Source organism: Bidens hawaiensis, unplaced genomic scaffold (genome assembly GCF_021521415.1).
Source record: "Bidens hawaiensis isolate Kalapana, Puna unplaced genomic scaffold, B.hawaiensis_p1.1 tig00000001_1, whole genome shotgun sequence".
In the NCBI taxonomy this organism is placed as follows: Eukaryota; Viridiplantae; Streptophyta; class Magnoliopsida; order Asterales; family Asteraceae; genus Bidens; species Bidens hawaiensis.
In genome coordinates, this window is record NW_027491014.1 from 5,187,655 (window position 1) to 5,259,743 (window position 72,089).

A 72,089-nucleotide genomic window follows, 5' to 3' on the forward strand; every position below is an offset into this window, starting at 1 on the left:
ATTCCATACCAACAGAACATCCACTCAAATCCACACACACCAAACAAATATTGATAACCCAACACAAAATCCCCAATCAACTAACTCTGCACCATGTAGCCCAATTCCGCACTCTAGTCCACACACGTCTTCTGCCACCTCTAGCCCAGATGACGCAACACTCCAAAAGTCCTCTTCACAGCAAGACCCCACCAACCCATCTAGCAACACAATTTCCCCAAACTATACAGACCTTTCCCAACCTCTTTCAAATGAATTACCACCACCCCAGACAAACTCTTCCCAACCTATTTCAACTGAGTTACCTCCGGCCCACAACACCACTACCCAAAATACTACCACCCCACCTAATGCTACCGAACCGATCGGTCAAACTCGCACCCTCAAACCTAATCCCAAATACCATAACCCTTCTTTTCAATTGTATACGGCTATTAACGGTTCAATTAACGAACCTTCCACTATCACCCAAGCCTTAAAGCATCCTCTTTGGAGAAATTCCATGACTGAAGAATATGAGGTTTTAATGAAAAACAATACTTGGACTCTTGTTCCTTCCAACCATGCTTCTAACCTTATTGGCTCTAAATGGGTCTTTCGTACGAAGTACAAACCCGATGGTTCCGTTGACCGCCTTAAGGCTCGCCTTGTAGCCAAAGGCTTTCACCAACGCCCGGGAATTGACTATGCCGAAACATTTTGCCCGGTTGTCAAACCCGCAACACTTCGTCTTATTCTTTCCTTAGCCGTTTCACAAAATTGGACTCTTCGCCAACTTGACGTTAATAATGCTTTCTTACAAGGCACGTTAGCCGAAAATGTATATATGGCACAACCACCCATCTTCATCAATCCATCTTTCCCATCTCATATATGCAAACTAAATAAAGCCATATATGGTCTTCGGCAAGACTCATGTGCTTGGTACGAAGAATTAAAATCGCATCTCAACTTGAAAGGTTTTCAACCCACCATCTCAGATCCTTCTTTATTCATACGATCTTTTGGTTCATCTCCAATTTACATTTTGGTATACGTTGATGACATTATAATTACTGGTCCTAATTCTCAAGCCATTGATTTATTCATTTCCTCTCTCACCACTAAATTCTCTCTTAAGGATCTTGGCACCCTATCTTATGTTCTTGGTGTTGAAGTCCTTCCACACTCGCATGGTATGTTATTATCTCAAACTAAATACATTCATGACATCCTTCAAGAGCCAATATAAGTGATTGTAAGCCAATGACCACACCAATTACATGCTCCGAGCCCATCACACTACATGGTGGCACAACTATCCCATCATCCACGAAGTATAGAGCCTTAGTCGGGGCTCTACAATACCTATCACTAACGCGGCCCGACGTTGCATTTACAGTGAATAAACTCTCACAATTTATGCATGCTCCTACTACAAACCATTGAAATGCCCTCAAACATCTCCTCCGATATCTTCACGGGTCAATAAACAAAGGTATTTAACTCCGCTACAAATCACCTTTACAACTTCATGCCTTTACAGATGCGGATTAGGCAGGAGACAAAAATAACTATCGAAGCACAACTGGTTACATTTTCTATTTAGGGTCAAATCCAATCGCATGGAGCTTTAAAAGACAACCCACTATTGCACGCTCATCAATAGAAGCAGAGTTTCGGGTTGTGGCTTACACGACAACAGAAATATTATGGCTGAAATCTTTGTTACATGAACTTGGTTTCACTTCTACCACCATTCCAACAATATTTTGTGACAATCTAAGTGCCACACAATATTCTACAAATCCTGTTTTCCACTCCCGCATGAAACACTTAGCACTTTATTTTCATTTCATCCGAGAAAAAGTATATGATCAGTCTATTCGAGTTACACATATTGCGGGGGGATGATCAACTAGCGGATGCCCTTACAAAACCTACCCCACGTTCAAGATTTCATTTTCTCATGTCCAAGATTGGCCTCACTACAAGACCGTCAATCTTGAGGGGGCATATTAACACTCAAGAATAATAATATTAAATTCAAATATTTTGAATTTAATATTGAGCTCAAATCAAGCCATATCTCCAGATTATATTATTGGAAGATGATTACCAATTGTATTTATTGTATTAAATTTCTTCCTTATTTTTAGCTTTTATATTTGCTATATATTGTAACAACATTTATCAAAATAATAACTTTGAATTTCCAATTATCAATTCAATTCTTATTAGCTTTAACCCAAGCGCTGCGACGGAAATGCGACCAAAATTTTGTCGATATCAATCCATTTCGTTAAGTGTACAATAAATGAAAACGGATAAACATTTGAAAATTTATTAAAAGAATCATAATCGCTTATCAAACGCTTAACACCACATCAAGATTAATTAAGCAGATGCAGTTGATACAAGAACACTAAAACACTTAACACCACACCTAGATAAATAAAATAGATGCAGTTGATACAAAAACCATAAACGCTTAACACATCTAGACTTTATATTTAATATATAGACAATTCTAACATGTTATTTTTTCTCATAGAGAATAGGTAATGTAATATCTATTGTACTAAATAAACAAAGAAAATATTAAATTACAAACTCAACAAACTAAATCTCATTAAAATTGCTTGAATTTATCATATACTATCCCGTTAACAAAACTTGGTAAAAAAACTGTAGAGAACTAGAAATTCGTAAATACATTAGACAATTAACCGAACTTAACAGAAATTAACCCAATAATAATGCTTACAGACCTAAAATTAAATGAGCATTCAATTATGTTTATGGTAAATCACCTAAAAAAAATAAAATAAAAAGATATCAACTAACTTCCAATACATGTGACTAAATCATCAAGGTAAATACAATAAATCAATCCAAAAACTATAAAATAATAATGTCTTCGTAACATGTCATCAAATAAAACTTCAGTTTGTGAGGCTTTACTTTCGTTGTAGCCAAGCTAACCTACCGTGATCGTGTCACACATTTATAAACATTTCTCTTTTCACAGGATCTTCAAAAAAATCCATTGCAAAGAACCACAACTCTTCATCTTATCTCAATACTCCTGCATCTACCTTCCAGTTAAGCACAACTATGACAGCTTCAATACTAAACTTAGTATTTTGACTGAGGTTGAAAGAAACTGATTCTAATATTTCTAAACCATGTTGTTGTTTCATATTAGTTTGAGTTAAATGGTCTTTAAGCATTGAAGTTCCCAATGAGTCTCTCCTTTTGCGTTTCATCTTAACTGGTTTAGGCTTAATGTTCACTTTAGTAGGTTTCTCAAAAAAATATCAAATTCACTTGGGCTTGATGTTGATGCATTATGTTGACTTATTTCGTTCAATCATTCACCGAAGAAACTACATTGTATAATGGATAAGCATCCACATTCACCTCCCTCAACATTATCATCCTCAAGGTTCTCAATATGCACCCCATTTAATGTAGTTGAATCCATAGATGGTTGATTATTTTGAATTGCTAGAACTTTTGAGTTTTCCTACACAATCAAATGGTGAATAGCTAGCTATCATTATGAGTGGAATATTATATAGCAAACCGCTAATGGACGCAGGAAACAACGAAGTACTCTGGTCACAGCTATATGAAAATTGGTTTCGATGCATAACCACCTTTTTCATAGCTTTGTCAGTCACGAATTTATATTTTACAACTTTTCAAACTCTGGCCGAAGAGAAACCCATTTGAATGGGAAAAGTTCAACCATGCTTCGTGATATATTTGTTTAAGAACCGACATAATTCTAATACAATTCTTTTGGTCAATTTTCTCTTCTCTTTCTCTTTTTTAAAATCCATTAAGTAGGTAGATTGTAGCTATCTATTCATCGTCTAAGCTAATGAGTGACATCAAATTTCCTCAAACATCATTTCAACTGTTTACAAAATAAATAAACAAGAGAATTATATTATTACTTTTATTTTTATAATATAAAATAATTCACAAGGTCTATTTGAGCCAAAAAACTTTAATCCATGATTGCTAAAAAAAATTAAGGCATCCCTAATTACAATTCTACAATTCAATATTAACCAATCATATAATTTTGTTTTATTTTTTTTTATTATTGGAAATGGGCAATTAAGTAAATGTCTTCCTGCATATTAGGAAAGCAATATCTCTCACCACAAACCAATTGTTGACGAATATTCTCGCTTCAAGTTTATCTAAACCTCCGACGACAATTAACACATACATGATGTAAGCAACAAATCGTAAAATGTCCGGCAAAGAGTTTTGCTTTAGATCAAGGTTTTTATTTACCTTTTTTCTTAGGCATTTAAACCAATCTATTTGGGGTTTTCAAAAATAAGAAAAAACAAGAAATTAATTTTTTATGTACACAGTTGAACACCTGCTCGATCTTGCATCTGTTCAAGAAACTTGTTTAATTGGTCAAGAATTTTGTGATTTTGTAGGAATTGTTATATTAGGATTTTTATTATATTTTGCAAATGACAAACCATGAAATGCTTACGAAGTTAGATGAATTAGGGGATGCTTTTCTATAATTGTTTAGTTGTTGTAATATCAAATCTTGTTTAATTGTTTCATATAATATCAAAAAACATTATTGGATAAGAAATTCGACATTATTTGTAGCAGTTGTTTGGTTCTATTTCTCAACTAAGGTTACTTAATTTTTTTTGGTCTATTTTAAGATTGATCTTTATAGCAAATAAGTCCTACTAATTTATAATCAAAACAGAGCGTACTCCATATAGAATGACACGATCAGAAAAGATGGTGCAGACATCTACGTGGCTAAAATCATGGTCTATTCAATCAAGTTTGTTAATTTCAAAGACGCTTAGTGAGTCTGTGCAAATTCGGTTGGTTTCCGTCACGTAAGATACCATAACAAAGACCAAAAACAAAACAAAAACGAAATTTATATTATGTCGATTTTCTTTACAGTACCTCAATTAAAAAAACAAAAACAAAATAATGTGGACTAAACACAAACTAAAATAAAAAAAAGGCATTTACACATTGACCCATCAAAATAAAAACACTACTATCAGATAATAAATAACAGTCTGCAGAGCTAAGGGGTCGAACACACGTACAAACTTTCCCAATGCACTTAACCAAAGACCACAACCACCCCACCAAAAGCATATTTGTTACTGTCATGTGAAATTAATAGCTAATATAGCAAAACATAAAAACTCTCTATTGTGGCATCAAACTTCTTAAATATACTAATATATATAATATATAATTACCACTATGCATATCACCCATTGATCTAATATAGTTCAAATAGTTTTAATTAGCTTTTTAGAAATACATGGTTCTTACTAGAACCCTCCCCTATACTACTATTAATTGTTTAGTTGTGTACGTGTTAATACACATATACTACCAATATGTGGAAACGATAAATAAAAAAAGGGATTAAGAGTTTACCTTATTTTCCGAGACTACCAATTCCAACAATGAGTATAAATAATCACCATGGAATCATATAACAAAGAGAACTCCAACATAGGTACATCTTCATGACATAGATTCGTATGTTGCGAAGGCAATCAAACACTAAAGCATGTGTCCACGAAGATCGGAAGAGGACAACGTTATTTTGAGAGAGAGGAGAAAGTGTGACTGCTGAAGCAAAAATTAGGTTAAACAACACATGTATATTATGTACTTATTAGTTATATTTCGTTTAAAGATCTTCCACATGTGGGCTTTACTTAGATGTTTTTTGGCCCAATTGTTGATATGACGGATTAAGACATCGTAGTAGTAGAGGTGTTAAAAAAACCCGGAACCGGACTCGAAATAAAAATTCGGAACCGGTTTTTTTAATACTCGGGTTTTTAATACCTGTACCCGACCCTACTCGTAGGGTACGGATAGGGTATGCATTTCGGTACTAGAAACCGAACCCGAACCGGACTCGATTTGTACTTAGTAATACCCGAAAACCCGAACCGGTTTCATACCCGGAACCGGGTTTTTCCAATACCTTAAAAATACCCAAAAAAATACCCCTAAAAAGTGCAAACTTTTAAAAAATCCAATCTATACCCGGAAATACCCGGAAAAAAATCCCAAAAAACCCAAAAATAAGGTTTTTTAATACCCGAAAATAGGGTATTCAAATACCCGATTTTTAAATACCGGGTACCCGACCCAAACTCGATGCAAAACGATACCCGGACCAGAACCCAGGTATTTGCACCTCTACATCGTAGCTCATGACTGTGTTTTACGTAGATGGCTCCACTTATAGAGGTGCAAACTAGAAAATAGGTTTGAGAAGCAAAACCTAACTACAGGGTGTTAAAAAATCTGAATTTGAATTATCTGAAATTTCAGATGATCGATATTTCTGATATTCAAATCCAGATATCCGAAATTTTGGATTCGGATAGTGATTTTGAAATTTTCAAATAGTTCGGACATCCGAACTAATTTTTTAAATATTAAATAATAAATATTATTTATAAATTTTGGATAATTTTTGAATATTTCGGACAATTTTTCGGAAACTTTGTATAACTTTCGTATATTTCGGATATTTCAGATAATTTTCGGATACTTCGGGTAACTTTTTTTTTTGGATATATCGGATATTTCAAATATATGAAAATTTTTTTAAAAGTAGTTCATAAAAAAAATTTGTAATTGTTTTTTTTCGGTATTTCGGATATCCGGATCACGATCCGGTCCGATATCTAACTTTAAACACCACTACTAACTAGGAACTAAACCAAAACCACAAACCGATATTTAAATTGATTTAACAAGAACCGATTAGATATGACCCCGTTCGCAGGTTTGGAACCGGTTTGTTGTTCACCTTCATGTCATAGATTTATAGGTTGCGAGACCAATAAACACACAGTTATTTTCCTACCAATGAAGAATTTTCTTCTTTTTGTTACCCCTATGTACGAGACTATATTCGGCCTTTAGCTGCCGTTATATATATTTATACTAGTTTGATCCCCCGGTATTACGGAGTTTATTAAGATTTTTGTTTTTAATCGTTTTGCTAATTTATATGTTGTAACGATTTGTTTTAATTTTTAACGTAGTTTTGTTTTGATTTAATACATATGTATTAGTTTGTTACGTTCATTAATTTTTTTTAACATTTGGGCTCTCTCAATTGATATGTGTAGTTTTTAGAGATTTAACAAACGAATATAAACGAACACGGACAAATATGAACACAAATATTTGTCTTATGAAAAAAAAGCGGTTAATGTAGATAATGATGATGGTTGATGCACGAGAGGGAAGGTTGACGAAGGTTGGTAGACAGGTGATGTAAAGGGTAGACCATCAACATTAATAAAATTAAAGGTTTCAAGCAAATATTGTTCAGCCTAGTAAGGTTATTTTCAATCTCTCTCTTCAAAACATGAACTTTGCTTAATACGGATATTCCTATATAGAAAAGATAAAACAAAGGATGACAACTAGAAAAAAGATTATCATTGACAATTATTTAAAGTTTTTCAATATTTTTTATGGCTGGTAATTTCCTATATAAAACATTAAAGACCCGAAGGAGAAGCAGCATAACCCTTTAGCAACACAAGGATATTTCACTATTCCGTTTGGGTCATCAATCACAACCTGTAGCATTACATGATGTGTTTATATTGCCATACTATGATTCAAGACAAACATTATATATGAAAATTTAGATAAAAGCGGTGGTTTTTTTATTAAATAGAAAAAGAATTAAAAAGAAACATACATGTTCAAAACTTTCACCTCATCCTCGTTTATAATTCCACATTTCCATTTGCTAGTGCCCTGTATATATTTCACATTTTTCCAACTTTGTTGACCTCATTGTTGATTTGTCTGCCAACATAAAGATTTTGTTACGTTTGATCATCTATTTGCATCTATTTCGTTTATACTTGTAACGAACGAACATAAAAGAAAGCGTACATTTTCTTAACGAACAAAAACAAAAAAGAAAGCCATGTTCTTTTAGTTATTCACCATGGAATAAGTCACAAATGTGTCTATATACAAAACCGAAAGTAAAGCAAAAAAAGTGAAGTGAAACCAAATGTGGTTACTGGCATTTCAGGTGAGCGGGTTCGGGTCGTGAAGCCTGTTAATGAAGAAACTTTTGAGGTTTTACTTGATGGTCTGTTAAAGAAAGCAATTAAGCGTGTTAGTAGTTGTGTTAATGCATTTTTATACATATCCAAATCATGAACATTCTTGTGAACAATTTTCGGCTGTGAAAATGGGGTTCAAACACGTTTTGTTATCGTCTTCTTTGACCCCAATGGTTTGAACTATGCACTATAACCACTTGATATTTTCTATATAATCACTTTATTCTGTCTCCTAACTATCATAAATAACCCTATGGTAAATTACTTAGTCCACACTCGTAACATGTCTGCGAAGTACCGTAAAATTAAACAACAAACTTGACTACCAAATATGTGACAATAATAAGATTTATTTGAAGTAAAATATGAAGAAATAACAGTACCTGATGTCAGCAACCAAAGGCCATGTTTTTTTTCTGTTAGTAAGGCAAATTGGGCATAACTGCATAACAAACAGAATATAAATCAAAGAAATACATATATTCAAACAAACATGTTAAAATTTATCATCTTTAATTTATATCAAGGGCCAACACTCATACTTGGTTGTCATATATAGATTTTGAATTTGTTGCTGGTTCCATATCCTTGAATAAAAATCAAATCAAGTCTAATAGGTAGTGTAAAAAAAGACTAATTGCAAGAAACGAAAATCAAATCAATAAAATTGTGAATGTTAAACACTAACTGATGGGTCCTTAAAGAAGGCAGCAGCGAGTACTTAATAATATCTTTAGGTTCATAATAGGTTAGGGCTACAAACAAAACAAAAATAATTTTCACCTCCTTATGGTTCAATTTCTCATCAACCAAAAAGGTGCATAAAACTGAACTTACAATATTAATTTGCAGCAGCAATCAGAGGCAAAACGTTCATTTAATTTCTGCCTAAGGTAACGGAGATCAGATAGAAACTATTCGTGATCTTGTTTCAAAATTCGCCTACTATGATTACAATCTGGAATCAAAAGCTTAGGGCTTTGAATTGTATGAACATAATCGTGTTTCACTTAGAGCGGACGGGGCGGGTCACGCGTGATGGGGTTGGGCACACCGCCGCCGGTCCTTTGGTCACGCTTGGTGAGGGGTTGATTCCAAGAAAAAGAGCCGTTGGTGGTTATGACAGTTGGGGGGCAGCCGTGCTGTGGGTCGCCGGAATTGATGGATCGCCGGAAAATTAACATGGAAGAAGGAGGAGTGCTGTGGGTTTATTATTATTATTATTATTATTATTATTATTATTATTATTATTATTATTATTATATTTTAAATACAATTTACACATTTAACCCCTTAACTTTCACATTTCTTTTAAACAGAATTTAAAATAATTTACGAATTAAACCTTGAACTTTTGAATGCTATAAAAATGATATAAAAGTCGGCTAAGTTGGCGAAAACGTGACGAGGCCTATATCAACCATTTCTTTGTCGGTTTTTATTTATTTATTTATCTTTGTAACATTTAATCTTACCAAAAAAAAAAAAACAAAAACAAAAAAAACCATCACACACCATCACACCACACCACCACCCCTAGTAAAAAACCATCACATGTGATGGATTTGGGGTTGGTGGTGTGGCACCATTTGATTGAGTGGAGTGTATGATAAGTGATCACACCACATCCACCACCCTTCCCCCCTTATCTCAATCGATGACCTGCCCGTAGTTCAAATGCAACGATAAAAACAGAATGGTGACTAGAGAAGATGATAAGAGAGAGAGTGGTTGCTTGTTGCTGTAGATTTATGTAGTAGGTAAAGGATGGAGAGGAACGAGAACAATTGATTTTTTCGGTTTTTAACAAATCAAGGGATGTTATGACCCGTAAGGTCTATCCGGGTCAAACGCGTGAGAGCTCACAAAGAGGTGTGGGGAGCAATGTGAGAATGACACATAAGATTTTACGATAGACAATTATATAGATAGTTAGATAGAAATTGTTAGGTTTTGAATGAAAAGCTTGAAGGAAAACAAAATGTAACATAGTTTGGTAATATTCATCAAATCTAACTATACTTTTAAAACAAATGAGTTTAACTCAACATAGTCTCTTCCTATTGATGGATTCATAAACTTTTCATTTTTATCTATCACTTCTCTATTTTTTATATGAATAAAAAAAATTCTAAAATAAATAAAAATACTAGACAATAAATTCTATTAAATGATTATTGATTATTATTAATTTATATTATTCCCTTTTCATTATTCATTATAAGGTATTTTACCTTAAACCCAAATCAATTATCCCCTCTTTCACGCCTCCATCATGTTCTTCCACGGATCTCTACATTCATTTCATTTATCCGGCAAATTGACCGTCCACTGTCGATGAAGTTGTTCACCAGCCGGACGTTTAATCTACAAAAATTTGGGCTACCCATGACTATGTTAACAAGCCATCAACGTTTCTACTGGTCACTTAAAGCATCAAGTATTATGTTGTGTATGTTGATTCACAAGAAATTTTATATATCTATCTATAATATATATAAACGAAAACATAAAATTCTTACGTGTCTCGATGTGGTCGCTCCCCATTTTTTTGGAGTCACCAGATTTGCTTGATTTTTAAATGGAGGCTTCTCATGCATTTGACCCGAATTCATGGGTATGGGTCTTACCAAACCCAGATATTCCTTAAACGGGTTATAACATCTCATTAAACTAAAATCTATTCTCACCAAATTATTGATGTAAAAATCCTATAAAATAGGATATACTAAAAATTAATATCTTATTTATTTTAAAAAAGATATATATATTGTTTAAATTAAAAAACCAATTTTGTAGTAAAAAAAATTAAACGGGTCTTGGGTCTCATAAAAAACCATAATCATATTATTAACTTTCATAAATATTATTTATAATTGAAAAATAATTTTATAGTAAAAGAAATAAACGGGTCTTGGGTCTTATCAACCATATAGCTTGTAAATCGGGTTATAACATCTCATTTATTAGTGAAACAATTTATCACCAAACTATAAGTATATTATTAACTTTCATACAATAAAAAAATATAAATTCAAAAAATATATAAATATTAGAACAAATAATATAAAACAACCCCCGTAATACGGGGGATAAAAACTAGTATATATATATATATATATATATTGTGATTTCATACACTAATTTAGGCTGCCCACCAGGTATTCGATCAAATGTCAGTTTGTTATTTTTTAATATTATTGCTTAATGTTTGATTTTTTAACTGATAAATAATGGTTTTAATTTTAGATTTATGAGATTTGACCGATATATTGCAAGTAAACTTGAAATTCGTAACCAATTGCAAGTAAATTTCTCTATATTATGAACAAATCAACCATATGATTAAGGATTACTTTGATTACAGAATTTCAAAATTATAATCAGTTATGATATATACATGGTATGAATGATTTTAACATAGTTATCAAATCAACCATATGATTAAGGATCTAATATTATCATAATGATTCTAATTTTAAGGATGGTAATAAATAAAAAATAAAATTCATTATACAATAAACATTTATCATAGGGATTCTAAAATTATCATAAATCTACAACTTATATCAATTATGCAATTATTCAATTGATGATTAATTTTATAATCGTTATAAATAAAAATATAAATTAGATACATATTTTTGTACATTACTATCTTTATGTTGTATGTTGAAATATGGTGTAGATTCAAACATATTGATTTTATTTATATTGTAATTATAATATAATAATATAATTTAACAACATTAAATTCAAATATTTCAAATTTCAAAATCCGTAATCAAAGACCTCCTAATGTTCATCCATATTTCAAGCTAATTCAAAATCCCTAATTTTATGATTTTTAATTAATTACATTTATACATTCCTTCTTTATTTACCTATCCAAAAATTCAAACATGTAATACTTATGTATAAATACTCTGACCTTCACACAATAATTCTCACACCATCACACCGGAATTAGCAAAAACGAATTTGTTTCTTTGTAAGGTATATAGTTTGATCATGCTTATATAATTCATTTTGTTGTTTAGTTGTTCGGTTCAATATATTATTGTTCTAAAATTAATAGTTTGTTTATTTTTAATTTTTCACCACAAGGAAGATGGAGCCAACAAACATTACAATGTTGAACCAATTGGATGTGCTTAACAACGACTGTGTCCTTAAGGTTCGTAAGGTTCGTATTTTGAAACTATGGTGTCTCAAGGACAATAACAACCCCGGATAAGATTGGTCGATAGAGATGATTTTGCAAGACGAAATGATATTGTTACGTACAAATAAATAGCTTACCATAATCCAGACTTTTACTTTTATTCCAAATTACACATTCATTAAATTTATTATATTATTCACACAATTTTGTACTAATTATTGGATGGTGAATGTTTTTATATTTATTGGTTAGGTTTTCACCGATTTTGTACTAATACAAATTTATATATTTCTCTGGTAAGGTTATATCGTTTTCCGGTAAGTTTTACATATGTTCACATAATTCAAATCTTCCATAATTGGTAATTTATTTATTATGTGATATTAATATTAATATTTAATTTTATAATTTCAGGTTATTATTTTAAGTCGTCGTTTCCGGTTCCCTACATTGGCGTTGGATTTACTTATATTCAAATAAACATGTTAAAATTTATCATCTTTAATTTATATCAAGGGCCAACATTCATACCTGGTTGTCATATGTAGATTTTAAATTTGTTGCTGACATGTGGTTCAATATCCTTGAATAAAAATCAAATCAAGTATAATAGGTAATAAACACGTCTTTGAGTTTAAACATCATAAAATAAGTCTTCAGATGCCAGCTTCTTTATTCCTTTGCCATGTGTCCCCCTTCAAGCTAGTTGTCTCATTCTACTCACATGCGTGCATACTAAAGTCAGCTACGCTGAGTGAGTTCTAGTTAATCAGGCAACATAAAATACGTTCATATACTATATACTTAACCAGCTTTACATTCATAAGTATATACCTTCATTCCTACTTCTTTACCTTCATACGTTCCTTCTTTCATATTTTATCTTTCTTTATATGCATACCTATATGTTTTTAAGAGCATTTCGCCCTACTTTCCTCAAGTATTATTAGGACCCGGTTCCCTCTTGCCTCGAATATTATTAAGGCCCGGTTCCCTCGTACCTCGAATATTATTAGGGTTTGGTTCCCTTGTTCGTCGACTACCCATACAACCATACCATAACCGTACATGAATCCATATATCTTTACTTGTTTACTTTTAATTCTTTTACCTTCTATATTATTCAAATTTCATTTATAAAACATTAATATATTATACATACAACATCACAACTTTCACATATCATACACTTACAACTTAGGGTAAGTGTATTAGCTAATCACATCGACTATGCACACTTGCCCGAAAACATAACAAGGAAGTAGGGCTAGAACCTCACCTGAACTTGGTTCCTCTCACAGTTAATGGTAACTCCTTCTTTAACTAGGCACGGCTAACTATATAGCAATTATGTAATAACCCGGTTTTTCTCGTTTTTGATTTACGAACTAGAACCAGACCCGTTTTATTATTCGGATTATTTTAATCAATAAACTTAAGTGCACGTTTATTAGTTAATCGTTATTTATTAAATAAATGTATATTATATTATACCGACTATTGTTTACATCCAAAACACACCCTAAACTTCAAGTTCTAGCTCGATATGATTCCAACCTCAAAGTATAGGGACCATATATGAAAACCAGTTATATTATTATCCATTTTATTCATCTAGCCCGTTTATACTTGGATCCAAACCCAACCCGAACCCAAATTGATTAATTATAAACCCTAACTTGTTTTTGAGCCCATAACCATCAACCAAAGTTTAATTAGGTGTTCCTAAATCATAAATCGCGTCTAGCCAACCCTAATTCCTCATTCAATTACGTTTAGAAGGATTCAGAACGTGGGCCTTAGCTTATTATTCACGTTATGAACCTTAATATCATTTTCTATATAAACGATCTCATAAACGCAATTAAATCCACACCAACCTTCCCTCAGCCATTGCCAACAATAGCCCTATACATAATTATATTAACTTTCAAGTTTACTTGCTCGTTCGTAGGCTCTTTTGGCCGGCTTTGTTCTGTCCTCGTTAATTTATCAAACGAGGTAATTGTTTATATCATTAGGATCGCGTTTATGTGAGGATCAAAAGCCCTAAGGCTGGAATCATTAACATTAACGGATTTGATTGATTGTTAATCCTAGGGTTCTTAATCAAATCGGTTAATATATGCGTTTGTATATAATAAATCAGATCTGGTCCTTGTTGCACGTCACTGGTTATCCAAGTTGGTAAAGTCATTGGTTGAAGGGGGCAGGTCATGGGTTCGACCCCCTGCCACCCCGATTTTGTTGGTTATTTTTGTTAAATATTTTAAAAACACCTTTATGAAGTATAAAAATAATGATTAAATAAAATTATTTTATTAACAACCGACCATATAACACTTGTATTCTGACGTCTTTCGTTCGTGTATACATATATATAATAACATAGAAATTAGTATTTATGTTTTAATATATATATATACATACTACAAGCAAACTTTATTTATAAATATATTTATAATTTAATAAACTTACAATACTTTTTTAAAGGATTTATTGTATTTTTATATACTTTATATATAATTAACAAATAATAATTTTTCATATAATATCTTTATATATATTATTATATTATGAATAAAAGGGGATATAATATTTACTTAATAACAATTATAATTATCAAGCTTTCATGATTCATCTAGTTCATTAACTTAGCGTGCCCGTATTTTCCTTTTTCCTTTAAAGGCTTTATCGTCAACGTGCGATCCTCGGTTGTTATTCTTGATATTCTAATTTACCTTTGTTTGTCGACTTAGGTGAGTCCACATTCCCATACTTTACTTTTTTTCCACGTTTTGGGGACATATGTGTAAATATATTTCTCATATATACTTATACTCAATACTACAACTATTGTCTTATGTGTTAACAACTTATACCTTATTTGTTTATGTGCTTCTTTGCTTTATATGATTCCACACTCGGAGAGGTCCAACATAATCTCAGTCTAGTATGATCATATGCCAGTCGTTATAGCTTTGTGCTTCTCGACATCTCAGTTATATACTTGCTCATTTTGTTATTTTATTATCCTCATATGACTTGTTGCAAATACTTATTTTCTATATGAACATTTAAACTGGTGTGTTGCTCACAAGATACTCCTACTATCCATTTCTTAACTTGTTTTCGTATTTTCTTTTGGAGTAATCAAACGTCGTGATTCACAAGATACTTCGACTACCCATATTTATTTCCATAGTTCGTTATTTAGTTTGGTATGTTAAAACGCCGTGTAACGCTCATTGGGCCGACAAACTTCATTGCATTGTTAATTCGTTAATTAGTTGGGACAATCAAATTACCATGTTACGCTCATGGTGTCACACCCCAACCTACGGCGGAAATGCCGGGGCGTGAGCTGATTGTCACAGCCTTCAAGGTTACTATCATGCAACATTTTAAGTTTCAATATCTATTTATTAAATTACATATAAAACAAAAATCTAAATAAACAAAGTACATATATCGATCAATAACAATATGTCTTATTAAGTTTTCTTCTAACATATATCCTTAAGTGATCTTATACTTCACATCAAACAAATACCTGCATATGCGTTGAAAATAAAGAAGTTTTGTCAACACAAGGTTGAGTGAGCAACAAACCAGTTCAAAAGTATAAATAAAAATAAGTAGTTGCAACAAGTCATATTAGTATAACAAATTAACCAAATGAGCAAGTATAATGAGATGCCGAGAAGCACAAAGCTATAACGACTGGCGTATGATCATACTAGACTGCGATTATGTTGGACCTCTCCGAATGCGAAAGCATATAAGCACATAAACAAGTAAAGTATTAGTTGTTAACACATAAGACAAAGTTGCAGTTTTGTTATAAGTATATATGAGAAATACGATGTACGCATATGTCCCCAATACGTGAGAAAAACAAGTAAAATAGGGGAATGTGGTACTCACCTCGATAGACGAACAAACGTGATTGAGAATATTAAGAATGCGGGAAAGTCACACACGAACGTTAAAGCCTAATAAAGAACAAAGAGAAGTACGAACACGCTAAGTAAAGTACAAGATAGTTTATGAAAACTCGATAAGTTAATTAATATTATATCCCTTATATATAAATATATAAAAATATTATATGAATAACTATTAGTTTGTTAATTGTATATAAAGTATATAAAAATAAATCACATATTTAAAAATAACTATTGTTAGTTTTTTATATTATAAGTATATTTATAAATTAAGTTCGCTTATAATATATATATTAAAACATAAACCTTAGTTTTCGGATATATACATATATGTTCACATGTACGTACATATACGGATGAAAGATGTGAGAAAACACAAGTTTTAAAGGGTCGGTTCTTAATAAAATAACTTTATTTGATTATTAATATTAATAATATACTTAAAAAAATGTTTTAAAATAAATATCAAAAATAAAACTGAAAAAATCGGGGTGGCAGGGTCTCGAACCCGCGACCTGCCCCCCATAAGTTATACGAACTAACTTATCGGGAAAGGTTCAACTCAAGCAAGGAACAGTACTCCCGAGTACACTTTGCTAATAAGTTATTTTATAGCAAGGAGTTGAAATGGATCATTGAGGAACAAGGTTGCTCGTAAGGGTTTGTCGGGCAAAGTCTGGCAAAGTCAAAAAGACTGAAGTCTACCCGGTGAGTATTTTACTTGGTAAAATACTCTTCAAGTAAAGTCTACCCGGAAACTGATCCCGGGCACACTTCTATGTTACCAAGTTGTGAAGGATGGCAGAGTACATAGCCTACTCGGAGAATGAAGATTGATGCAAAGCCTACCCGGAAGATTTGTTTTACACTTAGATTATTTTGAATATGTAATTTGAATATGTACGTTGTATTTAGGGTTTCTAGAAGGAATGACCATGTGTAACAGGTTTTTCGATTTATACTTTTAACCGACTCGGTTTAATGTTCTGGTTATTTTAAATATAATGCGTTTATATATTATTTATTTAACTATAAATTATTACTTTTACGTTTTGACATTGTTAACCCAACTATAAGCTTTAACTTCTTTTATATCCATCCTCAAACACCAGGGTTCTTTTTATAAATATAGATATAACCCATTTTCACCAATCTGGATACCCTTGGATCCAAACCCGAATCCATATCACTTCTCATACCCGATTTGCTTAATCTATTGATTTGAACTTTGAATTTTCGTTTGTTTGTTGTGTTTGCTCTTATAATTATCCTATTTATATTAAATTCGGCCTAATAAACATTATAAACGTGTTGATTAGTTTCAAATAGTTCATCATTATCCCGTTTTTTTAATCAAACTATAACCCTATTATCGTTTTCTATATAAACGAACACATAAACGCAATTAAATTCACACCCAACATTCTCATCATATCGCTAATCTTTCCCCTAACCTTAATCGTATTGCCGGATTCATTTGATTGATGTTCTTGATCTCCTCGTCGCCGGTTCTGTTTCGTCTAATTAACCCACTTATGTTCATCAATCGAGGTAAATAATTAGTGTAATCTGGTCGCGACATCATGATAAACAAAAGCCCTAAGGATAATTTGATTTACAAAAACAGATTTGGTCAATTGAAATTATTAGGGTTCATACTCATTACTGATGAATCAAGTTCTGTTTATATGTAACCAGCTCTGGTTCTTATTGCAATAGCTAAGGTAAGCCAGCTGGTTACATCGTATAACTTATGGGGGGCAAGTCGCGGGTTCGAGACCCTTCCACCCCGATTTTTTCAGTTTTCTTTTTGATATTTATTTTAAAACATTTTTTTAAGTATATTATTAATATTAATAATCAAATAAAGTTATTTTATTGAGAACCGACCCTTTAAAACTTGTGTTTTCTCACATCTTTCGTCCGTATATGTACGTACATGTGAACATATATGTATATATCCGAAAACTGAGGTTTATGTTTTAATATATATATTATAAGCAAACTTAATTTATAAATATACTTATAATATAACAAACTAACAACAGTTATTTTTAAATATGTGATTTATTTTTATATACTTTATATACAATTAACAAACTAATAGTTATTCATATAATATTTTTATATATTTATATTTAAGGGATATAATATTAATTAACTTATCGAGTTTTCATAAACTATCTTGTACTTTACTTAGCGTGTCCGTACTTCTCTTTGTTCTTTATTAGGCTTTAACGTTCGTGTGTGACTTTCCCGCATTCTTAATATTCTCAATCACGTTTGTTCATCTATCGAGGTGAGTACCACATTCCCCTATTTTACTTGTTTTTCTCACGTTTTGGGGACATATGCGTACATCGTATTTCTCATATATACTTATAACAAAACTGCAACTTTGTCTTATGTGTTAACAACTTATACGTTACTTGTTTATGTGCTTATATGCTTTCACATTCGGAGAGGTCCAACATAATCGCAGTCTAGTATGATCATACGCCAGTCGTTATAGCTTTGTGCTTCTCGGCATCTCATTATACTTGCTCATTTGGTTAATTTGTTATACTCATATGACTTGTTGCAACTACTTATTTTTATTTATACTTTTGAACTGGTGTGTTGCTCACTCAACCTTGTGTTGACAAAACTTCTTTATTTTCAACGCATATGCAGGTATTTGTTTGATGTGAAGTACAAGATCACTTAAGGATATATGTTAGAAGAAAACTTAATAAGACATATTGTTATTGATCGATATATGTACTTTGTTTATTTGGATTTTTGTTTTATATGTAATTTAATAAATAGATATTGAAACTTAAAATGTTGCATGATAGTAAAATTAAAGGCTTTGACAATCAGCTCACGCCCCGGCATTTCCGCCGTAGGTTGGGGTGTGACAGATTGGTATCAGAGCTGAAAGTTTAAGATAGGCCGTTAGAAATTGCCTTAGACACATGTTTAGGAACCCTATACGTGCCTATCTGTTTACCTCTATGTGTTCAATTTTTAATTGTTACAGCTTTCCTAGATAATTATTTTTTAATTATTGTATTGTTATGCACACACACACAAACTCTGAGGCTATGTCTCAACATTCAAAGAAAACTTTTCAAAAATTAGATTGCTTTTATTTTCAGGAAATTCCTTAAGAATTCCCACCTGTGGTTTTCACTCGTACACCTTAGGTTAGGTTATGTGGCATGTCCCTACGATAAATAAAAAGGGAAGAGAAACAGTGAGTTGGGCACTGGCAAAACGGTTTCAAGAACCAAAGGTAAGACGCTATTCCTTACCTGGGTGATAACCTGACCACAGTACTCAACCCTATGGACCCGAGCGAGACCCATAAATGCCATATGACCGACACCTTAGGTTGATTTTAACCGAATTCACGGTGATTCGTGGCTAAACTCGGTTTTCCCAATTATTGTGTTCCGTTATTTTAATGGTTAGTTGGGTGAAAAATTCATGGAACCCATGGGCACTCCTACTATCCATTTCTTAACTTGATTTCGTATTTTTGTTGGAGCAAATCAACGTGGTGATTCACAAGATTCTCTGACACCCATATTTATTTCGATAGTTCGGTATTTAGTTTGGTCGGTTAAAACGCCATGTAACGCTCATTGGGCCGACAAACTTCATTGCATTGTTATTTCGTTAATTAGTTGGGACAAACAAATTGCCATGTAACGCTCATGGGCTGTCCAACTCAGTTGTTTTTTCGTTAGTTCGTTGGGCCATTTAAATTGCCATGGAAAGCTCATGGGAGGCCAACATCCACATGTGATATTTCGTTAGTTTATTGTAAACTTAATAATCTAAATTTTTAAACTGAATTAACTCCTCATGTAGTCATCACACATTAATCTTATCGACTACATCATTTAACAATTATTTACGAAATGTACCCCCCTCATCTTATAATCTTTTACATTTAATCTTTGTGGTGAAAATCCCCCTCACTTCTTAAGACAACATTATTATTTAAACATAATTAAACAATTTACTATTCTTATGATTTCCTCAATTTATCCTTCATCTTTATCTTATAAATCCTTATCTTTGGTCCCTATAGAATGTCGTCTCTAAAAAATCATCGTCGCCAATGTTCATCTGGTTTACGCGATCGCCGCTTGGCTGCTAGAATCACATAGGAATTCGTTGCTGAAATGCCCACGATAGTCACTCAGAGATAAAGCCTCAACTCTAATGGACCTGTCTCATCGTCTGCACCAAATAACTATGATTTTCGTAACTTTTTGAGGACCAAACCTCCATCTTTCCGTGGTGAGGAAAATGCCACCGCTTTGCTTCAATGGTTCGAGGAAATGGAAAACATCTTCATCCACTGAGAATGTCGGGATGCCAAACGGACCAACTTCGACTCAAGCCGAATCGAGAGTTGAGCTGTCGTTTAGTGGAATGCCCTGAGGAATGATAAAGGATCTGACTTGGTCGTATCTATGCCTTGGGAAGAACTTAAGGAGGCAATGAAGAAGGAGTTCTGCCCGGAACACGAATTGCAAAGTCTTGAGACTGAGTTTTGGGAACTCAAACAGATTAGTGGGGATAACTCTACCTACTCTAACTGTTTCCGTGAACTTAGCCGAATCGTACCTCACCTTGTAACCCCCGACAACCACGGCATTCAGAAATACATTCGCGGTTTACCAAGCATTTTCCGTGATGTTGTGACGAGTTGTGATCCCTTAACCATTGGTGAGGCTATGGACCTAGCTGCTTCCCTCACCGATAGTCATGTTAGGGATGGAACCTTGTCTCGCAAGGATTACAAGACCGAAACCGACTCATCTTCTAATGCTAAAGCCGAACCCAAACCTGCTTCCAACAACAATAACCACAACCACAAGCGTAAAGCCTATGCTGTTAATCAACCTAACAACCAACCTATCCTAACCAAAACCAAACTGCCCGAACAAAAAGACATACCTTGGTTCTCATCCCTTATGTGCCAAGTGTAACTTTCATCACTCTCCCCAAACCCCTTGCCGACTATGCTCCCAATGCAACCTTTACGGCCACCTTGCTAACTGTAACGATTCCGGCAAATCCAGGTATACCCTAGCCGGTATATACTATTTACGTGTCATTTAATATTGATTATATGAGTTATAGTACGTATGTACGAGTATATATGATTCATAGTACGAATCATACTCGATTATATAGTGAATCGTATTGGAATTACAATTAACCAATGAACGATTATTGAAACCCGAACGAATCGGGAATTACATTATAGACGAAGTATATAAGGTTTAGTGATGCTTTCGAAGTATTAATGCTTCGGGATAAGTGAATTATAGCACAGAAAAAGGATTTCGATTTATTAGTACATCGGTACGATAAACGAAACCTTTAACATCAAACCAAGCAAGAGACGATCGATCAAACCGAAAAAGATGCACAAATACCGACAATACGATGTTTTAAGTCATTTAATGTCATGGGTTAAGTTTTAAAAGTTTTTAAATCAGTTTTATGTAAATTTTATTTTAACCCGAAAAACAACCATTTTAGGCTCGTTTTAAGCCGAATTACGAGTTTAAACGAGAAACGAACTGAACCAGATTATCCACAACATTATCCGGATTGCGTAATCCGAATGTGTGGCCTAGAATGGATGTGTGGGTCCCACCCCACCCCATATGGTGGACCGATCGGCCCACCCTCTTCACCATATCATTTCATTTTTCTTTTTTTACAACAAAAACTCTCTCAAATCTCTCAACTCTTTCAAGTGTTCATCCAAACTCATCAATTTTAACCAAGAACACAAGGTATAACCATGTTATAATGCATGATCTTTGGTGTTGATTTCTTTATTTTTAGTTGTTTTGCAAGAACAAGAGGTTCCAAGTGAAATATGGGTGAAAACCCGAGATGGAACCGATCCTTGCTAGATCAAGTGATGTATACAAGTTATACACGGGATCTTGATCCAAGAAACGAGTTAAAAGTGTCAATAACGAATTTTTACGGTTAGAATCTTTGAAAATGAATTTCCAAGTGAAAGACGGGTGAAAACCCGAGATGAAACCGACTCTTGCATGATCAAGAGATGTATACAAGTTATACAAGGGATCTTGGTCCAAGAAATGAGTAAAAAGAGTCGGGAATGAATTTCTACGGTTAAAACCTTTGTTTTTATATCAAAACCGACACTATGAATGAAATGGTTTGATGGTTGGTGTAGCTTGCTTGGTATAGTGTTATTGTGCTTGTAAGTGTTGTATCTAGTGGCTAGCAAAGGCTAGAAACCAAGATCTTTGCGATCTAACGCTAGAAAACACAAGATAGTTCGGTTTTCGTGTGAGTTAGTGATTTTGGACAGATTGTAGCGTGCTTAGAGTCGGGTCATGAAATTTCACAGAGATGATCTACACATGAAAATATGAGATCTGTAAAATTTTGGTAATTTTTGGATAAAAGATGAATATTTGGTGAATTTAATGCTCGGTTTTGGCCAAAAATGGTGAAAAATAGCTAAACTTGATGAAAAATTCTGGAAAATTTAGGATAAGCTTTTTATAACATATAAAGGTCACACACAAAATTTGAGCTCAGTTGGAGAAGTCTAAAGGGGCTTTCCGGTAAAACGAGTTCTAGGGCTTTCTAGCTCGGTTTTTGTGAAAATGGCTTGAAAAATGAGTTTTGGGTTCTGGAAAAATTCCAGGGAGTTATGAGTATGGCAGGGATCATCCCGGAAAAATTTGGGATTTTTCTAAAGTCTTTTGGTATTTTTGACATATTTAGTGTTTTAATAATGTTTAAAAATAGATAAATAAATGTAAATATAAAAAAATAAATCTGGAAAATTTTTATAAAACTTCTTACTGTCAAAATAAGTTTTGTGCAAAATTTCAAGACCCGAGACTAAACGGGTAATTATTTGTGCTAAAAGGAACATAAAAACAAATTTTTAAAGCTTAAAACTTGTAAACCGGCAAAACTCGCATAAGCGAGCTGACTGGTATATAAAAACCTAAAAATTGACCATTTTCATAATACTAAGTAAATTAAATAAAAGTAAATCATCCGAAAATAATTCGGATGATTTGGGTAATTTTACCCGATTTTACTGTTTCCGGCACCTAAATGACGGAAACGGGCCCCGCGGCCAAACGGGGTGTCTAAACCGAGCTCTAATTTCATCACGATAACTAAAGTAACAGTCGAACACCATTTTTGGGTCGGGTGTGAATAAACTCATTTTTGAAACTAAAAACGGATGACCGTGCTAGGCACGCAAATCAAGGAAAACATAAAAATGATAATTTTGACCGTCCGACTCTAAGTAATGGCACAATCTGAGTCCTTAGGAGTGTCACGGGGTTAACATTGTCCCTGGATCGAGTACAGTACTGGGTTAACAATGTCTCAAGATGTACCGATTAACACGGATTTAATTTATGGGAATTATATAGTAACGACTAGATATCATATTACAGATCCAGGCTTATAGCAGTTCATTGTATCACATCCCGACTCACAGTAAGGTGAGTTTTCACGAGCCCCTTTTACTGAACTGTTTTAAATATTTTCCCGGGGCGGAAAGCATGTATTTATTAAAGTATTTAAGTACATACTGATCGTATGGAAACACTTGTATATTTAAATATATATATGGTTTGATGCATAGAATATATAAATTGTTTATCGTGTGGGATTGTTCTGGGGTAACATAGTTCCCAGAGGTTATTATTATTGTTCTGGGGTAACATAGTTCCCAGAGGTTATTATTATTGTTCTGGGGTAACATAGTTCCCAGAGGTTATTATTGTTCTGGGGTAACATAGTTCCCAGAGGTGATTATTGTTCTGGGGTAACATAGTTCCCAGAGGTTATTATTGTTCTGGGGTAACATAGTTCCCAGCGGTTATTATTGTTCTGGGGTAACATAGTTCCCAGCGGTTATTATTGTTCTGGGGTAACTTAGTTCCCAGAGGTTATAAATGTTCTGGGGAAACATAGTTCCCCGCATAATTACATTGTTTAATAAATGATTATTAAAATGATCTGTCAGTGTTTATTTAAATTAGTGAAACTCACCAACTATTCGTAGTTGACCCGTTTTCTTTACATGTTTTCTAGGTATGCCCAAGTTGGAATGATTGATATGTGCTTAATGATCTGTGCTACTTGTTGGAAGCTTGCTGATCTATATTTTGTAATGAATATATTAATGTCTTATCGGTAAAACTCGTGTGTAACACCTAGACAGTAACGAAACTAGCAACAATGTAATATGATATAAATTAATGTAGTGGTATTTTCTTTATAAGCAATGCTGTTGATATCAGATGTGTCTGTTGCATCCCGTGTACGTTTCCGCTGCGGTTACCGGGTGTTACAGAACTTGGTATCAGAGCCATTGGTTATAAAGAATTAGGATGTCTTTAAAAGATACCTAAAATATAACCAGTAGCTCAAATATTATAGGATCTGAATATCAACTAAATATATATTGTGACGAGATCGGGATGAACTTGGATGGACAAGTGGGTTATTATGGTCCGGAACATAATAACAGACTTGTCTACACGAGGGAATTCAGGGGAAGTCACGAGGGACTTTAATAGGTAAAATTGGCAACATATGTGCAAATATGTGATAATATTGTTATGTAGTCAAGTTGTATAAGTAAGTGCATATTAATTTGATTATGATTTACACTATGGGAAGAACTATATGTTTGTTAACTTGTGTGCAGGTAATATGTCAAGAACCCCCCGTGCGTCGTTCGAGGAGGACCCGGAGGAGGTCAGCTCCGGGGACTCCGGGAGCCCTCTTGTAGCATCCAGCACCGAGCCTTCCGAGGCTAGCTTGAGGAATTCCGGCCAGTCCTCCTCAGCTAGGATGGCCAGATCCCCGACCCCACCCGCACCACAGGTCGCTCCTGCACCCCCTGGATTCGGACCCCGCCTCACGGCGCGGATCAGTATTCCACCGGTCCGACCTATCTCACCCCCACCCAGACCTGCTACTCGTAGGGGTGAGTCCTCCAGCTCTCGTCCCGAGCCTGCGACCCTACCGGTGTGGGGTCTCCCGAGACAGGAACGGGATGCTGCTGCCTGGCTCCGGACGCTCACCGAACAGGTGAACGAGCACTCTGCCGCCTTGACGGTGGGAGTCCAAAGGAGAATGTACCTGGGTGATTGCATACTGGATCATCAGTATGCAATCGCCCAGCTGAAGAGGGAGTGCTCATACTCCCAATGGATGCTTGACCGGGTGGAGAGTCGGGTGCGGGTTCTGATGGCGGTGTTAGTGGTGCTGGTGGCGATGATGGTGGGGTTGGTTTACCACCATGTTTAGTTGTTTTGAGTTTGGGGATAGACAGGGACCATTTTTTTGATACTCTGTGTAAGTAGTTAGTGGTGATACTAACATGGAGTGAATCTTGTTTAGTTATGATACAACCACTGGCCCCTAGGGTGGGTCTCTTTTGGGGCATAATCATTATAGATACTTTTGGGTATCATCCAAGCACTGACCCCTTTAAGGGTTATGTCGAGATGATACCGACATAGGGCCCTTGTATTAAAACTTAGTTGTGTAATGTTGACTGGAAAGTATGTAAACTGATGTTTGTGTAATATGTATCAATGTTTACTAATGAATGAAATATGTATTGTGTTTTATAATTTGAGATGGTATTGATTATATATATTTCTTGATGTTGTGTAGAATGGCATCGAAACGATCAACGAAAATATCGGAAGTAGATGTGAGCCGTTTGATTGCTCAACAGTTGGAGGCGGCGATACCGTATATAGTATCGCGCATCGCCGCCAGTATTAACAACTCGACCAATCCAACCCCTCCGAGCAATCAAACGCCCATAAATAATGACGGGGAACAAAATGCTAATCCTCCAAGGAATGATAACACTATTCCGAGTAATGACGCACCGCCTAGGGTGGTCGTTACTGACAGCAATGGCCCTATACCTACGGTAGAGACAAACCGTACTGAACCAATTCGTGCATTCAGGGGATGTTCGATCAAGGATTTTATGTTGTGCAAGCCATTAGAGTTTAGCGGGTCTGAAGGACCGAATGGGTTAGTTAAATGGATAGAGAAAATAGAATCAGTGGTGAATATTAGCAACTGTCCCGAGGATTGTGTCGTTAAGTACGCCACCTGTACATTCACCGACCATGCCTTGACATGGTGGAACACCATAGTACAGACTCGAGGTCAGGCGGCGACAAACCACATGACCTGGACAGAGCTTAAGGCTCTTGTGTTGGAACATTTCTGCCCAAAGAATGAATTGCAGAAACTGGAAAATGAGTTGTGGAATCTGGAGATGAAGGGGGCGGACCACTTGGGTTATACCAACCGGTTTAATGAACTGTCACGATTAGTACCGTGGTTGGTCACCCCGGAGACTAAGAGGGTGGAACGTTATATTTGGGGACTTACTCCAGTAGTGAGGAGTATAGTCAACGCGGGGGGACACCAGACGTATGAAAGTGCAGTGACACAGGCTGGCATTGTCACGTATGATTTCTTGCGGAGCGGATCACTAAAGGTGACAGGAGAATCCGCTGGGGGAAAACGGGGTACACATGACCATAGGATCCAGGAAAAGCAGCAAAGCAAACGAGCTAGGCCCGCTGCCCAGAGCTATGCCATGACTAGTTCGGGCGGAAGGCAAGAACCGCAGAAAGGAACGTTTCCTAAGTGCGGGAAATGTGGTTACCACCATGGTGGCGTGTGCAAAGAGGTGGTGTGCCACCGGTGTGGCAGGATTGGACACTACGCACCAAATTGTAAGACAAATCTGAACAACCTGAACCGACAACCGCAACCTATTCGTGCGCAACCATTTAGAACTCAACCAGCCCGACAGCAGAACCCGCAAGGAAACCAGATGGTGACCACTAGCCGTGCTTGCTACGAATGCGGCAGCACGGATCACTTCAAAAGGAACTGCCCGAAACTGAACCAGGGAGGAAACGGGAGACAACTCACGGGTCAGGCATCGTCGTCCAATCCGGCGCGAGGCCGAGCATTCGTGATGGGGGCGAACGAGGCGCGCCAGGACCCCAGCGTAGTGACAGGTACCTTCCTCGTCTCTGATCATTACGCTTCTGTATTATTTGATACAGGCGCCGATAGAAGTTTTGTCTCCGTTAGATTCCTTTCGATAGCAAACCTTTCTATTGGTGAAACCATAGAACCTTACACCGTAGAAGTCGCTAACGGTAAAACCATGATAGTTAATCGGATAGTTCGGAATTGCCCTTTTATTCTAAACGAACAATCCTTTCTGATTGACTTGTTACCGGTAGAATTGGGTAGTTTCGACGTGATAGTGGGAATGGATTGGTTAGCACGTAACAGGGTAGAAATAAACTGTGAAAAGAAAACCGTCAAGATCCGGGTGTCGGATGACGAGGAGGTATTAGTGCATGGAGAAAAATCCGGCACCATGATACCATTTATATCCCACCTCAAGGTGTTGAAATATATACGTCAGGGATGTGTGGCGTATCTAGCGAGCCTGACGGCCGCTAATTCTGAGGAAAAACGGGTGGACGATATTCCCGTGGCACGCGAATTTCCACAAGTTTTTCCAGAGGAACTTCCTGGATTACCGCCAACCCGACAGGTCGAATTCAGGATCGATCTGTTACCTCAGGCTGGCCCTGTTGCTAAGGCGCCCTACCGACTTGCACCATCCGAGATGCAAGAATTATCCAACCAGTTGCAGGAATTGTTGGATAAAGGATTTATACGTCCCAGTTATTCCCCGTGGGGTGCACCTGTTTTATTCGTGAAAAAGAAGGACGGGAGCCTTAGAATGTGCATTGATTACGTGGAATTGAACAAGTTGACAATCAAAAATAGGTATCCTCTCCCCCAAATCGATGATCTGTTCGACCAACTACAAGGTGCGAGCTACTTTTCAAAAATAGATCTTAGATCGGGATACCATCAGGTTAGAATTCAGGAGGAGGATATCCCAAAAACTGCATTCCGGACTCGCTACGGCCATTACGAGTTCTTAGTTATGCCTTTTGGGCTAACAAATGCGCCAGCAGTATTCATGGATCTCATGAATCGAGTCTGTAAACCCTATCTTGAAAAATTCGTCATTGTATTTATTGACGATATTTTGATATACTCGAAGAGTAAAGAAGAGCACGAGCAACACTTAAAGTTAGTTCTAGAACTCCTGGATCAAGAGAAGTTATTTGCAAAATTCTCCAAGTGTAACTTCTGGTTACAAGAGGTGCAATTCCTCGGTCACGTTATAAACCACCAAGGAATACACGTTGATCCGAGTAAGGTTGAAGCAATTAAGAATTGGCAAGCGCCTAAATCTCCAAAGGAAATCCGCCAATTCTTAGGCTTAGCTGGATACTATCGTCGATTTATAGAGAACTTTTCCAGCATCGCCCAACCTTTAACCCTCCTGACTCAAAAGGATCGGAAGTATGAATGGGGTGAAGAGCTGGAAACGGCGTTTCAAACGCTAAAACAAAGATTGTGCCAAGCGCCAATCTTAAGTCTCCCCGACGGAGACGATGGTTTTGTCGTGTATTGTGACGCATCCCGGAGAGGGTTAGGATGCGTATTGATGCAAAATAGTAAGGTTATAGCCTATGCTTCTCGACAATTAAAAGTTCACGAGAAAAATTACACTACTCATGACCTAGAACTGGGAGCAGTCATCTTCGCACTTAAAATCTGGAGACACTATCTCTACGGTATAAAGTGCACCATCTTCACTGATCATAAAAGTTTGCAACACATATTCGATCAGAAAGAACTGAATATGAGACAACGAAGGTGGGTCGAGTTACTGAGTGACTATGACTGTGACATCCGATATCACCCCGACAAGGCTAACGTTGTAGCCGATGCCTTGAGTAGGAAAGATCGAGTTAAGCCACTACGCGTGCGAGCGTTGGGAATGATAGTCCAGTCGAACCTTTCGGATTTGATTCGAGTCGCTCAACACGAGGCGTTGAAAGGGGACCAATTGGAAAAAGAGGGACTTTTCTGTAACGAGAAGAATTTCGAACAGCGTGTGGACGAAATTCTCTATTTCAAAAATCGGATTTGGATTCCGACCCTCCATGACCTTCGTGAATTAATCATGGACGAAGCACATAAATCAAAATATTCCATTCATCCGGGATCGGATAAAATGTACAAGGATGTGAAAGAATTTTACTGGTGGCCAGGTATGAAAAAGGATATAGCCACATACGTCGGCAAGTGTACGACGTGTGCCAGAGTTAAGGCGGAGCACCAGAAACCCTCGGGAATGTTACAGCAACCGGAAATTCCCGAATGGAAATGGGAGCAAATCTCGATGGATTTCGTGACACACCTCCCTAAGACATCCCGGGGACTTGATGCAATTTGGGTAATCGTGGATCGATTAACCAAATCGGCACATTTTATTCCAATTAGAAATAATTATAACACCGAGAGACTTGCGCAAATTTATATAAATGAAATAGTGTCTCGTCATGGCATCCCCATCTCGATCATCTCCGATAGGGATAGCCATTTCACCTCCAAACTTTGGCAAGCTGTCCAAGAAGCATTGGGAACACGTATTGACCTAAGCACAGCTTACCACCCTCAGACCGATGGTCAGTCTGAGAGGACCATTCAAACTTTGGAGGATTTGCTTCGTGCCTGCGTACTGGACTTTAAGGGAAACTGGGATCAACATCTCCCACTCGTTGAATTTTCCTATAATAACAGTTACCATAGCAGTATAAAGGCAGCACCTTATGAAGCATTATATGGACGAAAGTGCCGATCACCACTTTGTTGGTCTGAAGTGGGTGACTCGCAGGTCATTAGATCGGATCTGGTCCAGGAGACGACCAGCAAGATTCTTGAAATTAAGAACAACCTGAAAGCCGCGCGGGATCGGCAGAAGAGTTATGCCGATACCCGTCAGAAACCGTTGTCATTTGAGAAAGGGGAAAGGGTATATTTGAAAGTATCACCCTGGAAAGGAGTGATCAGATTTGGAAAGGCGGGGAAGTTGGCCCCTAGATATATTGGACCATTCGATATTACTGCGAAAATCGGTCCTGTAGCATACCGATTAGAACTGCCTGATGAACTGAGTGCAGTTCACAACGTGTTTCACGTGTCGAACCTGAAACGGTGTCTGTCGGATGAGACATCGGTATTACCCTTAGAGGGTGTTCAAATAAATGATAAGCTCAACATTGTGGAGGAGCCCATAGAAATAATAGACGGGAAAATCAAGCAACAAAGACACAATAAGATCTCGTTGGTCAAAGTTAGATGGAATTCGCAACGAGGCCCAACGAAAGGATGAATTTCGGAAGAAATACCCCCACCTATTTCCTCAAAAGGAAGTAGTTGACGTGTAAAATTTCGAGGACGAAATTTTTATAACGGGGGGAGAATGTAACGATTCCGGCAAATCCAGGTATACCCTAGCCGGTATATACTATTTACGTGTCATTTAATATTGATTATATGAGTTATAGTACGTATGTACGAGTATATATGATTCATAGTACGAATCATACTCGATTATATAGTGAATCGTATTGGAATTACAATTAACCAATGAACGATTATTGAAACCCGAACGAATCGGGAATTACATTATAGACGAAGTATATAAGGTTTAGTGATGCTTTCGAAGTATTAATGCTTCGGGATAAGTGAATTATAGCACAGAAAAAGGATTTCGATTTATTAGTACATCGGTACGATAAACGAAACCTTTAACATCAAACCAAGCAAGAGACGATCGATCAAACCGAAAAAGATGCACAAATACCGACAATACGATGTTTTAAGTCATTTAATGTCATGGGTTAAGTTTTAAAAGTTTTTAAATCAGTTTTATGTAAATTTTATTTTAACCCGAAAAACAACCATTTTAGGCTCGTTTTAAGCCGAATTACGAGTTTAAACGAGAAACGAACTGAACCAGATTATCCACAACATTATCCGGATTGCGTAATCCGAATGTGTGGCCTAGAATGGATGTGTGGGTCCCACCCCACCCCATATGGTGGACCGATCGGCCCACCCTCTTCACCATATCATTTCATTTTTCTTTTTTTACAACAAAAACTCTCTCAAATCTCTCAACTCTTTCAAGTGTTCATCCAAACTCATCAATTTTAACCAAGAACACAAGGTATAACCATGTTATAATGCATGATCTTTGGTGTTGATTTCTTTATTTTTAGTTGTTTTGCAAGAACAAGAGGTTCCAAGTGAAATATGGGTGAAAACCCGAGATGGAACCGATCCTTGCTAGATCAAGTGATGTATACAAGTTATACACGGGATCTTGATCCAAGAAACGAGTTAAAAGTGTCAATAACGAATTTTTACGGTTAGAATCTTTGAAAATGAATTTCCAAGTGAAAGACGGGTGAAAACCCGAGATGAAACCGACTCTTGCATGATCAAGAGATGTATACAAGTTATACAAGGGATCTTGGTCCAAGAAATGAGTAAAAAGAGTCGGGAATGAATTTCTACGGTTAAAACCTTTGTTTTTATATCAAAACCGACACTATGAATGAAATGGTTTGATGGTTGGTGTAGCTTGCTTGGTATAGTGTTATTGTGCTTGTAAGTGTTGTATCTAGTGGCTAGCAAAGGCTAGAAACCAAGATCTTTGCGATCTAACGCTAGAAAACACAAGATAGTTCGGTTTTCGTGTGAGTTAGTGATTTTGGACAGATTGTAGCGTGCTTAGAGTCGGGTCATGAAATTTCACAGAGATGATCTACACATGAAAATATGAAATATGTGAATTTTTGGTAATTTTTGGATAAAAGATGAATGTTTGGTGAATTTAATGCTCGGTTTTGGCCAAAAATGGTGAAAAATAGCTAAACATGATGAAAAATTCTGGAAAATTTAGGATAAGCTTTTTATAATATATAAAGGTCACACAAAAAATTTGAGCTCAGTTGGAGAAGTCTAAAGGGGCTTTCCGTTAAACGAGTTTTCTAGGGCTTTCTAGCTCGGTTTTTGTGAAAATGGCTTGAAAAATGAGTTTTGGGTTCTGGAAAATTTCCAGGGAGTTATGAGGATGGCAGGGATCATCCCGGAAGAATTTGGGATTTTTCTAAAGTCTTTTGGTATTTTTGACATATTTAGTGTTTTAATAATGTTTAAAAATAGATAAATAAATGTAAATATAAAAAAATAAATCTGGAAATTTTTTATAAAACTTCTTACTGTCAAAATAAGTTTTGTGCAAAATTTCAAGACCCGAGACTAAACGGGTAATTATTTGTGCTAAAAAGAACATAAAAACAAATTTTTAAAGCTTAAAACGTGTAAACCGGCAAAACTCGCATAAGCGAGCTGACTGGTATATAAAAAACTAAAAATTGACCATTTTCATAATACTAAGTAAATTAAATAAAAGTAAATCATCCGAAAATAATTCGGATGATTTGGGTAATTTTACCCGATTTTACTGTTTCCGGCACCTAAATGACGGAAACGGGCCCCGCGGCCAAACGGGGTGTCCAAACCGAGCTCTAATTTCATCACGATAACTAAAGTAACAGTCGAACACCATTTTTGGGTCGGGTGTGAATAAACTCATTTTTGAAACTAAAAACGGATGACCGTGCTAGGCACGCAAATCAAGGAAAACATAAAAATGATAATTTTGACCGTCCGACTCTAAGTAATGGCACAATCTGAGTCCTTAGGAGTGTCACGGGGTTAACATTGTCCCTGGATCGAGTACAGTACTGGGTTAACAATGTCTCAAGATGTACCGATTAACACGGATTTAATTTATGGGAATTATATAGTAACGACTAGATATCATATTACAGATCCAGGCTTATAGCAGTTCATTGTATCACATCCCGACTCACAGTAAGGTGAGTTTTCACGAGCCCCTTTTACTGAACTGTTTTAAATATTTTCCCGGGGCGGAAAGCATGTATTTATTAAAGTATTTAAGTACATACTGATCGTATGGAAACACTTGTATATTTAAATATATATATGGTTTGATGCATAGAATATATAAATTTTTTATCGTGTGGGATTGTTCTGGGGTAACATAGTTCCCAGAGGTTATTATTATTGTTCTGGGGTAACATAGTTCCCAGAGGTTATTATTATTGTTCTGGGGTAACATAGTTCCCAGAGGTTATTATTGTTCTGGGGTAACATAGTTCCCAGAGGTGATTATTGTTCTGGGGTAACATAGTTCCCAGAGGTTATTATTGTTCTGGGGTAACATAGTTCCCAGCGGTTATTATTGTTCTGGGGTAACATAGTTCCCAGCGGTTATTATTGTTCTGGGGTAACTTAGTTCCCAGAGGTTATAAATGTTCTGGGGAAACATAGTTCCCCGCATAATTACATTGTTTAATAAATGATTATTAAAATGATCTGTCAGTGTTTATTTAAATTAGTGAAACTCACCAACTATTCGTAGTTGACCCGTTTTCTTTACATGTTTTCTAGGTATGCCCAAGTTGGAATGATTGATATGTGCTTAATGATCTGTGCTACTTGTTGGAAGCTTGCTGATCTATATTTTGTAATGAATATATTAATGTCTTATCGGTAAAACTCGTGTGTAACACCTAGACAGTAACGAAACTAGCAACAATGTAATATGATATAAATTAATGTAGTGGTATTTTCTTTATAAGCAATGCTGTTGATATCAGATGTGTCTGTTGCATCCCGTGTACGTTTCCGCTGCGGTTACCGGGTGTTACACTAACACTTGTCGTATCCCACCTAATGCACAAGCCACCTCACGTACTCAACCCGGTGCTCCGAATACTCGTGTTTGTTATCATTGTGGAGACCCAAATCATCTTCGTAATACGTGCCCTCAACTCGTCCATGCTCATCAAGCCCAAACTATGACTACACCCTACTACCTGACCCATGCTCACCAAGTTCAAACCCAACAATCTCATGTCCTTCAAGCTGCTCCCATCAATCAAGGTCAACCTTACTTAACCCAACTATATCAAGCCCCGCACCCACAAGCTCAAGTGTACCAAGCCTACTTTACTCAAGCCCCTGTTTTGCAAGCTCAACCCATTCAAGCTATCCCAAGTCAATCTACTTCAACTACTCCTACTTCCATGAATGCAACTCCTCACGGTGCTTCAAGTCAAGTCAATTAAGCTACTCAACGATCATGAAGACTTTTGCCATTCCCTTTGTCTTAATTTTATTTTTGTCCTTTTCTTAATTACGTATTATAACGCCTCTTTATGGCTTGAATTATTTCCCATTTGAACTATTTATCTCTTATCTTATGAATAAAGTTCCTTTTGTTTGAATAGATTGTTTATTAAAGTCCACTCTTATCTTATTTTCTTACCCTCATTACCTTTAATTGTTAATAAGTGATATTTTCTTCGAATACTTATATTTTTCACGATGTCTTGGAAATTTCCTTGTCTTTGTAAAATTCACCACAACTTTTGGAAGTGTTTTATACATTTGTGATTTTCTAACTAAAACTCCTTAAAATTTTTATTTCCTCACAATCATGTTTTACTTAAACGTTTTGTAACCCACACAATGGGACGAGTTATGTGGACCATCCGACAATCTAAGTAATTATGGCTGCATACATAATTACCAAAGTCCTCGCATGGAAATCATAATCCGAATAGTTGTGTGTCATAATGAAGAATCGAAAGTAGTTGAGACAACGCTACAACTGTAAAGATGATAAGGACATGGTGGATACGTCGCTGGTACATCCTATATATAAGTGCCATTATCGGATTTTCATTTGGAGCGTTACTTCAACTATCTAAAGTTCTGTATTATGTATTTTTATCTAATGGTGTTGTTATATTATTTCTTAATTTCGGGACGAAATTCCCTAAAGTAGGGGAGACTGTAACAACTCGGGTTTTTTCGATTTATACTTTTAACCGACTCGGTTTAATGTTCGGGTTATTTTAAATATAATGCGTTTATATATTATTATTTATTTAACTATAAATTATTACTTTTACGTTTTGACATTGTTAACCCAACTATAAGCTTTAACTTCTTTTATATCCATCCTCAAACACCAGGGTTCTTTTTGTAAATATAGATATAACCCATTTTCACCAATCTTGATGCCCTTGGATCCAAACCCGAATCCATATCACTTCTCATACCTGATTTGCTTAATCTATTGATTTGAACTTTGAATTTTCGTTTGTTTGTTGTGTTTGCTCTTATAATTATCCTATTTATCTTAAATTCGGCCTAATAAACATTATAAACGTGTTGATTAGTTTCAAATAGTTCATCATTATCCCGTTTTTTTAATCAAACTATAACCCTATTATCGTTTTCTATATAACGAACACATAAACGCAATTAAATTCACAACCAGCATTCTCATCATATCGCTAATCTTTCCCCTAACCTTAATCGTATTGCCGGATTCATTTGATTGATGTTCTTGATCTCCTCGTCGCCGGTTCTGTTTCGTCTAATTAACCCACTTATGTTCTTGATCTCCTCGTCCTCGTCGCCGGTTCTTTTTCGTCTAAAAACAAGGGGAAGAATGAATAAATCAACCAAAAGTGGATAAGTGTTTTAAATATTTTATCAAACAAGAGGGTTACAACAAGAACTACAAAGATGTTGACAAAATCTGTCTCATCTTGAATGAAAGGCCTGTTATTTAACAGTAAGTCCAACGTTCAACCTCTATATATGTTTGAAAATAAAAAAAATACAAAAAGATCCAATAAGTTCTGTCATACAAAAACAATTTTTGACCAAATACATGAGGTTGGAGTCAAATTGGGGTGACATGGGGAAAGCCAAATAAGCTTTGAGAAGAGATATGAGGCATCATAGCACAGTGTTGACCATTAATGCATTATGCTACTAAATGAACCTTAAGAATATCACCAAAGAGATGAAATTCATGCTAAGTTTATACCTGCTGTTAACCTATCTAAGTTGTCATAATAATGCTGAGAATGAAGTATTGAGAAAGCTACTTAGTCAATATGATCCCATTCTTGAGATCTTTTCAGAAAATGGAACAAACTGTTTTGAAGAGAAATATAACTGAAAATTTGATCTCTAAATGCACCATTTGCTCTTAAAACTATGATCTTTAATGAAAAATATATTTTGACAATGTGATTTAAGTCAAAAAGTGTTGCATTTTGCCTTTAATAGGTTGAATATGTTAGTTCGGGTAAGGTTTGATGTTTTACAACCTTTTCGGACACAAAACAGTTGAATATGTTATTTCGGGTAAGGTTTGATGCTTTATGACCTTTCCGGGCAAGCTTAGTCATTTTTGACTAAGTTTATGATTTTCGGGCATGCTTTGAAGTGTTTACACTTTCCGGGTAGAGTACACTAGTGTACTCATTTCCCGAGCAAACTTGAATTCTTGAGATGATTATGTGTTATAGCTAGCTTTTAACAAGAAATTCTTGTTTGGGGCAAGCTTTGCATTTTATATGCTGATTGTTAGTTCAAGCAAACTTTGTGAACTTAGGTTCAGTACACTGAGTAAGCTCTGTGATTTGTGTGAATATGTTGTTATGAAAATGTTTGTTAACCTTTCCGGGCACACTTAGATATTATTATTTAAGTTTGTCATTTTTGGGTATGGTTTGACATGTTGAAATCCCTCGGGTAAGGGCATACCTGATGATTGAATATGTGTATCCTAGCAAGCTTAGTGCTAACATAGGGTATTCGGGCAAGCTCTTTGAAATTTTAGACTATAGCACACTTAAATGTTTATGTGTTTTTAATTTCATTCTTAACATGCTCTGTGATATTTGTGTTTATGATTTCGTTTGAGATTACAAGTGTTTTCGGGCAAACTTTGTTTTCCGGGCACACTTTATATTTTGGGTGCACTTCTGTTCCCACAATATACTTGATAATTTCAAAACTTGACTTTCCGAGTACACTGTCTGCTTGAAGTCCTTTTTCGGGCACACTTTGTACTATAGGAAGGTTATTCGGGTATACTTTGCAAAAGAAGGTTGTTCGGGCACGATAAAACATTGTGAAGGTTGCTCGGGCACACTATGCTTCCAAGTATGCTTGATTGAATATGTTTTTAATATGCTTGATTGTATATGTTTTTAGTATGATTGATTGATTTTGATCATTAGTTCATTAGGGTTTATGCTAGACTAAGCTTTTAATTTTAATTTGAGAAATTTATACGGGTATCTTAATTGATTCCTAGCAAGAATGTTTATTTGATATTTTATACTTGATTATTTTCCTTGAGATTAAGTTCTCAAGAAATCTGGTATTTCGGGTAAGCTTTCTTCATAGTGTCTTGACTTTAAATTACTTAGCTTGACCAAGCAAGGTTTGTAAGTGAAAAGAGAGGATCGGTCAAACCTTGTAAATTTAAATGAAAAATATTACTAGGAAAGGTTTGATGTTTTTATTCGGGTAAGCTTTATGTAAGTAGAAGTATACCGAGTAGACTTTGGATATATTAAACTTTCCGAGTAAGGTTTTATTAACTTAAATAATAATAAATGTTTTTAATATATCAAGTAGATAATGTTACTGTTTGACAGCTAATAATTCTCAAAATGACAAAAAGCATTTAAAACCCACTTTTAAAAGGTATGTAAGACGGTGTTAGGCAATATTTTCAACATTACTTTTCCCTCTCTCTCTCCTTTCACTGCAATTGCTTACTCACAAAGAAACCTAGACCGACTCATCGCATTCATTAATAATCAAAACCCTAATTTGAATCAACCCTCTAAGTCCGACTCGGTAAGCAATAATAATGTGTTTTCCGATAACGATTAGACTATAATGGGCTTTGATTATGTATTTGATTACTAATATTCTGTTTTTGTATCTAGGTTATAAACTTGTCGAATAACAGGTTCTTGATGATTTTACTCTCTTTCTTCTTCATTTTTATAACTTGAAATTACCTAAAGTTGTAAACTTTATGACTAATTTCACTTTGAATATGTTTATTTATGTGATTCAGATATGGCAAAAGATCAACCCAAATATGCCTTCAAACCAAAACATAACATGTGTGCACTGTTACAAGTCACACCTGACAACGAGCCAATGGCGAGGATGATTACATGGATGGCTCGATCAAATGTCAGCTTTGCGTTCACTAAATGTCCTGTCATCTACAGAAATCATTCATTGGATTTCTGGAGATCTGTAGAACTCGTTGAGGACAATAATGGAAAGAGAATCGAAGCAACAGTTGCAAGACAAGAAATACACATAATTGAAAGGATGATAAGAAGATGCTTGCAGTTAAATGATAATGATCACAATTCAATAAACTTCAGCACACCTCACTTGATGAGGATATTTGAGCAAACGATGGGTTATCAAGGAACTATACATGATGGACAGTTTCAAAAGGGGATGTTCCCTATGTTGTATAGGTTTCTTATCCATCATGTGATACACCCATGGAAAGGATCATGGACTTTGATGAGTCATGATTTGGCAAATGCCACTGTTGGAATTATGTATGATCTACCCTTCAACTTTTCAAAGATGATATTTGAAGGATTAGTAGGAAACTTGAAGAAGGCCGAGAAGAACAGATTCTTACAATATCCAAGGTTCCTACAGATAATCTTCAATAGTGAATTACAAGATCTACCCACTGTTGGCATTACACACCTACTGCAAAATCCTGACACGTAAAGAAGAATCAGAAATCTGGGTGTTGCTAATACGCATGACTCAAATTTCCCGTTTGAGATCTTGCCATGGTTGTTGGACCATGACTTGAATGTGATGCCGGTGCCTGAGTTTAGCTCAGAGGAGGAAGAAGGGGAAGATGATGCCGAGGGTGATGATGATGGTTCTGATGATGATATTGATGGAGATGAAGGAGAGGCTGGAGGAGCCATGATTGTTGATGCACTGGATCAAGGGGAGAACCAACCTATTCCAACTCCACCACAATCACCATTACCCATTGACCAACCCATTATACCATCACCACCACAAACTCCACCACATCAAACCACTCAATCTCCACCCCAAACCCTAACCATAAGCCAACCTGAAACATCAACACATGTATCCCCAACACCACAAACACTACCAACATCTAGCCCAATTCATTCTGATCCATTTATTCCAAGCCCACCTCATACACAATCACCACCACAATACATTTTCCAAACTCACACCACAACCCAAGAACAAACTGAACTTGAACCATTTTCCACATCACCACCTACAATACCACCCACTGACACTGACTTGTTAACCTTGTTGAAAGAAAATGCTGAACTGAAGAGAAAGAATGAGGAAGTGACAATGGAGAATGTGATGTTGATTGAGAAGTTGGTACAAGCAAATTTAAAAATTCAAGCCCTGGAGCAGGAGGTTGAGAAGACCTCAGCTGCCCCAAAACAGGGGGAGAATGAAAGTAGGCCAACTGTCTCTGGTGTAAATGTTGAAACTAAAACTGTAACAGTTGTAGAGACTGCAGACAATTTGAAATTGATTATGAATGATTATGATGATGGAGAGGAGAGTAGTGAGGAAAGGAGAATTGAGGATGATGAGTATGAAGGTGATAAATCAGATGTTGGAGAACAGGACCACGATTATAATGATGAAATAGTAAATGTGGAAAGAGATGAAGAGAATGTTGAGACAGAGGATGGGATTGAAAAGACAAATGTTGAAGAGAATGTAGCTGCTACTGATATATAGCTACTGATGTCTTAACTGACATACAAACTGATGTAGAAACTGAAGTAATGAATGAAGGAGATACTGCTACTGAGGAGCTGATACTCACTGAACCAGAAGCTGAACTACATGAAAGCTCCAAGACCGCAGAGTATGATGAGGAAATGGATGAACTTGATAGAGACATTGATAATTTCCCTCCAGAAAGTGTAGAAGAATTAAAGAAAAGACTAGACAAGGGAAAAACAAAAGTCACAGAAGAAGAGCCTGTCAAGGCATATCCAGAAAATGATGTATTGTTTAAAGATGATGATATTGCTGCTGCTGCTGCCTTAAGAGAACAAGAGAACATTTTAAGAGAGACAAGGGATAGGGAAATACTGGCCCAAACCCTGACTCCAGAAGAAATGGTAGAGCAGGAAGCCTTGATCTACCAAGCCAAGTTTGCAAAAGAAGTTATTGAAGAAATGGGTGATCAAGAGGTGATTGAGGAGTTGATTAATTTGAGAAGAGTTGAGGAAGCAGACAACTCTTTGGCTCTGGTGGTTAGTATGTTTCAACCACAGAGCCAATTTTAAAAGGAACCTGAAAAGAATGCTGAAAAAGAAACTGAAGAATCTATTGAGGAAATGTTGGCCAAAGCATCAAGAATACATGAAAGAGTGGAAAGAAATACTCAAGGAAGAGGACAGCTACTGAGACTCCTGATAATCAGAAAACAAAGAGAGGGAGATGGGATGAAAAGAATAAATGCTATATTGAGACTCCTGATGATGATGGTGGTAATAATGCTAGTCCAATAAGGGCAATTCCATTGCAGACACTGCAACCAGATCAACAGATTCCAGGTGTTCCTGATGTGCCTGTTAGAACTGAACAAAATCCAGTTCATCCACCCTCAGATGAGCCAAAGATAGATGCAGTAAATGTGTCAACTGAAGAGGATGATGAAACTGATGATTCTGATGAAAACAATGATGATCAAGGGAAAGGAGGTGGAGCTGTCAATGTTGAATCTCCACAAGTTGTAATGACTGATGAGCAGAGAGCAAACATTGAGTTGAGTATGAGGGAAGCCAAAAGGAAACATCCTTTGGTTGTAAAGCTGAGAAAGTATGGAATAAGTTTTGATACTTTGGCTGATCTTGATAATGATCAGTTACAAAACAGACTTGACAAGGAGAGGGATGGTTTCAAGAAAAAGATGGAACAAAAGAACAGAGACAGCCAGAAATTCAGAGAATATCTCAGAAGGCATAATTATTCAGAGAAAGATCTGTCTCATTTCAACTTTGACCAACTCCAAGACCTGTACAACAGTGAAAGAGAAAAGGTGATAGAAAAATGTGTAAAGGAGAATGAGAAAATTGAGAAGATTGAAAATTTGAAAAAGAAGTTTGGAGGCATGTGTGGATACATGCTGGAGAAAGGTTTGAAGCCTAAAATTGTTGAGAACCTATCTAGAGAATCAGTGTTGGACCGGTACAAAAAACTGAAAAGAAAAGAAAAACTGAAAAGAGTCCAAAATGAGAGCTCTACTAAACAGTCTGAACCAAATGATGAACCTCAAGAAAAGAAAAGAAGAATTCAAACGTTGAGGGAGAAATTAAAAGAACAAGTCAGATCAGTTGAAACTCCTACCCCACAAGAAGTGAAGCCTGAACCTGAAGATGAACCCATTTTTCCTTGGGAGAATGAAGAGATGATCAATATTTTGAGGAACATAATGATTAATCAAAGGGGAATGGATGAAGCCTCTTTTAATGCCTTGGAAAAGGAGGATTTGAAAAACCTTTTCTATATCCAAAAGGCCGATTGGGAGAAAGCTCTAAGGGAAGGAGAAAACCCTAGAAGCTTTGTGGATGAAAATTTTGTACCTGCCGAAATGACAAACAGAACTGGTATGGCAAAAATGTTGCTCGATCTTAAAGAACTAGCAGGACAAGACATTGTTGAACTTGCCAACCTTCCACCAGAAATGGTAATCTACATTAAAGTTTTCAACTTAAGGCCTGGAAAACCAAAGAAGTCTATTTCTTTTAGGCCTCCAATCTCAAGAAGACATCCACAAGGTGGAAGAGGTGAATCAAGTAGATATGCATAACAAAGAACAATAAGACCACAATCTGATGTGGATCTTCCAAGAGAACTTTACTATGATTCTGTATGTGAATGTCTAAGAGTGATTATGAAAAGTAGTCAATTGAGAGAGATAGTTGTGAGGAGTGATTTTTATGAGTACACTCAAGAACAACTGGAAAGAGTGGCCACACTCAACCTGTATGATTATAGAAACAGAAACAGGATGGCATGTAGGCAAATGAATGATCTCTCAAAATTTTGAAAGACGAAGCTGACAGGGGGTTCCGATTCCTAAAAGAGAAAAGAAGCTGGAAAACCGTCCAATTTCACAAATCAAAGAGGACTGGAAAATTGAAAAGAATGGACATTGCTGAAAGAGACTATATGATGAATGTCAGAGACAGGAATCCATTTTCAAACATGAACACGTGCATAAGTCTTGGAAGAAGAATGATAAGCCCCAACTACACAGTACAAAAGAATGGGATTATAGCTGAGATTGAGTATAAAGAAAATGCTGATCATTATGTGCTGAGAAACTTTGATGGAAAAATACTGGGATTATCAAGAAAGATGAAGACTTGACTTATTTGCATGATGAGGATCTGATGGATATAAGGGATTTGGTCATACTAGAAAGTCATACTCACTACCGAATCCTTAATATCTTTAAAATGAAAGCTGCATCAGAAATAGTCAACCGAAGACAAGCCGCTCATAATGCAAGGAAGAGACAAGATTAATAGAATAGGCTTTGTGATGTAATGTCTTCGGACAAAATTTTGAATATGTAATCTGTTTATGCTATTTGAATATGTAATTTGACTTTTAATTTGATGTGTATTTTTGACTAAGTCTAAGTAACCTTAGAAATGTTTTGGGCCAGCTGAGGTGTTCCAATCTAGGGGGGGGGGGGATTGTTGAGTCAAAGATTTGACCAAAATGAAGTATATGGAAGATTGGAATCTTCTCAACCTCCTCAGAATTCGCTAAGTATGGATCCGGGCACACCTTAGACCTCCGAGCAAGCTTTTACTTAGCCGGGTACGATATTTTGTCTATCGGGCAAGGTTATCTTCAATAAGTCTTTAGTGGTTATCCGAGCAAGGTTTGCAAATTAGTGCATTGCCGGGCAAGGTTCACTATTTTTTGTAAATCTGAGCAAGGTTCACTTTATCAAGAAATTATGTTCTTCATAGCCAAGTAAAGTTCACTCCCGAGTAAGCTTTTGGCTAACCAAGTCCATGAAGCCAAGTGATTGGAAGACCGGGCAAGGTATTCATTAATAATAGTGGTCCGAACAAGATTGATGATTTAAAAGGAATATCTTTAAGTATTATCGGGCAAGGTTCAACTCAAGCAAGGAACAGTACTCCCGAGTACACTTTGCTAATAAGTTATTTTATAGCAAGGAGTTGAAATGGATCATTGAAGAACAAGGTTGCTCGTAAGGGTTTGTCGGGCAAAGTCTGGAAAAGTCAATAAGACTGAAGTCTACCCGGCGAGTATTTTACTTGGTAAAATACTCTTCAAGTAAAGTCTACCCGGAAACTGATCCTGGGCACACTTCTATGTTACCAAGTTGTGAAGGATGGCAGAGTACATAGCCTACTCGGAGAATGAAGATTGATGCAAAGCCTACCCGGAAGATTTGTTTTACACTTAGATTATTTTGAATATGTAATTTGAATATGTACGTTGTATTTAGGGTATCTAGAAGGAATGACAGCTGTCCAAGGGTGTCAGGCCTATAAAAGGAATAATTAGGGCACACCTGAGGACAGAGAGGCACAACACGGAAAAATAGGCGGCTAAATACGATAATCTTTATTGAGCTACTGCCGTTTTCCTAAAAGAAAACCCTAAATCGATTATCCAATTTGTATGATGAATATTATATAAATGGAAATCTTTTGAGTGAATCTTGTTTGTGTTATCTACATCTGATTATTAATTGCAACTACCATGTTTGTTATTGATTCCGCCTGTAACAAACTATAATCTTTCTAAATATAGCAACCCGTCATTAACTCCCTTGTCAACACATTTATTTGTGTGAGTTATAACATGATTAAGTAAGATCCAGCTGAAATCGGGGACCTGACACAAGACACCTCACGTACTTAACCCGGTGTTCCTAATACCCTTGCTTGCTATCATTGTGGATACCCAAACCATCTTCGTAATATGTGCCCTCAACTTATTCTGGCCCATCAAGCCCAAACAATGACTACACCCGGCTACTTGACCCATGCTCACCAAGTTCAAACTCAACCACCTCATGTCCTGCAAGCTCCTCCTATCCATCCAAGTCAACCTTACTTAACCCAACTCTATCAAACTCCGCATCCGCAAGCTCAAGTGTACCAAGCCTACTTTGCTCAAACCCCTGCTATACAAGCTCAACCTATTCAAGCTATTCCAAGCTAATCTACCTCAACTGCTCCTACTCCTGCAACTCCTCATGGTGCCACAAGTCATGTTAATTAATCTACTCAATGATATTGAAGACTTTTGCCGTTCCCTTTACCTATCTTAATTTATTTTGTCTTTTTCTTTACGTATTGTAAGGCCTCTTTATGGCATTGGATTATTTCCGTATTTGGACTATTTATTTTCTATCTTATGAATGAAGTTCCTTTTATTTAAATAGATTGTTTATTAAAGTTTAGTCCTATCTTATTACCCTTAATTGTTAATAAGTGATATTTTACTTCAAATACTTATATTTTTTTGTTGAAAATTTTCTTGCTTTAGTGAAATCCACTGCAACTTTTGGAATCATTTTATACATTTATATCCTGACTAAAACTCCTTAAAATTTCTGTTCCCTCAAAATCTTGTTTTACTTAACGTTTTGTATCCCACACAATGGGATGCGTTATGTGGACCATCCGACGATCTAAGTAATTATGGATGCATACATAATTACCAAAGTCCTCGCATGGAAATCATGATCCGAACAGTTGTGTGTCATAATATAGAACCGTAAGTAGTTGAGATAACAGTATAAATGTAAAGATGATAAGGACATGGTGGATACGCCGCTGGTACATCCAATATATAAGTGCTCTTATCGGAATTTCATTTGGAGCGTTACTTCAACTATTTAAAGTTCCGTATTATGTATTATTATTTTTTGTTGCTATAGTATCCCTTAATTTCGGGACGAAATTCCCTAAAAAGTAGGGGAGACTGTAATAACCCGGTTTTTCTAGTTTTTGATTTACGAACTACAACCCAACCCGTTTTATTATTCGGATTATATTAATCAATAAAGTTAAGTGCACATTTATTAGTTAATAGTTATTTATTAAATAAATGTATATTAGATTATACCGACTATTGTTTACATCCAAAACACAACCTAAACTTCAAGTTCTAGCTCGATATGGTTCCAACCTCAAAGTATATATATATGAAAATCAATTATATTATTATCCATTTTATTCATATAACCCGTTTATACTTGAATCCAAACCCAACCCCAACCCGAATTGATTAATTATAAACACTAACTTGTTCTTGATCCCAAATCCATCAAACAAAGTTTAATTAGGAGTTCCTAAATCCTAAATCACGTCTAGCCGACCCTAATCCCTCATTCAATTACATTTAGAAGGATAAAAAACGAGGCCTTTAGCTTATTATTCACGTTATGAACCCTAATATTGTTTTGTATATAAATAATCTCATAAATGTAATTATATCCACACCAACCTTCCCTCATACGTCGCCAATAATAGCCCTATACATAATTATATTAACTTTCACATTTACTTGCTCATTCGTAAGCTCTTTTGGCCGGCTCTGTTATGTCCTCGTTAACCTATCACCGATCGTTAAACGAGGTAATTGTTTATATCATTAGGATCACGTTTAAGTGAGGATCAAAAGCTCTAAGGCTGGAATCATTAACATTAACGGATTTGATTGATTGTTAATCCTATGGTTCTTAATCAAATATGTAATATATGCGTTTGTACATAATAAATCCGATCTGGTCTTTGTTGCACGTCACTGGTTAGCCTAGTTGGTTAAGTCATTGGTTGCGGGGGGCAGGTCGCGGGAATAAATCCGATCTGGTCTTTGTTGCACGTCACTGGTTAGCCCAGTTCGTTAAGTCAATGGTTGCGGGGGGCAGGTCGCGGGTTCGAGCCTCTGCCACCCCGATTTTGTTGCTTATTTTTTGTTAAATATTTTAAAAACACCTTTATGAAGTATAATAATAATAATAATGATTAAATAATTTTTTTTATTAACAACTGGCTGTATAACACTTGTTTTCTCACGTCTTTCGTTCGTGTATACATATATAATAACATAGAAATTAGTGTATATATATGTGTGTGTGTGTGTATATATATATATAGGGGATGGTTCAAGAGAGAAATGATATTATTGTAAGAAATGTAAGAAATGAATATGGACCACTAGTTTTGTTTTAAATTTTAAATGCTTAAAGCTAAATAAAGAAAAACTATTAATTCTTCTTTTTCTTCAATTAATATAACTAATAAACCATAATACTTATTTATTTAATTAATATAACTAATTAAATTATCATAATTAGAAAATATTGAGAACTCATTTATTTTTATAACTTACTTTTTGTTTCTTGAGTTTTATCCTACACACGTATAATTTATTCATACATTAAAATTTCTTTCTGTCCAAAACTAATTTCTTCCAACTCAATATATTAATATCCATCAACACATACTTACATTATGATGAATAATACCAAAAAATAATTTTACATGTGCTTGCATTAGATATCGACAAAAAACATACAACCTACACAAAAACGTATAATCTACACTTGTTCTAAGAATAAGACAGCATATAACCTACACACGAAAAACATTTAACCTACACACAAATTCATCATCAATAAAATACACACATACACGAAAACATATAACCCACACACAAAAAACATATAACCTACACACGAAAATTTTAACTTTGTGTAGATTATCTACACTTGTTCAAAACAAGTGTATGTTATATAACTTTGTAGGCTATATAACTTTGTGTAGGTTATATAACTTTGTGTAGATTGTATATTTATTTAACTTTGTGTAGATTATACGTTTTTATTGCTCAAAACAAGTGTAGGTTATATAACTTTATGTATGTTGTTTATTTATCGAACTTAAATACGTTGATATATGCTAATATATTGAGTGTGAATTATTTTTTTAATATAAAGAAATAGTATTATATGAATAAATTGTATTTATGTTGAATAAAATGAAGAATATGTAACTAAAAATAAAACTAAATTAGTGTTTTTATCATTTTAATTATTATAGTTAAATTAGTTAGATATATTAATTAGAGATATTTATTATGGTTATATTAGTTGTATTAATTGAAGAGAGAGAGAGAGAGTGTGTATTTATTGTTGCATTTACATCTTTTTTTATTTATTTTGAAATATTTAAAACCTAAAATAAAACTAGTGGCTCATATTCATTTCTCTCATTTCCTGCAATAATTTGATTTCTTTCTTGAACTTAAACATACATATATATATATATATATATATATATATATATATATATATATATATATATATTACAAGCAAACTTTATGTGACATTCGTCAATTTCGGGTTCTATTTGTATTCGTTTATCACATAAACCGACCCGATTTATTGTAACATCCCGAAATTTACAAGAATAAATAATTAATATATTATTTAATTAAGATGGAAAAGTTTACTTGAGTTAATAGTAAAATAATAAAGAAGGATATGTAGGCTAATTAGATGTAATTAATTATGGACCAAAATGGAAAGATGGGCCTAAGGTCCATGGGCTTAAGGGAGTATAAATACCCCTTAAAACCCTAATCCTTTCCATTTTCATACCTCTCCACACCATAGTCTACACCATCAAAACATACACTTAACCCAATTCCGGTTTTTGAGAAAAACACCAACAAAGACACAAAGATTCTCGGAGATTTAGCCGCCGGATTGGTCTCAAATTTAACCGAGTATTCCTGACATATAAATGAAGTTTTCCACCGAAAAGATCTTCGATCTGAGGTCGGGAAGTCCGGTTTTTATCAGTAAAACCACAACAGCTCAAAAGTGAAGATTCCAACGACTGTTCAGTTGTTCTGGCGACTGTCCCGGCGGTTTCTGGTGAAGGTGAGCTGATGGGTTTGTAGATCGGGACAAGATGGTTTCGTGGCCTCTTGAATCACTCAAATCAGAGTTCGTTTGATATGGTTTTGAACATCTCGAGTGATTTTATACAAAAACCTCAAAGGTACGTTTTTGTTAAAAAGGTTTACTTTTCATGAACGGATTTACATGAAAATTAATAGGATGATAGATCGGGTCTAGACAAATCTTAAAGTTGCAAACTTGAAGATTAAAATGGACTTAACGTCCTCATGGTTAAGAACGACTCTTTTAAAATAAACCCTAGATCTAGTTTTGAATGGTTTAGCTATAAAGGTTCAAGCTTTATGCTAGAAAAGGGTTAAGTCTTGATGATGGGTTGATAACGAATGTTAAACGGTGAAAATGGTGGTGAAACAAGCAAGATCTCGCTTTTCCGGCGAGATCCCATTATTCCGGCAATGGCGGCGCCGAAGAATGTGGTAAGAGGTTTAGATCTTGTCAGGGAATGTTCTGACCTAACCCTAGTTCGTTAGCGGGAACGTAACCAACCAACCTTAGTTCGTTAACGAAGACATAACGAATTAGCACGTAATTCGTTATGACCTTTCGTTAAGTAGAGATAACAAACTAGAGGCAATTCATTAAATTGATTCATTAACAGAAGCTTAACGAACTAATCTCAATTCGTTATGTTAATTCGTTAAGGAATGAATGACGAACTAAACCCAGTTCGTTAAGTAGTTCGTTAAGGGAGAACTGACGAATGAACCCCTAGTTCGTTAAGGGTTCAGTTCGTTAAAGACCAGTTCGTTATAAGGTCCAATTCGTGCAAGGACCTGTTCATTATAACAGCCAGTTCGTTATAATGAATGAGTTCATTCGTTAAGAACCCCATTCGTTAAGGGCTGGATAACGAACTAAAAGATTGACAGAATAACAAAAATAGTCCCTGGACTAAGGAAAGAATGATATAAATGCATAATAGCCCTTGGACTTTGATAAATGGTGAAAGATACCTTTAAAGGTTAGCAAGTAACGATTAACTAACCGGTGATGATTCAATGAAGTAAAACCGGCTTAGACGTGTAAGATTAACTAATTAGCAATGAGAATGGCTAGAGTAGTGTCTAACATCTCAACTATTAAATAGATAGTCACGCACAGCTTAAGAGAGGAATAACCATTAGCAGAAGAAGTAACCGAGTTCAGGTGAATTTCTAGCCCCACTTCCTTGTTATGTTTTCGGGGGTGTGTGCATACTCAATGTGAACGTTAATACGCTTACATTAATTTGTAAGCGTATGCTATAATGATTGATGTGTTGGTATGTAGGTACGTTATGAATGAATGCTTGACGGTGTGTGAACGATCTTCGGATATTGCACGTGTCGAAAGGAAAGGTAATATGTAGTATGCCAAGTATGAAATATGTATGTATGAAAGTACGTGATTAATATATAATATGAAAGGTAAATGTAACACCCCGTGACCGCAGCGGAAACGTAAACGGGATGCGACATACACCTCTGATATCAACCACATTGTTTATAAAGAAAACTGAATGCATTAATATACTTCAAAATTTCATTATCTCATCTTTCATTACCGTCTAGGTGATACACACATCATACAATACGATTCGTAATTCTATCTGTTTTAATGTATCCTAACATCCCGCACACAAATCTTACACGCATCAAGCACTTAGCACGTAAGCAATCACTTCATCTAATTTGTACCTGAAAAGCATGTGAGAAAACGGGTCAACTACGAATAGTTGGTGAGTTTCACAATTTTAGTAAACCATGATAAATCCATATCATAATATAATATTATCTGGGGACACTGTTAACCCATAAATACATTTAATAACCTCTGGGGACACTGTTAACCCAGAACTTCCAATAACCTCTGGGGACACTGTTAACCCAGAAATACTTCCACTAACCTCTAGGGACACTGTTAACCCAGAAACTTCCAATAACCTCTGGGGACACTGTTAACCCAGAACATTGTTGCGGGACCTTACAATATTAGCAACTCAAACAATTACCATTTTAATACATTACCGTACGATTCCCGTACAATAAACATTATATAAATACATTCATTTCCATGCGTTCAGCATGTACTTAATCATTTTGATAGAAACATGCTTTCCGCACCGGGAAAATATTTAAAACATTTCAGTAAAAAGGGGCTCGTGAAACTCACCTTAGCACATGCAAGCAGGTAACAACAATCATTATCAATTAACACGTCCAATCTGTAATATGATCCCTACGATCGTTATTATACAATTATTGTTTATATAATCTTTAACCTTATCAATCGGTACATCTGGGGACACTGTTAACCCAGGACTGTACCTGTTCCGGGGGCAATGTTAACCCAGAAATACTTCTCCGGACTCAGATTGTGATGTCGTTTAGAGTTCCATGGTCACAATTTCTATTAATCGTTTTCTCGTTTTGCGTGCCTAGCACGAATATCCGTTTTATGTTTCAAAAATGAGTTTGGTCACACACGACTCGAAAATAGTGGTTGTCTGATAATTTAATTTAAAATGTGAAATTATAGCTCGGTTTAGACGTCCCGATTGGCCGCGGGACCCGTTTCCGTCTTTGGCGTACCGGAAACTGTTAAATCGGTTAAAAATACCCAAATCATTCGACTTATTTTCGGATGATTCATTTTTACTTGTTTAACTCAATTATATGAAAATAGTCCATTTTTAAGGTTTTTATACACCAGTCAGCCCGCTTAAGCGAACTTCACCGGTTTACGCGTTTTAACTTTAAAAGTTTGATAATTAGCACGATTAATTATCCGTTTACTCTCGGATCTTGAAATTTTGCACAAATCACTTTTTAATAGTGGGGAATTTTATAAAAATATTTCCAGAATTAATTCTTATATTTAAAATTTATTTATCTATTTTTAAACACCATTTAAACACTAAATATGTCGTAAATACCAAACGACCTTAGAAAAATCCCAAATTTTTCCTGGATGTCCCCTGCCATCCACATAGTCCCCTGTAATGTTTCCAGAACCAAAATCTTCTTTTACATGCCCTTTTTCCAAAACCGAGCTAGAAATCCCTAGAACTCGTTTAACCAAAAAGCCTACGTAGACCTCTCCAACGGACCTAAAATTTTGTGTGTGACTTATACATGATATGAAAAGCGTATCTGAAATTTTCCAGAATTTTTCATGATATTTAACTATTTTTCACCATTTTTGGCCAAAACCGAGCATTAAATTCACCAAATATTCATCCTTTATCCAAAAATTACCAAAAAGTCACAGAACTCATATTTTCATGTGTTTAACACCTTCGTAAAATTTCATGACCTAACTCTAAAGCATTAACAATCTGTCCAAATTTCCCATAACCGAACATAACCGAATATACCTTTCGTTTTCCGCCACTACAAGCTACAAACTCATCTTTCCGCCTTATCTATCACTAAATACAGAGCCTACAAACAACATACCATAATACCAAGCAAGTTACACTCACGATCAAGCCATTTCTTTCATGGTTACGGTTATGATACTAAAACAAAGATTTAACCTTAAAAATTCGTTTTTGATTCGTTTAACTCCTTTCTTGGACCAAGATCCCTTGTATAACCCGTATACATCACTTGATCATGCAAGAATCGGTTTTCATCTTTGAAACCTCATTTTCTTGCAAACAAACTCAAGAAACGAAGATGGAAACGTATATAATTCGATCTTTACCTTTGTTTTTCTTGTTAAAAGTCTCGGTTTTTGATCAAGGAGTTGAGAGGATTTGATGAAGTTTGTGGATTGTTGATTGAAAAAAGAAAAAAAAGAAAATGAAGGCCATGGGAGGCCGATCGGAACCCATAAGGGTGGGGTGGGACCCACAAATTCATTCTTGGCCACTCATTTGGATTTCCGTAATCTGGATAATGTTTTGGATAATCTGATTCAGTTCGTTTCTCGGTTAAACGTTTAATTCGGCTTAAAACGAGGCCAAAACGGTTGTTTTTCGGCTAAAAAATGAAATCTATATAAAACCGATTTAAAAACTTAAACCATGACATTTATTAACTTAAAACGTCATATTATTAGTTATTACGCATCATTTTCGGCTTGATCGATCGTCTCTTGCTCGGTTTGGTATTAAAGGTTTCGTTTAACGTACCGACGTACTATTAAATCGAAATCCTTTTTCTGTGCTTTAATCCACTTACCCCGAAGCTTTAATACCTCGTAACATCACTAAATATCATATATCTCGTCTATAATTGAACCCTCGATTCATTCGGGTTTCAATAACTATCGATCGTTTGGTCGCATATTCAATACGGTGAATTATATATTCACATACAATCAATACAATGAACCATGTATTCTCGTATAATTACCATGGTAACTCATGTACCCGACATTACATATGACGTAACTAACGTCTACCGGTTAGGGTATACCTGGTTTCGTCGGAATCGTTACATTCTCCCCCCGTTAAGAAATTTCGTCCTCGAAATTTTACACGCCCACAATCTCCCTTCGAGAGAAAGGTGGGGGGTTTTTCCTTCAGAATTCACCCTCGCGTTACCAAGTATAATCTGGTCCTCGCTGTGAATTTCCACTTAATCTTAATTAATAACGCTTGGTATGTCCAAACTGTTTAGTTTTCCCGTCTACTATCTTTACGGAATTAATTATGATATCAAGTATGTCCTCTATGAGTACCTCTATTACTAGTACTCTCGTTGCCTCATCGCTTAGGCACTTTTCAATCCGTATACATGGCAAAATATCATGTATAGTACTTAGCCCCTGGAGTACTTTAATTGATAGACTAAATGACCAACCATGGAGATAGTTCTCATGGGGTCCAATATATTAAGAAGCTATTTTCGGTTTTGCCAAACCTCATATCACCTCTCTCTAAGATGATGCTTTAAAATGCCTTGTCACCTCTATTTAGTGACAATGGTTTCCTTTGAACGTTGACATAAATCCTTTGCCAATCCTCACGCTACTTTCGACTTCTCTTAAACATTATAAACCCGATTGGTTGTTTCTCGGATCAATTCAAATCTTATGGCATGATCGACGCTCATTTTCAATTTAACTAATTGGTGATAACTACTTCACCCAGAGAAAGCTTCAAGCTCTCGATGCTTCCTTCCCCTCCTTCCAATAATGAAAGTAGGATGACTATTTCGATCTGAGATCATTGAAAATGGTACTCCACGACGAGTTACCATTTCAACATCATGAATTTGGGCGAGAATTCATTGTGGCAATCGTCATAGATTGGGATGAAATGCGAGGACTGGTTAATCGATCCGCGATTACCTAATTTACCTCATGCCTTTGATATATCATGGGAATTTGCGTCCCGAAATCCATTGTAATTTATTCCCACTATCATTGGCGAATTTTTCTGTCGTTGTGGCGTTCCCTAGGGTTTTCGGTGTGCAGCCTTATCTCTTGCATAACTCAGTATTCACCAAAACACGTGACCATATCTTTCTCCAAACTCCATCATTAATAAAAATCCTTTCAGATACCCGTATCATCAATAGTCGAATCCGATCCCGGGTGTATGGATTATTTCGATCTATGCGCTTCGTCAATGATTAATTCACGAAGGTCATGGAGAGTCGGGATCCAAACCCAATTTTTGAAGTAGAGAATTTCGTCCACGCGTTGTTCGAAATTCTTCTCATTGCCGTAAAGTTCCTCCTTTTCCAATTGTCCCTCTTTCAACGCCACACGTTGAGCGACTCGACTCAGATCCGAAAAGTTCGACTGGACTATCATCCCCAACGCCCTCATTCGCAATGGCTTAACCCGATCTTTCCTACTCAAGGCCTCGGTTACGACGTTAGCCTTGCCGGGTGGTAACGGATGTCACAGTCATAATTGTTTAACAACTCAACCCATCTTCATTGCCTCATATTTAGTTCTTTCTGGTCGAATATGTGACGCAAACTTTTATGATCGGTGAAGATGGTGCACTTCGTATCGTAGAGGCAATGTCTCCACATTTTAAGTGCATAGATAACCCCTCCCAGTTCTAAGTCGTGAGTAGTGTAATTTTACTCGTGTACTTTTAACTGTCGGGAAGCATAGACTATAACCTTAATATACTGCGTCAACACGCATTCTAACCCTTTACGCGATGCGTCACAATACGCGGCAAAACCATAGTCTCCATCGGGGAGACTTAAAATCGGCGCTTGGCACCATTTTAATGGTTTCTATCTTATTTGGATCTTTGTGAAATCCTTGTTGCTTTACAACATGACCAAGGGATTATGCATTCTTTATTCAAAATCACATTTTGAAAACTTCGCGTACAACTCCCCTTGCTTTAACACTTCCACAATTTTCCTTAACCGTCGATCGTGCTCTTCTTTACGTTGCGAATATATTAAAATATCATCAATGAATGTTATGACAAATTTGTCAAAATAAAGTTACAGACTCGGTTCATGAGTTCCATGAATGCTGCCGGCGCATTTGTTAGCCCGAAAGGCATAACTAAGAATTCATAATGGCCGTAGCGAGTCCGAAACACTGTTGTTGCAACGTCTTCCTCTTGGATCTCTCATTTGGTGATAACTATATCTAAGATCAATTTTTCTAAAAAAAATAAATCGTCCCTTGCAGTTGGTTAAACAGATCATTCACTTCGAAGAAGTGAGCACCTACTCTTGATCGTCACTTTATTCAATTCTCCCTAATCAACACATATCCTAACACTTCCGACCTTCATTTCCCAATTAAAACTGGTGCACCCCATGGTGACTAACTAGGTCGTATAAAACCTTATCCAACAATTCTTGTAACTGATTGGATAATTCTTGCATCTCGGACGGTGCAAGTCGGCAGGATGCTTTAGCAACAGGGCCAGCTTGAGACATTAAATCGATTCTGAATTCGACCTGTCGGGCTGGCGGTAATCCAGGGCGTTCTTCTGGGAAAACTTGTGGAAATTTGCGCACCACCGGGATATCTTCTATATGTTTTCTTTTAAATACTTAGGCAATCACGTTTGTTAAATACACCACGTCTTCTTGTCGTAAGTATTATAACATCTCAAGATGAGATTTGAGTGGCAACATAATACCGTACACTTTTCTCTGTATTTAATCGCTTCATCGTCCGAAAGAGAGCTTCTAATCATCTTCTTTTCATATTTGATTTCTGCTTCATGTTGAGTTAGCCAATCCATGCTAACTATTACGTCAAAACTTCTTTGCTTTACTGGTCGTAGGTCAATAAGGAAAGGTTAATCGTTCAGAATATTAGGACAATTCCGTACAATTTAGTTAACCATTAGGGATTTACCGTTAGCGATTCTACAGTATAGGATTCTATAGTTTCACTAATCGGTATCTTTCCAAAGGGTAGGAGGTTAGCAGGAACTAACTTCTATCGACGACCGTAAAAATATCACTGAAGCCTATTGATTTAAAACTACAACGTACTTAATACTACTTTTGGATCATGACGTGCTTTATTTGAATTACTCACAAAAGCACGGCTCCTTGCTTGATCAGAGGTTGATGCTTGTCATGAGATTCGTCTTCTAATGACACCTTGGTTCAACTTTGGGCAATTTCTCTTGAAACGTTCTGTACTGCCACATTCATAGCAAGTACAACTGTTTGGCATAATTTGGTTTCTTTGAATGGATTGTTATTGAAGTTGTTGGGTTCGGAGTGGTTGTACCCGAATGGGTTGGGGGTTGCTGGTTCACATGGCTTCAATTGGTTCTACAATTAAGGCACTACGTCCATCTTTACCACACCCGTGGCCTACTATCACTCGACATTCTTCTTCCTGCCGATGGCCATATTTTTCACATTCAGGGAAGGACCCTTCATGCGGTTCATGTTTTCACACCAGAACTAGTCTTTGTATAATTCTGGGTTGTAGGACGTGCCTACTTATTCAAAAGTCTATCTTGCACTATACCTTTATCACTTCTCTTCTTTATTACTCGACGTCTCGCCTAACGTCCTTCCAGTCCGCTTCCCATAGAGTCAAATATATCAATGCTGGCTTGTGACACAACCCTTCCAAAGGTTGTATATTTTACAGGATTGACTATGCTCCTTATCGATGGAGTTAGTCCCCAATATTGCGCTTACTTCGCTTAGTTTCAGGAGTAATTAGCCATGTTACCAGACATGACAATTCCTTCAAACGATTAGCGTTTTCTAAGTGATCAGCATACAACATTTCTGTCTTCCATAGCTCAGTTTCCAATATCTGAACTTAATTACTCGAATAAAAGTGCTCTAGCAAAAGAATTTTAAATCCTGACCATATCATCTGAGCAATAATTTTCTAACTATAATTTTGTACCATCGTGTTCCATCACGATACAACATAATCTACCAACATATCTGTAGCATAATTCACTACACAATGTTCTAGACTCATACCAATATCCTTAACCATTTCGATGTTTTCTATCCACTCGCTAATCTATTCCTCCCTTTACCATCAGTAACTATTAATAATTTCCTTAACACAATCAACAGACATATCCTTCATACCGGATCTAATTCATTATGACTACTATTCATGTTTAGTTTATAACTAATACTTGTAGTCATAATAGTATTCGGTGGAACATTATCACTTTTAGTAATACCACCAAGAATTGAAATATTCATATTCACGTGATTGCTCGATCTACAATCTTGCGATCACATTTGCATCAACACTAGCAGTGATCTATGATACGACATTCGGTATCATCATCTGCTATCTCTGAGCAATCAACTGAATCATATCTATCTCCATCATTGGAGTTACTCTTTTTATGTCATTCTGCCGTACTCATCCCGTACGCAGTATTCAATACTAATCTCACCGTATAACTCGTTACCAGCTCAATCATGACAGCAGGTACACATACACACCAAATATTATCATACATATTACACATATCAGTATCTAATATATATGACCCACAAATATAATAATATATGGACTTAACCTGACGTCGGTTAACGTTTTAATATGTTTCATAACCCTTGTCACCAACTGACATATAGATCTTTCTCAATAAGGATTAATGTTTAACATACTTGATTTCAATATCCTTCTGCATATCAGCAAAACCGATACATGCTCACCGTGAGCACCAAACGATTACGTACCACGGAGTTATAATATCCGTGTCTATTCGTATATCCGGCATACACAGTATACCACCTACGAACGAATAACCAGCTATGCTATAATGATTCCGACACTTCTTTGTGTATAGGTAATCATTCTATTCGAGCATACATGGGTGTAGACATCTAACGAATGTAAGGATAACATAGGGAGTTGCAAGGTTCAAGGTAATTGCGCAACATGGGTTGCCTTCAAATATTATTAATTACTATTATGGGAAACTCTACACTTGCTCAGTCAATGTCCTCAGGCGTTCTAGGTTTGCTAAAATCAGTAATTCTCGATCTGGAGGTGGTATGACTCATATGTTTGAGAGTGAGAAATACATATATATATTTCTATATATTATTTTTATCTGCTGATTTATTATCAAATTTATTATTATTATTATTTTATTTATTTATTTACCTTAATGGAATAAGAATGGGTTCAGGTACGGATCCGTCCGTACGTGAGGGTCGACGGTTCGGGTGAACATCTGGGGTTATTAGGATATACGGTACCGGTGTTGGTAGGGTATGAGATTTATCAATTTTGGTTGGGAGTGACGGTTACTAGATATTTCTGGTTAATGTCACACGGGAGGTCTAACCTGGTGCTATCATAGCTGTGACCCGATAAGTCAGACTTATCATCAACCGATGCTCTAAGAATTCCAGCATCCTCGGTACTTTTATTATTTCATCCCCCGGTTCCTTATCCGGGTCCCATTTCTCAATACATGTACCCACAAGATATGTACATACATATATATACACATTAGCACGTATAAATAATATCATATACTTTACACATATGTTGCCATTTTTACCTATTAATGTCCCCAGTGACTTCCCCTGAATTCCCTCGTGCGGACAAGTCTGTTATTATGTTTCGGACCATAATAACTCACTTGTCCATTCAAGTTCATCCAGATCCCGTCACTATATATTATTAGTTAATATTCAGATCCTATAATACTTGAGCTACTGGTTATATTTTAGGTATCCTTTAAAGACATCCTAATTCTTTTATAACCAATGGCTCTGATACCAAGTTCTGTAACACCCCGTGACCGCAGCGGAAACGTAAACGGGATGCGACAGACACCTCTGATATCAACCACATTGTTTATAAAGAAAACTGAATGCATTAATATACTTCAAAATTTCATTATCTCATCTTTCATTACCGTCTAGGTGATACACACATCATACAATACGATTCGTAATTCTATCTGTTTTAATGTATCCTAATATCCCGCACACAAATCTTACATGCATCAAGCACTTAGCACGTAAGCAATCACTTCATCTAATTTGTACCTGAAAAGCATGTGAGAAAACGGGTCAACTACGAATAGTTGGTGAGTTTCACAATTTTAGTAAACCATGATAAATCCATATCATAATATAATATTATCTGCGGACACTGTTAACCCATAAATACATTTAATAACCTCTGGGGACACTGTTAACCCAGAACTTCCAATAACCTCTGGGGACACTGTTAACCCAGAAATACTTCCACTAACCTCTGGGGACACTGTTTACCCAGAAACTTCCAATAACCTCTGGGGACACTGTTAACCCAGAACACTGTTGCGGGACCTTACAATATTAGCAACTCAAACAATTACCATTTTAATACATTACCGTACGATTCCCGTACAATAAACATTATATAAATACATTCATTTCCATGCGTTCAGCATGTACTTAATCATTTTGATAGAAACATGCTTTCCGCCCCGGGAAAATATTTAAAACATTTTAGTAAAAATGGGTTCGTGAAACTCACCTTAGCACATGCAAGCAGGTAACAACAATCATTATCAATTAACACGTCCAATCTGTAATATGATCCATACGATCGTTATTATACAATTATTGTTTATATAATCTTTAACCTTATCAATCGGTACATCTGGGGACACTGTTAACCCAGGACTGTACCTGTTCCGGGGGCAATGTTAACCCAGAAATACTTCTCCGGACTCAGATTGTGATGTCGTTTAGAGTTCCATGGTCACAATTTCTATTAATCGTTTTCTCGTTTTGCGTGCCTAGCACGAATATCCGTTTTATGTTTCAAAAATGAGTTTGGTCACACACGACTCGAAAATAGTGGTTGTCTGATAATTTAATTTAAAATATGAAATTATAGCTTGGTTTAGACGTCCCGATTGGCCGCGGGACCCGTTTCCGTCTTTGGCGTACCGGAAACTGTTAAATCGGTTAAAAATACCCAAATCATTCGACTTATTTTCGGATGATTCATTTTTACTTGTTTAACTCAATTATATGAAAATAGTCCATTTTTAAGGTTTTTATACACCAGTCAGCCCGCTTAAGCGAACTTCACCGGTTTACGCGTTTTAACTTTAAAAGTTTGATAATTAGCACGATTAATTATCCGTTTACTCTCGGATCTTGAAATTTTGTACAAATTACTTTTTAATAGTGGGGAATTTTATAAAAATATTTCCAGAATTAATTCTTATATTTAAAATTTATTTATCTATTTTTAAACACCATTTAAACACTAAATATGTCGTAAATACCAAACGACCTTAGAAAAATCCCAAATTTTTCCTGGATGTCCCCTGCCATCCACATAGTCCCCTGTAATTTTTCCAGAACTAAAATCTTCTTTTACATGCCCTTTTTCCAAAACCGAGCTAGAAATCCCTAGAACTCGTTTAACCAAAAAGCCTACTTAGACCTCTCCAACGGACCTAAAATTTTGTGTGTGACTTATACATGATATTAAAAAGCTTATCTGAAATTTTCCAGAATTTTTCATGATATTTAACTATTTTTCACCATTTTTGGCCAAAACCGAGCATTAAATTCACCAAATATTCATCCTTTATCCAAAAATTACCAAAATTTCACAGAACTCATATTTTCATGTGTTTAACACCTCTGTAAAATTTCATGACATAACTCTAAAGCATCAACAATCTGTCCAAATTTCCCATAACCGAACATAACCGAATATACCTTTCGTTTTCCGCCACTACAAGCTACAAACTCATCTTTCCGCCTTATCTACCACTAAATACAGAGCCTACAAACAACATACCACAATACCAAGCAAGTTACACTCACGATCAAGCCATTTCTTTCATGGTTACGGTTATGATACTAAAACAAAGATTTAACCTTAAAAATTCGTTTTTGATTCGTTTAACTCCTTTCTTGGACCAAGATCCCTTGTATAACCCGTATACATCACTTGATCATGCAAGAATCGGTTTTCATCTTTGAAACCTCATTTTCTTGCAAACAAACTCAAGAAACGAAGATGGAAACGTATATAATTCGATCTTTACCTTTGTTTTTCTTGTTAAAAGTCTCGGTTTTTGATCAAGGAGTTGAGAGGATTTGATGAAGTTTGTGGATTGTTGATTGAAAAAAGAAAAAAAAGAAAATGAAGGCCATGGGAGGCCGATCGGAACCCATAAGGGTGGGGTGGGACCCACAAATTCATTCTTGGCCACTCATTTGAATTTCCGTAATCTGGATAATGTTTTGGATAATCTGATTCAGTTCGTTTCTCGGTTAAACGTTTAATTCGGCTTAAAACGAGGCCAAAACGGTTGTTTTTCGGCTAAAAAATGAAATCTATATAAAACCGATTTAAAAACTTAAACCATGACATTTATTAACTTAAAACGTCATATTATTAGTTATTACGCATCATTTTCGGCTTGATCGATCGTCTCTTGCTCGGTTTGGTATTAAAGGTTTCGTTTAACGTACCGACGTACTATTAAATCGAAATCCTTTTTCTGTGCTTTAATCCACTTACCCCGAAGCTTTAATACCTCGTAACATCACTAAATATCATATATCTCGTCTATAATTGAACCCTCGATTCATTCGGGTTTCAATAACTATCGATCGTTTGATCGCATATTCAATACGGTGAATTATATATTCACATACAATCAATACAATGAACCATGTATTCTCGTATAATTACCATGGTAACTCATGTACCCGACATTACATATGACGTAACTAACGTCTACCGGTTAGGGTATACCTGGTTTCGTCGGAATCGTTACAGTAAATATGGTTAGAAAGGGAACCGACCCTAATAATGTCGGCGAATGTAGGGAACCGACCCTAATAATGTCGGCGAATGTAGGGAACCGACCCTAATAATGTCGGCGAATGTAGGGAACCGATCGTAATAATGTCGGCGAATATAGGGAAACGACCGTAATAATGTTGGCGAATGTAGGGAACCGACCCTAATAATGTCGGCGAATGTAGGGAACCGACCCTAATTATATCGGCGAAGGTTATAGGGTGGAAAGCTCTTTAATAAGTATGTGTATGAATGAAAGTACGTAAGTATGAAAGTATGTAGTTATGAATGTATTGTATGTTATGTGATTAACTAGAACTCACTCAGCGTAGCTGACTTTTAGTATGCACGCAGGTGAATAGATTGAGACAGTTAGCTTGAGGGAGACACATGGCAGGATTTGACGAGGTTGGCATCTGAAGATTTTGTTATAATGTTTACCACTAAATTTTAAGTTATGTTTTAAAAGACAAAAATATGGATGTTGTAACGAATGGTTTAAGTTTTATTATTTCCGCGTAATGTTTTAATTAACTCTGATATTTAGAACTGTGTTTATGAGTAAATCCAACGTCAAAAGTAAGGCACCGGTGACGGGGCCTTACAAGTTGGTATCAGAGAAAAGTTCGAGAGATTTAAGCATCCTACATGCTTAGACTCGAACAGAGAATGGGATTTAAGTAAGAAAAGAAAGAAGATGCTAGTTCAAGATAGCCATGTGTCACTCAAGCAAGCTCAGTAAAGGTAAAGTGTATGGTTAAATATGTATGTTAATGTTAGCTTAATTGTTAAAGGAAGGATATGTGTATGTAGAGATAGGATTAATTGATTGTTTGATTGATTAACTGTTTAAAAGTAGAAACTAGCACAAGTGAAATCATAAAGGGAAATATGTAGAACATGAGGAGTAATGCAAATAGTTAATTACACTTGGCCACTATCATTAAGTACTTACCTTACGAACCATGTGCTAAATAATTCCTAGAGTGATAACGTTTATGTATCCTAGAGATAAGATAGATAACTGCTACAAAAGGGACGAGCGCGAAGAGGTCGTACTGGACGCGGTGGTAAGACACGTGCCAACCAGACACCTGTTGAAGAATGTGTGACAAGTAATATACGAAAGCAATGTGTCTTCGACTTTAGGAAGTAAAGAAGAAGGATCACGCCTGGAGCTTGTAATCATATACGCCAAGGGGGTTGCTCAAATGTTTCACACTACAATGCCAACAATGTTCGCTGAAGCATCAAAGGTAGCCCGAACTGTGAAGTCCAAATGGAAGTAGCATGAAAGAAATAGAGATAGGCCAACCAGACTGGGTCAAGAAATGTGGTATGTCTGCAATAGTTAACTCCATAAAGGAACTTGCTGGTATCGTGAGTAACGAAGCGAATGACGAGAAAGTAGAGATGATCGAGAAGGACGGGTGAAAGTCGAGGCATCCTAATTGAAAAGGAATGAAAGTATGAGACTACATAGTTTAGCAAATATGAAATAAGACGTTAAGAAGAATGTAGTTGTGTACCTGATACTTTATGGAAGAGAACACTAGCGATACTTTCATCAAAGTATGAGAATGGTTAAGAATTGAAAGGTAGAACTAGAGGGACGTGAGTTCCTTTCTACTCTTTATGATTGACATTAAGAGACTTCGATGTCGTTTGGGAATGGATTTGACGTCTAAGTTAAAGATCGTATAGCATGTAAGAATAAGTTGATAAGGTTTATGTCATTGGATGGCGGTACAGTGACTGTTTATGGTAATAAGGAAAGTTAAAGGCCTAACGTCATTCCGATGATAGAAGCTGAAGGTTTGCTAAGGCGAGGGTGCAGTGCCTACCGGGCGTATGTTGTCAAAGCTACGACCGACACGAAGGAAATGAAGGATGTTCCTATAGTGTGTAACTAACCAGAAGAGTTCCCGTAGGACCTTCTGGGGTTAGCACTGGAATGAAAGGTAGGATTCCAGATAGAGTTAATACCTGGAGCACAGCCCGTCACGAAGGTACCTTACCGCCTGGTTCCGTCCAAGATGAAAGAGTTAATGTCCCGACTACAAGAACTCCTCGACGAAGGTGTTCTATGCCGAGTATTTCCCTACGCAGTGTACCAGCGATGTTCATGAAGGAAAAAGATGGAAGTATGAGAATGTGTATAGATTTCTACGAGTTGAACAAGCTTACTGTGAAGAATAGATATTGCCACAAACAGATAATTTGTTTGATCAAATGCAAGGTGCGAGTTGGTCCTTGCAAATAGACCTCAAGGCAGGCTATCATCAGTTGAAAGTGAAAGAAGCAGACATCCCTAAGACAACATTTCAGACGCGATATGAATACTACGAGTTTCTCGTGATACCGTTTGGATAGACGAATGCTCAAGCAACATTTATGGTTATGATGAATAGGGCGTGTCATCCTATATTAGGACAAATATGTCATTGCCTTCATAGACGATAGTTTTGATTATTCTAGGGATAAGTCCGACCATACTAAACACTTGAGGAAAGTGTTGGAAACGTTGAAGAAAGAGTAATTGTATGCTAAGTTTTCAAGGTGTACCATTGACACATGTCAAAAGAAGCAGAAGGAACGGAATACGAGGCAAGAAGACGAGTGAGGCTGATAAAGGATTGTGATTGTGGAATCAAGTATTATCCTGGTGAGGCTAATATAGTTGCTGACGGCTAGAATGTGGAGAAGATATCACGACAGTTAAGTAGTATAAATTAGTTAGTACTCCGGATTGCATTAGCGAGATCCATGAGGTACAGTTAAAAGTTATAAAGGATGGGAGCAAGACAAAAAATTTATGAATTCTCTAGTTACACCGAGAGTTGAAAGATAATACTTATGATGTAAAGATCAGATTTGGTCGCCTGAGGATTCCACGTCATGGATATCTTCGAGGCCAAATCCTAGATGAAGGTCATAAGTCTAGATGTCGGTTATAATGATCAAGGCACATACTAATAGAAGTGAAAAGCTTTAGTAGAAGTCAAATGAAGATGAGTCCATGGTATGTGACAGTTTTGGATAGACATGATACTTTGCCAACACTGATAAGAACAACCACAAGTTTTACGAATGTGGAGCCGGAAGTCACACTGCAAGAGAATGCTAGAAACCAAGGAAAAAAATAGTGGAAAGACATGCAAGGAAAGCGTAGATATGGTTTAGATTTATTGAGTCTTGACACAAATGATTAGTGAGTAATTGATAATCATGTGATCATGGAAGGGAAGTCCTCTGGAACGGAAAGGATAGAATGGTATTATAAAAGAAAGTCAAGACATACCAGAAAGGAAGTCGGTTAAGGTAGTTGATTACGATAGATCAGGCAGCCTGATATGCAACGGAAAACAACAATGGATTCATAGGACGTGAGTCTTGATTGGTCAAGAAAAAGGGAGATGTATCATCATGGACTTCATGATCAAGCTACCATGGACGGCTATAACTCATGAACCTTACATGTTGATGCATAGCTGAGAATGAAAGAAAGTATAAGTGGTGACTCAAGGAGTTCTCTGACAAGTTATGCAATGGATGCGCTCAGGAAGTGCAAGAAGTGTTCTCTCTCAAGGAATAGACAAAGGGATTTTAAGAGGTAACCATTAAGGAGAAACTAGAAAGATTTCCTTTTTGAAATTAATATGTTTTGAATATATTGCAAAGCAGTATATTTGCTAAAGGTTGTAATTGGACGGAATGGTCATTCAGTGCTAACTTAAAGGACAGGAAAGGGGACCATACTTGTGTAAGTAATATGCACTTGCAAAGTCTGGAAAAGAAAGTGTATCATAGATGACTTAATGGACAAGCTACCTAAGAAATCTAAAACTAATTAACATCACTCGCTGATTGTAAGACAAAGGATAAACCGGTAAGTCAAGAAGCTAAAGAAAGGATGTGAATACAGGAAGCATTCCTCTTACAGGGACTAAGCAGGTTTCGAGAACGAAACCTCTTATAAGGAGGGTAGACTTGTAACATCCCGAAATTTACAAAATAAATAATTAATATATTATTTAATTAAGATGGAAAAGTTTACTTGAGTTAATAGAAAAACAGTAAAATAATAAAGATGGAAGGATAAATAGGCTAATTAGATGTAATTCATTATGGACCAAACAGGAAAGATGGGCCTAAGGTCCATGGGCTTAAGGGAGTATAAATACCCGTTAGAACCCTAATCCTTTCCATTTTCATACATCTCCACACCATAGCCTACACCATCAAAACACAAACTTAACCCAATTCCCGTTTTTGAGAAAAACACCCACAAAGACACAAAGATTCCTGGAGATCTAGCTGTCGGATCAGTCTCAAATTTTAACCGAGTATTCCTGACATATAAATGAAGATTCCACCGAAAATATCTTCGATCAGAGGTCGGGAAGTCCGGTTTTTATCACTAAAACCACAACAGCTCAAAAGTGAAGAATCCGGCGATTGTTCAGCTGTTCCGGCGACTGTCGTGGCGGTTTCCGGTGAAGGTGAGCTGACGGGTGTGTAGATCGGGACAAGACGGTTCCGTGGCCGCTTGAATCACTCAAATCAGAGTTCATTTGATATGGTTTTGAGCATCTCGAGTGATTTCATACAAAAACCTCAAAGATACGTTTTTGTTAAAAAAGTTTACTTTTCATGAATGGGTTTACATGAAAATTGGTAGGATGATAGATCGAGTCTAGACAAATCTTAAAGTTGCAAACTTGAAGATTAAAATGGACTTAACGTCCTCATGGTTAAGAACGGCTCGTTTAAAATAAACCCTAGATCTAGTTTTGAACGTTTAGCTATAAAAGTTCAAGCTTTATGCTAGAAAAGGGTTGAGTCTTGATGATGGGTTGATAACGAATGTAAAACGGTGAAAACGGTGGTGAAACAAGTGAGATCTCGCTTTTCTGGTGAGATCCCGTTATTCCAGCAATGGCGGCGCCGGAGAATGTGGTACGAGGTTTAGATCTTGTCAGGGAATGTTCTGACCAAACCCTAGTTCGTTAGCGGGAACGTAACGAACCAACCTTAGTTCGTTAACGGAGACATAACGAATTAGCAAGTAATTCGTTATGACCTTTCGTTAAGCAGAGATAACAAACTAGAGGCAATTCGTTTAATTGATTCGTTAACAGAAGCTTAACGAAATAATCTCAATTCGTTATGTTAATTCGTTAAGGAATGAATGACGAACTAAACCCAGTTCGTTAAGTAGTTCGTTAAGGGAGAACTGAAGAATGAACCCCTAGTTCGTTAAGGGTTCAGTTCGTTAAAGACCAGTTCGCTATAAGGTCCAATTCGTGCAAAGACCAGCTCGTTATAACAGTTAGTTCATTATAATGAATGAGTTCATTCATTATGAATGCCATTCGTTAAGGGATGGATAACGAACTAGAATATTGACAGAATTAAAGAAGTAGTCCCTGGACTTAGAAAAGAATGATATAAATACATAATAGCCCTTGGACTTCGATAAATGTTGAAAGATACCTTTAAAGGTTAGTAAGTAACGATTAACTAACCGGTGATGATTCAATGAAGTAAAACTGACTTAGACGTGTAAGATTAACTAAGTAGCAATGAGAATGGCTAGAGTAGTGTTTAACATCTCAACTATTAAACAGATAGTCACGCACAGCTCAAGAGAGGAATAACCATTAGCAGAAGAAGTAACCGAGTTCAGCTGAGTTTCTAGCCCCACTTCCTTGTTATGTTTTCAGGGGTGTGTGCATACTCAATGTGAACGTTAATACGCTTACCTTAATTGGTAAGCGTATGCTATAATGATTGGTGTGTTGGTATGTAGGAACATTATGAATGAATGCTTGTCGGTGCATGAATGATCTTTGGATATTGCACGTATCGACAGGAAAGGTAATATGTAGTATGCCAAGTATGAAATATGTATGTATGAAAGTACGTGATTAATATATAATATGAAAGGTAAGTATGGTTAGAAAGGGAACCGAACCTAATAATGTCGGCGAATGTAGGGAACCGACCCTAATTAATAATGTCGACGAATGTAGGGAACCGACCCTAATAATGTCGGCGAATGTAGGGAACCAACCCTAATAATGTCGGCGAATGTAGGGAACCGACCATAATAATGTCGGCGAATGTTGGGAACCGACCTTAATAATATCGACGAATGTAGGGAACCGACCCTAATGATATCGGCGAAGGTTATAGGGCGGAAGGCTCTTTAATATGTATGTGTATGAATGAAAGTATATATGTAAATATGAAAGAAGAATGATAGTGCGTAAGTATGAAAGTATGTAGTTATGAATGTATTGTATGTTATGTGATTAACTAGTACTCACTCAGCGTAGCTGACTTTTAGTATGCATGCAGGTGAATAGATTGAGACAGTTAGCTTGAGGGAGACACATGGCAGGATTGGACGAGAGGCTGGCATCTGAAGATTTTGTTATGATGTTTATCACTAAATTTTAAGTTATGTTTTAAAAGACAAAAATATGGATGTTGTAACGAATGGTTTAAGTATTATTATTTCTGCTTAATGTTTTAATTAACTCTGATATTTAGAACTGTGTTTATGAGTAATCCAACGTCAAAAGTGAGGCCCCGGTAACGGGGCCTTACATTTATATCCCGAACATTTCAAATATATAAAATATTGGATTTTATGTTACTAAATCATTCCCACATGTTCAATTTGAAAAACCCTTTCACATATTCGAAAACGCCTTTAAAACGATCAAATTACATCAAAAACGAACTTCCGGGACGCAAAACGAACCACGCAAGACGGGCTGACAAAACCCCACCATGATGGGCGCCGCGCCCAACGGCCATGAAGGCTAGGTTGGCTGCGCGTGGCGGCCTTAGACCTGCAGCAATCCGAATTTTTTTGTTTTGTGTCTTGTCTTGATCCATTTTGCATGCAATTACTTGATATTTACACCCATATTTGACCCATATCCTTACCCTATATATACAGCACTATCTCCCTTCATTCTCCCCAACTACATCTCCAAAATCTCTCTCAAACATCAAAGATTCAAGGTTGTTATTTATGTGTTCTTGAAGGTTTGACTTCCAAAAGTCAAACGAAGTTTAATCCTTCATTCTAATTAATTTATATAGTCTTACTAACACTTGAATATGGTGGCACAACATATATATAATATACACCCCTTGTTACCTTTGGTAGTCACTTATCCGGCTCCGGTTGGTTATGTTTTGGACCTTGTAAGGCAAGACTTTATGGAGGACTTCCTGTCCTTGATATATATATATATATATATACATACATATATATACTTATAACTTGTTTATACATACTAACCATGCTTAACTTCTTCTCATTTTGGTTTATTTACAAGTTCCATGGTTATGGGTTCTAAGAGTCTAGCCTCGGTTTGACCGTAAATAGCTCTAGACCGTAAACCGAACTTTGTTTACTAGTTATTGTTAAATAATTGTTTAAACATGCTTATTGTTAGATTTAGGTTTCTAAAATCATTTTTTACAAGTTTCTTTGATATTTGGGCATGTGGAAACCATCTATGAACTTATTGTGAGTTGGAAACCGAACCAAACCGAACTTTCGTTTAAAGACTTTATTGTTAACTTTTTGGTTATAAAACTTAAGTTTCATCATTTATAAATTATTATACAAGTTCTTTGAAACTTGGGCATGTGGAAACCATCTATAAACTTATTGTGAGATGGAAACCAAACCAAACCGAACTTTCGTTTAAAGACTTTATTGTCAACTTTTTGGTTATAAAACTTAAGTTTAATCTTTTATAAATTATTATACAAGTTCTTTGATATTTGGGTATGTGGAAACCATCTATGAACTTATTGTGAGATGGAAACCAAACTAAACCGAACTAAACCGATTTTCACTCGCTTAAGACACACAAGTGTGTTATTAGCTATCAAGACTTGTATATTCCTTTAAAAATACTTTACAAACTGATTTTAATTATTTATTAAAAGTACTTGGAATGCTGAATCCAACTTGATCTTATAACAAAGTTGGACCGACAAAACCGAACACTTGCTTAACGGATTTTGTTAGTTCTAACACAACATAACTACATACTTGGTTAAGTCTTATTAGATTTATTGAGTTATCTCATAACATATGTTATTTTGGAAAGTTGACTTTGAGTTTGACCAATTTTCAAGACCCGAACCAACAACCCGAAACACTCGTTAAAACCCGTTTTAGTATCTATGTTATAAAGGGACTTGCATTCTTGCATTTTTACCCACCTAATTACTTAACATAGGTTGAGTAAATATTAAGGTTAGATACTTTAACCCGGTTTCGATCAAACTTACATTTTTAGAGGGTTATTATTATAAATTCTTAAATAGTTACGTTTTAAACCTTAAACTTTAATTGTTTACATTTCCTATCTTTTTATTTTAAAAATTTCCTAAAACAACCATTCTAATTTAAGGCTTTTACTTTTATTTAGGCTTTGCTCTTTAAACTCCGACCTACCGTTTTCCCGTCTTTTCTGATCAAGTTTTCTTACTTGAATGTGAGTACTCTCATACCCTGTTTTCCATCTTTCGTTTTGGGGTGAAATTTCATACTTATTCAACTTAATGCTTTATACTTGAATCTTAAACCACAAACTTTATTGTATACTTTACTTACATAATTGCTCGATTTGGTGTTCTATGCTTACATGATTATTTGCCTATGTGTTTATCTTTTTTGGTTGGTGGAACTATAAAATTCAAGTCTATTTGGAAACCCCTTATAGCAAGGTGTCGTTAACGTAATGTAATTAATGATAATTATAAAATCCTAGACTATTTGGCATCCCCTTATACCTAGGTGTCGCTAATGTGTTTAGCGATATCTATTTATCCAAGTTATTGCTTTTATTTATTGTTTCGTATACAAGATTTGTGGCTTTTTATTACCATATACTTATATGCTCAAACTTATGAATTGCTCACCAAACTTTGTGTTGATGAACTTAATTTTATGAAATATTACATGTTTGACTTTTGTTGACTCAAGGACCTGACGAAAAACGTTACCAAAACTATTAGGATATTCGTAAAACGAACAATATAATTGTTTACTTGTATTCAATTTATTTGTATGAAAGAGATGTGTTATTTATTGATCTATGAAATAAAATGAGTTGATTAAATATTGTCACTTTAAATAGTGTCTTGTGTATTTGTCCAATCACGTTGCACCCCGGCATGTTCCGCCGCTTTTGGTCGGGGTGTGACTCTTTATTTATAAATATATTTATAATTTAATAAACTAACAATATTTTCTTGAAGGATGTATTGTATTTTTATATACCTTATATATAATTAAAAAATAATAATTTTTCATATAATATATTTATATATATTATTATATTATGAATAAAAAGGGATATAATATTTACTTAATAATAATTATAATTATCAAGCTTTCATGATTCATCTAGTTCGTTAACTTAGCGTGCCCGTTTTTTCCTTTTTCCTTTATAGGATTTATCGTCAACGTGAGAACCTCGGTTGTTATTCCTGATATTCTAATTTACCTTTGTACGTCAAGTGAGGTGAGTACCACATTCCCATATTTTACTTGTTTTCCACGTTTTGGGGACATATGCGTAAATATATTTCTCATATATACTTATACTCAAAACTGCAACTATTGTTTTAGTTGTTAACAACTTATACCTTACTTGTTTATGTGCTTATTTGCTTTATATGCTTCCGCATTCGGAGAGGTCCAACGTAATCTCAGTCTACTATGATCATACGCTAGTCGTTTTAGCTTTGTGCTTCTCGACATATCAGTTATACTTGCTCATTTGGTTATTTTGTTATCCTCATACGACTTGTTGAAAATACTTATTTTCTATATGAACATTTAAACTGGTGTGGTGCTCACTCAACCTTGTGTTGACAAAACCATTCTATTTTCAACGCATATGTAGGTATTCGTTTAATGTGTAGTACAAGATCACTTAAGGATTTATGCTAGAAGAAAACCTAATGAGACATATTGTTATTGATTGATATATGTACTTGTGTATTTGGATTTTGTATGTATGTTTGTTATTTGGGAATTTATTTAATAGATATACAAACTTTTAATATTGCATGATAGTACCTTTAGAGCTGCGACAATCAGTTCACGCCCCGGCATTTCCGCTGTAGGTTGGGGTGTGATAAATTACACGTATCAATTAACTATTACTACCCATATCGAATTACTAGTTTAATATAACCCTCAACGAACGGGGGTATGGGGCAGCGCCCCTGGCAGTGGGGTCTAGGGGCGGCAGCCCCTAGCAGGGTCCAAGGGGCAGAGCCCTTGGCTGGGGTCGAGCTGCTAGGTCAGCTTGAAAAAATTTAATTTTCATTAACAGTCCTTACACAAATTTCACTAGAACTCTTAAATTATTATTTTATTCGTTATCTTATTTGCTATGACCTTTGCTAACTCATTAGTTTTGACGAATGGGTTCTGGTTAAAAAGCATCTGCTAACATATTCGCTATGACGAATGATTTCATTCGTTATAACGAATGGTCTGATTCGTTATGAAAGCTTCATTCTGGGTATGTATCATTTCTTATACCATTCGCTATGACGAATGGTCCCATTCGTTGTCT

General features: G+C 35.9%; 1 long non-coding RNA gene across 1 annotated transcript; it reads right to left on the reverse strand.

Moving 5' to 3' along the window:
* Nucleotides 1–21,200: 21,200 nt before the first annotated feature.
* LOC143576001 (uncharacterized) lies at nt 21,201–44,540 on the reverse strand. The gene is made up of 3 exons (XR_013142923.1): nt 44,245–44,540; nt 34,013–34,135; nt 21,201–21,290 (listed from the first exon to the last, which is right to left on the reverse strand). It is a non-coding gene; the product is annotated as an uncharacterized LOC143576001 (long non-coding RNA).
* Between the last annotated feature and the right edge of the window lie 27,549 nt (nt 44,541–72,089).